The sequence below is a fragment of the Coregonus clupeaformis genome, chromosome 17 (assembly GCF_020615455.1).
Source record: "Coregonus clupeaformis isolate EN_2021a chromosome 17, ASM2061545v1, whole genome shotgun sequence".
NCBI classification, from domain to species: domain Eukaryota; kingdom Metazoa; phylum Chordata; class Actinopteri; order Salmoniformes; family Salmonidae; genus Coregonus; species Coregonus clupeaformis.
In genome coordinates, this window is record NC_059208.1 from 58,522,427 (window position 1) to 58,594,515 (window position 72,089).

At 47.7% G+C, this 72,089-nt stretch overlaps 2 protein-coding genes and 1 long non-coding RNA gene across 3 annotated transcripts in view; 2 read left to right on the forward strand and 1 right to left on the reverse strand.

The window, feature by feature from the left end:
- Positions 1–13,312: 13,312 nt before the first annotated feature.
- LOC123492901 (type 2 phosphatidylinositol 4,5-bisphosphate 4-phosphatase-like) lies at positions 13,313–36,550 on the reverse strand (the record flags this gene model as incomplete). The annotated part of the gene is made up of 4 exons (XM_045226585.1): positions 36,156–36,550; positions 17,647–17,679; positions 16,861–16,994; positions 13,313–13,417 (listed from the first exon to the last, which is right to left on the reverse strand). Coding segments are annotated over exons 1-4 (381 nt in total), but the record flags the coding sequence as incomplete, so codon positions are not given.
- A 22,925-nt stretch (positions 36,551–59,475) lies between these two features.
- On the forward strand, positions 59,476–61,635 carry LOC121586851. The gene is made up of 3 exons (XR_006003975.2): positions 59,476–60,623; positions 60,782–60,884; positions 61,067–61,635. It is a non-coding gene; the product is annotated as an uncharacterized LOC121586851 (long non-coding RNA).
- Positions 61,636–61,851: 216 nt separating this feature from the next.
- lrrc69 (leucine rich repeat containing 69) overlaps positions 61,852–72,089 on the forward strand; it is a 13,703-nt gene continuing 3,465 nt past the window's right edge. The window contains exons 1-7 of the mRNA XM_041903860.2: positions 61,852–62,186; positions 62,307–62,433; positions 62,530–62,602; positions 63,871–64,066; positions 64,282–64,353; positions 69,206–69,307; positions 69,857–70,036. Of these exons, the coding sequence (XP_041759794.2) occupies positions 62,010–62,186; positions 62,307–62,433; positions 62,530–62,602; positions 63,871–64,066; positions 64,282–64,353; positions 69,206–69,307; positions 69,857–70,036 (927 nt within the window). The 5' untranslated portion in view covers positions 61,852–62,009. The remainder of the gene's footprint in view (positions 62,187–62,306; positions 62,434–62,529; positions 62,603–63,870; positions 64,067–64,281; positions 64,354–69,205; positions 69,308–69,856; positions 70,037–72,089) is intronic.

A 72,089-nucleotide genomic window follows, 5' to 3' on the forward strand; every position in this document is an offset into this window, starting at 1 on the left:
GGTCTGGGGCATCCTATCACCTACCAGTTGGGTCTGGGGTGGGACATCCTATCACCTACCAGTTGGGTCTGGGGCATCCTATCACCTACCAGTTGGGTCTGGGGCATCCTATCACCTACCAGTTGGGTCTGGGGTGGGGCATCCTATCACCTACCAGTTGGGTCTGGGGCATCCTATCACCTACCAGTTGGGTCTGGGGCATCCTATCACCTACCAGTTGGGTCTGGGGCATCCTATCACCTACCAGTTGGGTCTGGGACATCCTATCACCTACCAGTTGGGTCTGGGACATCCTATCACCTACCAGTTGGGTCTGGGGTGGGGCATCCTATCACCTACCAGTTGGGTCTGGGGCATCCTATCACCTACCAGTTGGGTCTGGGGCATCCTATCACCTACCAGTTGGGTCTGGGGTGGGGCATCCTATCACCTACCAGTTGGGTCTGGGGTGGGGCATCCTATCACCTACCAGTTGGGTCTGGGGCATCCTATCACCTACCAGTTGGGTCTGGGACATCCTATCACCTACCAGTTGGGTCTGGGACATCCTATCACCTACCAGTTGGGTCTGGGGTGGGGCATCCTATCACCTACCAGTTGGGTCTGGGGCATCCTATCACCTACCAGTTGGGTCTGGGGTGGGGCATCCTATCACCTACCAGTTGGGTCTGGGACATCCTATCACCTACCAGTTGGGTCTGGGGCATCCTATCACCTACCAGTTGGGTCTGGGGCATCCTATCACCTACCAGTTGGGTCTGGGGTGGGGCATCCTATCACCTACCAGTTGGGTCTGGGGCATCCTATCACCTTCCAGTTGGGTCTGGGGTGGGACATCCTATCACCTACCAGTTGGGTCTGGGGTGGGGCATCCTATCACCTACCAGTTGGGTCTGGGGTGGGGCATCCTATCACCTACCAGTTGGGTCTGGGGCATCCTATCACCTACCAGTTGGGTCTGGGGTGGGGGCATCCTATCACCTACCAGTTGGGTCTGGGGTGGGACATCCTATCACCTACCAGTTGGGTCTGGGACATCCTATCACCTACCAGTTGGGTCTGGGGCATCCTATCACCTACCAGTTGGGTCTGGGGTGGGGCATCCTATCACCTACCAGTTGGGTCTGGGGCATCCTATCACCTTCCAGTTGGGTCTGGGGTGGGACATCCTATCACCTACCAGTTGGGTCTGGGGTGGGACATCCTATCACCTACCAGTTGGGTCTGGGACATCCTATCACCTACCAGTTGGGTCTGGGGCATCCTATCACCTACCAGTTGGGTCTGGGGTGGAGCATCCTATCACCTACCAGTTGGGTCTGGGGTGGAGCATCCTATCACCTACCAGTTGGGTCTGGGGTGGGGCATCCTATCACCTACCAGTTGGGTCTGGGACATCCTATCACCTACCAGTTGGGTCTGGGGTGGGGCATCCTATCACCTACCAGTTGGGTCTGGGACATCCTATCACCTACCAGTTGGGTCTGGGGTGGGGCATCCTATCACCTACCAGTTGGGTCTGGGGCATCCTATCACCTACCAGTTGGGTCTGGGGTGGGGCATCCTATCACATACCAGTTGGGTCTGGGGTGGGACATCCTATCACCTACCAGTTGGGTCTGGGGCATCCTATCACCTACCAGTTGGGTCTGGGGTGGGACATCCTATCACCTACCAGTTGGGTCTGGGACATCCTATCACCTACCAGTTGGGTCTGGGGTGGGGCATCCTATTACCTACCAGTTGGGTCTGGGGTGGGGCATCCTATCACCTACCAGTTGGGTCTGGGGCATCCTATCACCTACCAGTTGGGTCTGGGGTGGGGGCATCCTATCACCTACCAGTTGGGTCTGGGGCATCCTATCACCTACCAGTTGGGTCTGGGGCGGGGGGGGCATCCTATCACCTACCAGTTGGGTCTGGGGGGGGGCATCCTATCACCTACCAGTTGGGTCTGGGGCATCCTATCACCTACCAGTTGGGTCTGGGACATTTCTATCACCAACCAGTTGGGTCTGGGGTGGGGCATCCTATCACCTACCAGTTGGGTCTGGGACATCCTATCACCTACCAGTTGGGTCTGGGGTGGGACATCCTATCACCTACCAGTTGGGTCTGGGACATCCTATCACCTACCAGTTGGGTCTGGGGCATCCTATCACCTACCAGTTGGGTCTGGGGCATCCTATCACCTACCAGTTGGGTCTGGGGTGGGGCATCCTATCACCTACCAGTTGGGTCTGGGGTGGGACATCCTATCACCTACCAGTTGGGTCTGGGTCACCTACCAGTTGGGTCTGGGGCATCCTATCACCTACCAGTTGGGTCTGGGGCATCCTATCACCTACCAGTTGGGTCTGGGGCATCCTATCACCTACCAGTTGGGTCTGGGACATCCTATCACCTACCAGTTGGGTCTGGGGTGGGACATCCTATCACCTACCAGTTGGGTCTGGGGTGGGACATCCTATCACCTACCAGTTGGGTCTGGGGCATCCTATCACCTACCAGTTGGGTCTGGGACATCCTATCACCTACCAGTTGGGTCTGGGGCATCCTATCACCTACCAGTTGGGTCTGGGGTGGGGCATCCTATCACCTACCAGTTGGGTCTGGGGCATCCTATCACCTACCAGTTGGGTCTGGGGTGGGACATCCTATCACCTACCAGTTGGGTCTGGGGCATCCTATCACCTACCAGTTGGGTCTGGGGCATCCTATCACCTACCAGTTGGGTCTGGGGTGGGGCATCCTATCACCTACCAGTTGGGTCTGGGGCATCCTATCACCTACCAGTTGGGTCTGGGGCATCCTATCACCTACCAGTTGGGTCTGGGGCATCCTATCACCTACCAGTTGGGTCTGGGACATCCTATCACCTACCAGTTGGGTCTGGGACATCCTATCACCTACCAGTTGGGTCTGGGGTGGGGCATCCTATCACCTACCAGTTGGGTCTGGGGCATCCTATCACCTACCAGTTGGGTCTGGGGCATCCTATCACCTACCAGTTGGGTCTGGGGTGGGGCATCCTATCACCTACCAGTTGGGTCTGGGGTGGGGCATCCTATCACCTACCAGTTGGGTCTGGGGCATCCTATCACCTACCAGTTGGGTCTGGGACATCCTATCACCTACCAGTTGGGTCTGGGACATCCTATCACCTACCAGTTGGGTCTGGGGTGGGGCATCCTATCACCTACCAGTTGGGTCTGGGGCATCCTATCACCTACCAGTTGGGTCTGGGGTGGGGCATCCTATCACCTACCAGTTGGGTCTGGGACATCCTATCACCTACCAGTTGGGTCTGGGGCATCCTATCACCTACCAGTTGGGTCTGGGGCATCCTATCACCTACCAGTTGGGTCTGGGGTGGGGCATCCTATCACCTACCAGTTGGGTCTGGGGCATCCTATCACCTTCCAGTTGGGTCTGGGGTGGGACATCCTATCACCTACCAGTTGGGTCTGGGGTGGGGCATCCTATCACCTACCAGTTGGGTCTGGGGTGGGGCATCCTATCACCTACCAGTTGGGTCTGGGGCATCCTATCACCTACCAGTTGGGTCTGGGGTGGGGCATCCTATCACCTACCAGTTGGGTCTGGGGTGGGACATCCTATCACCTACCAGTTGGGTCTGGGACATCCTATCACCTACCAGTTGGGTCTGGGGCATCCTATCACCTACCAGTTGGGTCTGGGGTGGGGCATCCTATCACCTACCAGTTGGGTCTGGGGCATCCTATCACCTTCCAGTTGGGTCTGGGGTGGGACATCCTATCACCTACCAGTTGGGTCTGGGGTGGGACATCCTATCACCTACCAGTTGGGTCTGGGACATCCTATCACCTACCAGTTGGGTCTGGGGCATCCTATCACCTACCAGTTGGGTCTGGGGTGGAGCATCCTATCACCTACCAGTTGGGTCTGGGGTGGAGCATCCTATCACCTACCAGTTGGGTCTGGGGTGGGGCATCCTATCACCTACCAGTTGGGTCTGGGACATCCTATCACCTACCAGTTGGGTCTGGGGTGGGGCATCCTATCACCTACCAGTTGGGTCTGGGACATCCTATCACCTACCAGTTGGGTCTGGGGTGGGGCATCCTATCACCTACCAGTTGGGTCTGGGGCATCCTATCACCTACCAGTTGGGTCTGGGGGTGGGGCATCCTATCACATACCAGTTGGGTCTGGGGTGGGACATCCTATCACCTACCAGTTGGGTCTGGGGCATCCTATCACCTACCAGTTGGGTCTGGGGTGGGACATCCTATCACCTACCAGTTGGGTCTGGGACATCCTATCACCTACCAGTTGGGTCTGGGGTGGGACATCCTATCACCTACCAGTTGGGTCTGGGGGCATCCTATCACCTACCAGTTGGGTCTGGGGTGGGACATCCTATCACCTACCAGTTGGGTCTGGGGCATCCTATCACCTACCAGTTGGGTCTGGGGTGGGGCATCCTATTACCTACCAGTTGGGTCTGGGGTGGGGCATCCTATCACCTACCAGTTGGGTCTGGGGCATCCTATCACCTACCAGTTGGGTCTGGGGTGGGGCATCCTATCACCTACCAGTTGGGTCTGGGGCATCCTATCACCTACCAGTTGGGTCTGGGGCGGGGCATCCTATCACCTACCAGTTGGGTCTGGGGCGGGGCATCCTATCACCTACCAGTTGGGTCTGGGGCATCCTATCACCTACCAGTTGGGTCTGGGACATCCTATCACCTACCAGTTGGGTCTGGGGTGGGGCATCCTATCACCTACCAGTTGGGTCTGGGACATCCTATCACCTACCAGTTGGGTCTGGGGTGGGACATCCTATCACCTACCAGTTGGGTCTGGGACATCCTATCACCTACCAGTTGGGTCTGGGACATCCTATCACCTACCAGTTGGGTCTGGAGCATCCTATCACCTACCAGTTGGGTCTGGGGTGGGGCATCCTATCACCTACCAGTTGGGTCTGGGGTGGGACATCCTATCACCTACCAGTTGGGTCTGGGGTGGGGCATCCTATCACCTACCAGTTGGGTCTGGGGCATCCTATCACCTACCAGTTGGGTCTGGGGCATCCTATCACCTACCAGTTGGGTCTGGGGCATCCTATCACCTACCAGTTGGGTCTGGGACATCCTATCACCTACCAGTTGGGTCTGGGGTGGGACATCCTATCACCTACCAGTTGGGTCTGGGGTGGGACATCCTATCACCTACCAGTTGGGTCTGGGGAATCCTATCACCTACCAGTTGGGTCTGGGACATCCTATCACCTACCAGTTGGGTCTGGGGCATCCTATCACCTACCAGTTGGGTCTGGGGTGGGGCATCCTATCACCTACCAGTTGGGTCTGGGGCATCCTATCACCTACCAGTTGGGTTTGGGTGGGACATCCTATCACCTACCAGTTGGGTCTGGGGCATCCTATCACCTACCAGTTGGGTCTGGGGCATCCTATCACCTACCAGTTGGGTCTGGGGTGGGGCATCCTATCACCTACCAGTTGGGTCTGGGGGCATCCTATCACCTACCAGTTGGGTCTGGGGCATCCTATCACCTACCAGTTGGGTCTGGGGCATCCTATCACCTACCAGTTGGGTCTGGGACATCCTATCACCTACCAGTTGGGTCTGGGACATCCTATCACCTACCAGTTGGGTCTGGGGTGGGGCATCCTATCACCTACCAGTTGGGTCTGGGGCATCCTATCACCTACCAGTTGGGTCTGGGACATCCTATCACCTACCAGTTGGGTCTGGGGTGGGACATCCTATCACCTACCAGTTGGGTCTGGGACATCCTATCACCTACCAGTTGGGTCTGGGACATCCTATCACCTACCAGTTGGGTCTGGGGCATCCTATCACCTACCAGTTGGGTCTGGGGTGGGGCATCCTATCACCTACCAGTTGGGTCTGGGGTGGGACATCCTATCACCTACCAGTTGGGTCTGGGGTGGGGCATCCTATCACCTACCAGTTGGGTCTGGGGAAGCTGGGGCATCCTATCACCTACCAGTTGGGTCTGGGGCATCCTATCACCTACCAGTTGGGTCTGGGACATCCTATCACCTACCAGTTGGGTCTGGGGTGGGACATCCTATCACCTACCAGTTGGGTCTGGGGTGGGACATCCTATCACCTACCAGTTGGGTCTGGGGCATCCTATCACCTACCAGTTGGGTCTGGGACATCCTATCACCTACCAGTTGGGTCTGGGGCATCCTATCACCTACCAGTTGGGTCTGGGGTGGGGCATCCTATCACCTACCAGTTGGGTCTGGGGCATCCTATCACCTACCAGTTGGGTCTGGGGTGGGACATCCTATCACCTACCAGTTGGGTCTGGGGCATCCTATCACCTACCAGTTGGGTCTGGGGCATCCTATCACCTACCAGTTGGGTCTGGGGTGGGGCATCCTATCACCTACCAGTTGGGTCTGGGGCATCCTATCACCTACCAGTTGGGTCTGGGGCATCCTATCACCTACCAGTTGGGTCTGGGGCATCATATCACCTACCAGTTGGGTCTGGGACATCCTATCACCTACCAGTTGGGTCTGGGACATCCTATCACCTACCAGTTGGGTCTGGGGTGGGGCATCCTATCACCTACCAGTTGGGTCTGGGGCATCCTATCACCTACCAGTTGGGTCTGGGGCATCCTATCACCTACCAGTTGGGTCTGGGGTGGGGGCATCCTATCACCTACCAGTTGGGTCTGGGGTGGGGCATCCTATCACCTACCAGTTGGGTCTGGGGCATCCTATCACCTACCAGTTGGGTCTGGGACATCCTATCACCTACCAGTTGGGTCTGGGACATCCTATCACCTACCAGTTGGGTCTGGGGTGGGGCATCCTATCACCTACCAGTTGGGTCTGGGGCATCCTATCACCTACCAGTTGGGTCTGGGGTGGGGCATCCTATCACCTACCAGTTGGGTCTGGGGCATCCTATCACCTACCAGTTGGGTCTGGGGCATCCTATCACCTACCAGTTGGGTCTGGGGTGGGGCATCCTATCACCTACCAGTTGGGTCTGGGGTGGGGCATCCTATCACCTACCAGTTGGGTCTGGGGGCATCCTATCACCTACCAGTTGGGTCTGGGGTGGGGCATCCTATCACCTACCAGTTGGGTCTGGGGTGGGACATCCTATCACCTACCAGTTGGGTCTGGGGTGGGACATCCTATCACCTACCAGTTGGGTCTGGGGCATCCTATCACCTACCAGTTGGGTCTGGGGTGGGGCATCCTATCACCTACCAGTTGGGTCTGGGGTGACATCCTATCACCCTCCAGGGGTTGGGTGTGGGACATCCTATCACCTACCAGTTGGGTCTGCGGTGGGACATCCTATCACCTACCAGTTGGGTCTGGGACATCCTATCACCTACCAGTTGGGTCTGGGGCATCCTATCACCTACCAGTTGGGTCTGGGGTGGGGCATCCTATCACCTACCAGTTGGGTCTGGGGCATCCTATCACCTACCAGTTGGGTCTGGGGTGGAGCATCCTATCACCTACCAGTTGGGTCTGGGGTGGAGCATCCTATCACCTACCAGTTGGGTCTGGGGTGGGGCATCCTATCACCTACCAGTTGGGTCTGGGGCATCCTATCACCTACCAGTTGGGTCTGGGGGACATCCTATCACCTACCAGTTGGGTCTGGGGTGGGGCATCCTATCACCTACCAGTTGGGTCTGGGGCATCCTATCACCTACCAGTTGGGTCTGGGGTGGGGCATCCTATCACCTACCAGTTGGGTCTGGGGTGGGACATCCTATCACCTACCAGTTGGGTCTGGGGCATCCTATCACCTACCAGTTGGGTCTGGGGTGGGACATCCTATCACCTACCAGTTGGGTCTGGGACATCCTATCACCTACCAGTTGGGTCTGGGGTGGGACATTCTATCACCTACCAGTTGGGTCTGGGGCATCCTATCACCTACCAGTTGGGTCTGGGGTGGGACATCCTATCACCTACCAGTTGGGTCTGGGGCATCCTATCACCTACCAGTTGGGTCTGGGGTGGGGCATCCTATCACCTACCAGTTGGGTCTGGGGTGGGGCATCCTATCACCTACCAGTTGGGTCTGGGGCATCCTATCACCTACCAGTTGGGTCTGGGGTGGGGCATACTATCACCTACCAGTTGGGTCTGGGGCATCCTATCACCTACCAGTTGGGTCTGGGGCGGGCATCCTATCACCTACCAGTTGGGTCTGGGGCGGGGCATCCTATCACCTACCAGTTGGGTCTGGGGCATCCTATCACCTACCAGTTGGGTCTGGGACATCCTATCACCTACCAGTTGGGTCTGGGGTGGGGCATCCTATCACCTACCAGTTGGGTCTGGGACATCCTATCACCTACCAGTTGGGTCTGGGGTGGGACATCCTATCACCTACCAGTTGGGTCTGGGACATCCTATCACCTACCAGTTGGGTCTGGGGGCATCCTATCACCTACCAGTTGGGTCTGGGGCATCCTATCACCTACCAGTTGGGTCTGGGGTGGGGCATCCTATCACCTACCAGTTGGGTCTGGGGCATCCTATCACCTTCCAGTTGGGTCTGGGGTGGGACATCCTATCACCTACCAGTTGGGTCTGGGACATCCTATCACCTACCAGTTGGGTCTGGGACATCCTATCACCTACCAGTTGGGTCTGGGGTGGGGCATCCTATCACCTACCAGTTGGGTCTGGGGTGGGGCATCCTATCACCTACCAGTTGGGTCTGGGGTGGGGCATCCTATCACCTACCAGTTGGGTCTGGGGCATCCTATCACCTACCAGTTGGGTCTGGGGTGGAGCATCCTATCACCTACCAGTTGGGTCTGGGGTGGGGCATCCTATCACCTACCAGTTGGGTCTGGGGTGGGGCATCCTATCACCTACCAGTTGGGTCTGGGGCATCCTATCACCTACCAGTTGGGTCTGGGGCATCCTATCACCTACCAGTTGGGTCTGGGGTGGGGCATCCTATCACCTACCAGTTGGGTCTGGGGTGGGGCATCCTATCACCTACCAGTTGGGTCTGGGGTGGGGCATCCTATCACCTACCAGTTGGGTCTGGGGGTGGGGCATCCTATCACCTACCAGTTGGGTCTGGGGCATCCTATCACCTACCAGTTGGGTCTGGGGTGGGACATCCTATCACCTACCAGTTGGGTCTGGGGCATCCTATCACCTACCAGTTGGGTCTGGGGTGGGGCATCCTATCACCTACCAGTTGGGTCTGGGACATCCTATCACCTACCAGTTGGGTCTGGGGTGGGACATCCTATCACCTACCAGTTGGGTCTGGGACATCCTATCACCTACCAGTTGGGTCTGGGGCATCCTATCACCTACCAGTTGGGTCTGGGGTGGGGCATCCTATCACCTACCAGTTGGGTCTGGGGTGGGGCATCATATCACCTACCAGTTGGGTCTGGGGTGGGACATCCTATCACCTACCAGTTGGGTCTGGGGTGGGGCATCCTATCACCTACCAGTTGGGTCTGGGACATCCTATCACCTACCAGTTGGGTCTGGGGCATCCTATCACCTACCAGTTGGGTCTGGGGTGGGGCATCCTATCACCTACCAGTTGGGTCTGGGGTGGGGCATCCTATCACCTACCAGTTGGGTCTGGGGTGGGGCATCCTATCACCTACCAGTTGGGTCTGGGGTGGGGCATCCTATCACCTACCAGTTGGGTCTGGGGTGGGGCATCCTATCACCTACCAGTTGGGTCTGGGGTGGGACATCCTATCACCTACCAGTTGGGTCTGGGGCATCCTATCACCTACCAGTTGGGTCTGGGGTGGGACATCCTATCACCTACCAGTTGGGTCTGGGGTGGGGCATCCTATCACCTACCAGTTGGGTCTGGGGCATCCTATCACCTACCAGTTGGGTCTGGGACATCCTATCACCTACCAGTTGGGTCTGGGACATCCTATCACCTACCAGTTGGGTCTGGGACATCCTATCACCTACCAGTTGGGTCTGGGGTGGGGCATCCTATCACCTACCAGTTGGGTCTGGGGCATCCTATCACCTACCAGTTGGGTCTGGGACATCCTATCACCTACCAGTTGGGTCTGGGACATCCTATCACCTACCAGTTGGGTCTGGGACATCCTATCACCTACCAGTTGGGTCTGGGACATCCTATCACCTACCAGTTGGGTCTGGGACATCCTATCACCTACCAGTTGGGTCTGGGGTGGGACATCCTATCACCTACCAGTTGGGTCTGGGGTGGGACATCCTATCACCTACCAGTTGGGTCTGGGGTGGGGCATCCTATCACCTACCAGTTGGGTCTGGGACATCCTATCACCTACCAGTTGGGTCTGGGGTGGGGCATCCTATCACCTACCAGTTGGGTCTGGGGTGGGGCATCCTATCACCTACCAGTTGGGTCTGGGGTGGGGCATCCTATCACCTACCAGTTGGGTCTGGGGCATCCTATCACCTACCAGTTGGGTCTGGGGTGGGGCATCCTATCACCTACCAGTTGGGTCTGGGGTGGGACATCCTATCACCTACCAGTTGGGTCTGGGGCATCCTATCACCTACCAGTTGGGTCTGGGGCATCCTATCACCTACCAGTTGGGTCTGGGGTGGGGCATCCTATCACCTACCAGTTGGGTCTGGGGTGGGGCATCCTATCACCTACCAGTTGGGTCTGGGGTGGGGCATCCTATCACCTACCAGTTGGGTCTGGGGTGGGACATCCTATCACCTACCAGTTGGGTCTGGGACATCCTATCACCTACCAGTTGGGTCTGGGGCATCCTATCACCTACCAGTTGGGTCTGGGGTGGGGCATCCTATCACCTACCAGTTGGGTCTGGGGCATCCTATCACCTACCAGTTGGGTCTGGGGTGGGGCATCCTATCACCTACCAGTTGGGTCTGGGGTGGGACATCCTATCACCTACCAGTTGGGTCTGGGACATCCTATCACCTACCAGTTGGGTCTGGGGTGGGGCATCCTATCACCTACCAGTTGGGTCTGGGGCATCCTATCACCTACCAGTTGGGTCTGGGGTGGGGCATCCTATCACCTACCAGTTGGGTCTGGGACATCCTATCACCTACCAGTTGGGTCTGGGGTGGGGCATCCTATCACCTACCAGTTGGGTCTGGGGCATCCTATCACCTACCAGTTGGGTCTGGGACATCCTATCACCTACCAGTTGGGTCTGGGACATCCTATCACCTACCAGTTGGGTCTGGGACATCCTATCACCTACCAGTTGGGTCTGGGACATCCTATCACCTACCAGTTGGGTCTGGGGTGGGACATCCTATCACCTACCAGTTGGGTCTGGGGTGGGACATCCTATCACCTACCAGTTGGGTCTGGGGTGGGGCATCCTATCACCTACCAGTTGGGTCTGGGACATCCTATCACCTACCAGTTGGGTCTGGGGTGGGGCATCCTATCACCTACCAGTTGGGTCTGGGGCATCCTATCACCTACCAGTTGGGTCTGGGACATCCTATCACCTACCAGTTGGGTCTGGGACATCCTATCACCTACCAGTTGGGTCTGGGACATCCTATCACCTACCAGTTGGGTCTGGGACATCCTATCACCTACCAGTTGGGTCTGGGACATCCTATCACCTACCAGTTGGGTCTGGGGTGGGACATCCTATCACCTACCAGTTGGGTCTGGGGTGGGACATCCTATCACCTACCAGTTGGGTCTGGGGTGGGGCATCCTATCACCTACCAGTTGGGTCTGGGACATCCTATCACCTACCAGTTGGGTCTGGGACATCCTATCACCTACCAGTTGGGTCTGGGGTGGGGCATCCTATCACCTACCAGTTGGGTCTGGGGTGGGGCATCCTATTTCCTACCAGTTGGGTCTGGGGCATCCTATCACCTACCAGTTGGGTCTGGGGTGGGGCATCCTATCACCTACCAGTTGGGTCTGGGGTGGGACATCCTATCACCTACCAGTTGGGTCTGGGGCATCCTATCACCTACCAGTTGGGTCTGGGGCATCCTATCACCTACCAGTTGGGTCTGGGGTGGGGCATCCTATCACCTACCAGTTGGGTCTGGGGTGGGGCATCCTATCACCTACCAGTTGGGTCTGGGGTGGGGCATCCTATCACCTACCAGTTGGGTCTGGGGTGGGACATCCTATCACCTACCAGTTGGGTCTGGGACATCCTATCACCTACCAGTTGGGTCTGGGGCATCCTATCACCTACCAGTTGGGTCTGGGGTGGGGCATCCTATCACCTACCAGTTGGGTCTGGGGCATCCTATCACCTACCAGTTGGGTCTGGGGTGGGGCATCCTATCACCTACCAGTTGGGTCTGGGGTGGGACATCCTATCACCTACCAGTTGGGTCTGGGACATCCTATCACCTACCAGTTGGGTCTGGGGTGGGGCATCCTATCACCTACCAGTTGGGTCTGGGGCATCCTATCACCTACCAGTTGGGTCTGGGGTGGGGCATCCTATCACCTACCAGTTGGGTCTGGGACATCCTATCACCTACCAGTTGGGTCTGGGGCATCCTATCACCTACCAGTTGGGTCTGGGACATCCTATCACCTACCAGTTGGGTCTGGGGTGGGGCATCCTATCACCTACCAGTTGGGTCTGGGGTGGGACATCCTATCACCTACCAGTTGGGTCTGGGGTGGGGCATCCTATCACCTACCAGTTGGGTCTGGGGTGGAGCATCCTATCACCTACCAGTTGGGTCTGGGGTGGGGCATCCTATCACCTACCAGTTGGGTCTGGGGTGGGACATCCTATCACCTACCAGTTGGGTCTGGGGCATCCTATCACCTACCAGTTGGGTCTGGGGTGGGACATCCTATCACCTACCAGTTGGGTCTGGGGTGGGGCATCCTATCACCTACCAGTTGGGTCTGGGGCATCCTATCACCTACCAGTTGGGTCTGGGGCATCCTATCACCTACCAGTTGGGTCTGGGGCATCCTATCACCTACCAGTTGGGTCTGGGGCATCCTATCACCTACCAGTTGGGTCTGGGGCATCCTATCACCTACCAGTTGGGTCTGGGGCATCCTATCACCTACCAGTTGGGTCTGGGACATCCTATAACCTACCAGTTGGGTCTTGGGCATCCTATCACCTACCAGTTGGGTCTGGGGCATCCTATCACCTACCAGTTGGGTCTGGGGTGGGGCATCCTATCACCTACCAGTTGGGTCTGGGGCATCCTATCACCTACCAGTTGGGTCTGGGGTGGGGCATCCTATCACCTACCAGTTGGGTCTGGGGTGGGGCATCCTATCACCTACCAGTTGGGTCTGGGACATCCTATCCTCCTAGATGAGTCTTTGCAGATGAGAAGACAGTTGCAGGGACACCGTACATACTTCTTCCCAGTCGGTGGGTTTTTGATAGGCTGAAAGAAAGAAAACAACCTTAAGGATGACTGAAATAAACATTTATGTAAACTACAACAATACATTTGGTTTGCATCAAAGCTCAGACTTTGACCAACAGAGGACTTCACACCAAATGTCATTGAATATACACAGCTGCTGTATCTACAGTGCCTTCACCCCTTGACTTTTTCCACATTTTGTTGTATTTTGCCTGTATTAAACATGTAGTGAAGTTATTAATTACACTTTGGATGGTGTATCAATACACCCAGTCACTACAAAGATACAGGCGTCCTTCCTAACTCAGTTTCCAGAGAGGAAGGAAACCGCTCAGGGATTTCACCATGAGGCCAATGGTGACTTTAAAACAGTTACAGAGTTTAATGGCTGTGATAGGAGAAAACTGGGGATGGATCAACAACATTGTAGTTACTCCACAATACTAACCTAAAGGACAGAGTGAAAAGAAGGAAGCCTGAACATAAAAAAATATATATATTCCAAAAGATGCATCCTGTTTGCAACTAGGATCTAAATTAATACTGCAAAACATTTGCCAAATCAATTCACTTTTTGTCCTGAAATCAAAGTGTTATGTTTGGGGCAACACAATACTGAGTACCACTCTCCATATTTTCAAGCATACTGGTGGCTGCATCATGTTATGGGTATGCTTATAATCGTTAAGGACTGGGGAGTTGTTCAGGATAAGAAAAAAAGAAACGGAATGGAGCTAAGCACAGGCAAAATCCTAGAGGAAAACCTGGTTCAGTCTGCTTTCCACCAGACACTGGGAGATGAATTCACCTTTCAGCAGGACAATAACCTAAAACACAAGGCCAAATCTACCACGGAGTTGCTTACCAAGAAGACAGTGAATGTTCCTGAGTGGCCAAGTTACAGTTTTGACTTAAATCTACTTGAAATCTATGGCAAGACCTGAAAATGGTTGTATAGCAACGATCAACAGCCAACTTGACTGAGCTTGAATCATTTAGAAAAGAGTAAACGGGCAGATGTTTTATAATCCAGGTGGAAAGCTCTTAGAGACCTACCCAGAAAGACTCACAGCTGTAATCGCTGCCAAAGGTGCTTCGACAGTACAAAGTAATAATAATAATAATATGCCATTTAGCAGACAAAGTATTGACTCAGGGGTGTGAATAGTTATGTACAATAAGTGAGATATTTCTGTAATTATTTTTCAATACATTTGCAAACATTTCTACAGACATGTTTGTCATTATGGGGTATTGTGTGTAGATGGGTGAGATTTAAAAAAATATATTTAATCCTTTTTGAATTCAGGCTGTAACACAACAACATGTTGAATAAGTCAAGGGGTATGAATACTTTCTGAAGGCAGTGTATGTCCCATCATACATAAGACATCCAAAACAGTGCCATACATGCTATTATTGAGGGGGAATGCCATATACATTTGGGACACATCCAGTCCCATTCTGATTAGTCCAAATTCTGCCCAGTCATGGCTATGGATTCAAGTGTATCAACCCCTTCTGGTTGAGTCTAGACAGAGCATGTATCAACCCCTTCTGGTTGAGTCTAGACAGAGCATGTATCAACCCCTTCTGGTTGAGTCTAGACAGAGCATGTATCAACCCCTTCTGGTTGAGTCTAGACAGAGCATGTATCAACCCCTTCTGGTTGAGTCTAGACAGAGCATGTATCAACCCCTTCTGGTTGAGTCTAGACAGAGCATGTATCAACCCCTTCTGGTTGAGTCTAGACAGAGCATGTATCAACCCCTTCTGGTTGAGTCTAGACAGAGCATGTATCAACCCCTTCTGGTTGAGTCTAGACAGAGCATGTATCAACCCCTTCTGGTTGAGTCTAGACAGAGCATGTATCAACCCCTTCTGGTTGAGTCTAGACAGAGCATGTATCAACCCCTTCTGGTTGAGTCTAGACAGAGCATGTATCAACCCCTTCTGGTTGAGTCTAGACAGAGCATGTATCAACCCCTTCTGGTTGAGTCTAGACAGAGCATGTATCAACCCCTTCTGGTTGAGTCTAGACAGAGCATGTATCAACCCCTTCTGGTTGAGTCTAGACAGAGCATGGCACGGCAGTACAGGACTGATACTAATACCCTCTTATAGAGGTCAGCCCCGGCCAGCTGAGACGACTGAGGGAAACTGGCTTTTAGACATATGGTACTGTGGTACTGTGGTACTGTGGGACTGTGGGACTGTGGGACTGTGGTACTGTGGGACTGTGGTACTGTGGTACTGTGGGACTGTAGGGACTGTGGTACTGTGGTAGAGAGAGAGAGTAGAGAGATGAGAGATGAGAGAAAGATAACTATCTGAACTAATCTGGCTGGAGTGGTACAAAGTTCGCCGCCATTGGACTCTAGAGCAGTGGAAAAACGTTCGCTGGAGTGATGAATCACGCTTCACCATCTGGGAGTCCAATGGACGAATCTAGGTTTGACGGATGCCATGAGAACGCTACCTGCCCCAATGCATAGTGCCAACTGTAAAGTTTGGTGGAGGAGGAATAATGGTCTGGGGCTGTTTTTCATGGTTCAGGCTAGGCCCCTTAGTTCCAGTGAAGGGAAATCTTAACACTACAGCATACAATGACATTCTAGACGATCCTGTGCTTCCAACTTTGTGGAAACAGTTTTGGGAAAGCCCTTTCCTGTTTCAGCATGACAATGCCCCTGTGCACAAAGTGAGGTCTGTACAGAAAAGGTTTGTCGAGATTGGTGTGGAAGAACTTGACTGGCCTGCACAGAGCCCTGACCTCAACCCCATCGAACACCTTTGGGATGAATTGGAACGCCGACTGCGAGCCAGGCCTAATCGCCCAACATCAGTGCCCGACCTCACTAATGCTCTTGTGGCTGAATGGAAGCAAGTCCCCGCAGCAAATGTTCCAACATCTAGTGGAAAGCCTTCCCAGAAGAGTGGAGGCTGTTATAGCAGCAAAGGGGGGACCAACTCCAGATTAATGTCTGTGATTTTGGAACGAGATGTTAGACGAGCAGGTGTCCACATACTTTTGGTCATGTAGTGTATCTGATTGAGAGTGAATAACAAAATCAACGCAAACATGACAACTAGTTTAGATAACTGTCCGCTAGTCTAAAACATGTTAGCTGACATGGCTAATTGTAGTTAGCTGACATGGCTAATTGTAGTTAGCTGACATGGCTAATTGAGTGACTGTCAGTGACTGACAAAACAAGAGACAAACTACTGATGCACAACCATATTTCTAAATTGTCATCTTGTGTCGAGACCCAGAGTGAGTTCCCCAAAATAAAATGGATCCGTGGGCCTACAAAAAAGGTCCACCAGTTGCCCAGCCCTGTAGTAGTCTGCATGCCATGGTGAGTCTTACCACCCACACACACACACACACACACACACACACACACACACACACACACACACACACACACACACACACACACACAGGCGAGTCTTACCGTGGCCTCGTTGCACACAGTACACTTCACCACGTGCTGCTGCAGCTTGCCATCCAGGTTAATGAGAGACTGGCACACACGGCAGTTGATGACGGGTACCCCCCCTGGGTCGGGACTGGCGATGGGTACCCCCCCTGGGTCGGGACTGGTGATGGGTACCCCCCCTGGGTCGGGACTGGCGATGGGTACCCCCCCTGGGTCGGGACTGGTGATGGGTACCCCCCCTGGGTCGGGACTGGCGATGGGTACCCCCTGGGTCGGGACTGGCGATGGGTACCCCCTGGGTCGGGACTGGTGATGGGTACCCCCCCTGGGTCGGGACTGGCGATGGGTACCCCCCCTGGGTCGGGACTGGTGATGGGTACCCCCCCTGGGTCGGGACTGGCGATGGGTACCCCCTGGGTCGGGACTGGTGACGGGTACCCCCTGGGTCGGGACTGGTGATGGGTACCCCCCCTGGGTCGGGACTGGTGATGGGTACCCCCCCTGGGTCGGGACTGGCGATGGGTACCCCCCCTGGGTCGGGACTGGCGATGGGTACCCCCCCTGGGTCGGGACTGGCGATGGGTACCCCCCCTGGGTCGGGACTGGCGATGGGTACCCCCTGGGTCGGGACTGCGGGGTACCCCTGGGTCGGGACTGGCGATGGGTACCCCCTGGGTCGGGACTGGCGATGGGTACCCCCTGGGTCGGGACTGGCGATGGGTACCCCCCCTGGGTCGGGACTGGCAATGGGTACCCCCCCTGGGTCGGGACTGGCGATGGGTACCCCCCCTGGGTCGGGACTGGTGATGGCTGTGTAGGGGGGAGGTAGTTCAGCTGGAGGGGAGACACAGACACACAGCAGCTGGTTAATGATGTACACTACCAGTCAAAAGTTTGGACACACCTACTCATTCCAGGGTTTTTCTTTATTTTTTAAAATTTTCTACATTTACGTCACTTATCCAGAGCGACTTACAACTTATGATAGCCAGAAGGATTAATTTATACTATTCCAGGTATTCCTTAAAGAGGTGGGGTTTCAAGTGTCTCCGGAAGGTGGTCAATGACTCCGCTGTCCTGGCGTCGTGAGGGAGCTTGTTCCACCATTGGGGTGCCAGAGCAGCGAACAGTTTTGACTGGGCTGAGCGGGAACTGTGCTTCCGTAGAGGTAGTGGGGCTAGCAGGTCAGAGGTGGATGAACGTAGTGCCCTCGTTTGGGTGTAGGGACTGATCAGAGCCTGAAGGTACGGAGGTGCCGTTCCCCTCACAGCTCCGTAGGCAAGCACCATGGTCTTGTAGCAGATGCGAGCTTCAACTGGAAGCCAGTGGAGTGTGCGGAGGAGCGGGGTGACATGAGAGAACTTGGGAAGGTTGAACACCAGACGGGCTGCAGCGTTCTGGATAAGTTGTAGGGGTTTAATGGCACAGGCAGGGAGCCCAGCCAAGAGCGAGTTGCAGTAATCCAGACGGGAGATGACAAGTGCCTGGATTAGGACCTGTGCCGCTTCCTGTGTAAGGCAGGGTCGTACTCTCCGAATGTTGTAGAGCATGAACCTGCAGGATCGGGTCACCGCCTTGATGTTAGCGGAGAACGACAGGGTGTTGTCCAGGGTCACGCCAAGGCTCTTCGCACTCTGGGAGGAGGACACAACGGAGTTGTCAACCGTGATGGCGAGATCATGGAACGGGCAGTCCTTCCCCGGGAGGAAGAGCATCTCCGTCTTGCCGAGGTTCAGCTTGAGGTGGTGATCCAACATCCACACTGATATGTCTGCCAGACATGCAGAGATGCGATTCGCCACCTGGTTATCAGAAGGGGGAAAGGAGAAAATTAATTGTGTGTCGTCTGCGTAGCAATGATAGGAGAGTCCATGTGAGGATATGACAGAGCCAAGTGACTTGGTGTATAGCGAGAATAGGAGAGGGCCTAGAACTGAGCCCTGGGGGACACCAGTGGTGAGAGTACGTGGTGCGGAGACAGATTCTCGCCACGCCACCTGGTAGGAGCGACCTGTCAGGGAGGACGCAATCCAAGAGTGAGCAGCGCTGGAGATGCCCAACTTGGAGAGGGTGGAGAGGAGGATCTGATGGTTCACAGTATCAAATGCAGCGGATAGGTCTAGAAGGATAAGAGCAGAGGAGAGAGAGTTAGCTTTAGCAGTGCGGAGAGCCTCCGTGACACAGAGAAGAGCAGTCAGAGTTATAATAATAATAATACGCCATTTAGCAGACGCTTTTATCCAAAGCGACTTACAGTCATGCGTGCATACATCTTTTTTTTTTTTGTGTATGGGTGGTCCCGGGGATCGAACCCACTACCTTGGCGTTACAAGCGCCGTGCTCTACCAGCTGAGCTACAGAGGACCACAGTTGAATGACCTTGATCCAAACCAGTCAGGTTTCAAGACTGAAGGTCATTCTGAGAGAGTTAACAAGAGAGTTGGCTAAAGACGGCACGCTCAAGAGTTTTGGAGAGAAAAGAAAGAAGGGATACTGGTCTGTAGTTGTTGACATCGGAGGGATTGAGTGTAGGTTTTTTGAGGAGGGGTGCAACTCTCGCTCTCTTGAAGACGGAAGGGACATGGCCAGCGGTCAAGGATGAGTTGATGAGCGAGGTGAGGTAAGGGAGAAGGTCTCCGGAAATGGTCTGGAGAAGAGAGGAGGGGATAGGGTCAAGCGGGCAGGTTGTTGGGCGGCCGGCCGTCACAAGTCGCAAGATTTCATCTGGAGAGAGAGGGGAGAAAGAAGTCAAAGCATAGGGTAGGGCAGTGTGAGCAGGATCAGCGGTGTCATTTGACTTAATAAATGAGGATTGGATGTCGTCAACCTTCTTTTCAAAATGGTTGACAAAGTCATCCACAGAGAGAGAGGAGGGGGGGAGGAGGATTCAGCAGGGAGGAGAAGGTGGCAAAGAGCTTCCTAGGGTTAGAGGCAGAGGCTTGACATTTAGAGTGGTAGAAAGTGGCTTTAGCAGCGGAAACAAAGGAAGAGAATGTAGAGAGGAGGGAGTGAAAAGATGCCAGGTCGGCAGGGAGTCTAGTTTTCCTCCATTTCTGCTCGGCTGCTCGGAGCCCTCTTCTGTGAGCTCGCAATGAGTCATCAAGCCACGAAGCAGGAGGGGAGGACCGAGCCGGTCGGGAGGATAGGGGACATAGAGAGTCAACATATGCAGAAAGGGAGGAGAGGAGGGTTGAGGAGGCAGAATCAGGAGATCGGAGGGAGAAGGATTTAGCAGAGGGAAGAGATGATAGGATGGAAGAGGAGAGAGTAGCGGGAGAGAGAGAGCGAAGGTTGCGACTGCGCATTACCATCTGAGTAGGGGCAGAGTAAGTAGTGTTGGAGGAGAGCGAGAGAGAAAAGGATACAAAGTAGTGGTCGGAGACATGGAGGGGAGTTGCAGTGAGATTAGTAGAAGAACAGCATCTAGTAAAGATGAGGTCAAGCGTATTGCCTGCCTTGTGAGTAGGGGGGGACGGTGAGAGGGTGAGGTCAAAAGAGGAACGGAGTGGAAAGAAGGAGGGAGAGAGAAATTAGTCAAAGGCAGACATAGGGAGGTTAAAGTCACCCAGAACTGTGAGGGGTGAGCCATCCTCAGGAAAGGAACTCATCAAGGCGTCAAGCTCATTGATGAACTTTCCATTGGAACCTGGAGGGCGATAAATGACAAGGATGTTAAGCTTGAATGGGCTAGTGACTGTGACAGCATGTAATTCAAATGAGGAGAATGACCACTTGGGAGAGATGAGGATTCCTGTGCCACCACCCCGCTGACCAGATGCTCTCGGGGTATGCGAGAACACATGGTCAGACGAGGAGAGAGCAGCAGGAGTAGCAGTGTTTTCTGTGGTAATCCATGTTTCCGTCAGCGCCAAGAAGTCGGGGGACTGGAGGGTAGCATAGGCTGAGATGAACTCTGCCTTGTTGGCAGCAGAACGGCAGTTCCAGAGGCTGCCGGAGACCTGGAACTCCACGTGGATCGTGCGTGCAGGGACCACCAGGTTAGAGAGGCAGCAGCCACACGGTGTGAAGCGGTTGTATAGCATGTGCAGAGAGGAGAGAACAGGGATAGGCAGACACATAGTTGACAGGCTACAGAAAATGGCTACAATAATGCAAAGGAGATCGGAATGAAATGAACTAAACATCTGGGAAAGGAGAGAGCGGGGCCTCCCTCACTTACGTTTCACTGAAACACTCAATTATAACTCTCCCAAGTTCCACTTTAGAAGTTATAGTTATAATTGTTGTAAAATATATACCGTACATTGATGCACAGACCGTTTATTTTTATGTTTGGTTTGTTAATGCCTCTCTGGCGTGTAATGTCCATTATCTTTATAGTTTAACTCCGTTTGCTACTTGAGTCGTCTCTCTCCCTGTCCTCCTGCAGGCCGGTCGTCTCTCTCCCTGTCCTCCTGCAGGCCGGTCGTCTCTCTCCCTGTCCTCCTGCAGGCCGGTCGTCTCTATCCCTATCCTCCTGCAGGCCGGTCGTCTCTCTCCCTGTCCTCCTGCAGGCCGGTCGTCTCTCTCCCTGTCCTCCTGCAGGCTGGTCGTCTCTCTCCCTGTCCTCCTGCAGGCCGGTCGTCTCTCTCCCTGTCCTCCTGCAGGCCGGTCGTCTCTCTCCCTGTCCTCCTGCAGGCCGGTCGTCTCTCTCCCTGTCCTCCTGCAGGCCGGTCGTCTCTCTCCCTGTCCTCCTGCAGGCCGGTCGTCTCTCTCCCTGTCCTCCTGCAGGCCGGTTCCCCATGCACTTCCCACAGCAAGCCCTGCCCCCTGTCACTCAAGGAGAGCAATTGAAACCTTATTTTCACTTTCTCTATTCCAGAACCAATGGGTGTGCCTGAGTCTTATCACCTCTCAACTAGGTCAGCTGTTTCAACCTGGAACACTGTTCTGAGTCTTATCACCTCTCAACTAGGTCAGCTGTTTCAACCTGGAACACTGTTCTGAGTCTTATCACCTCTCAACTAGGTCAGCTGTTTCAACCTGGAACACTGTTCTGAGTCTTATCACCTCTCAACTAGGTCAGCTGTTTCAACCTGGAACACTATTCTGAGTCTTATCACCTCTCAACTAGGTCAGCTGTTTCAACCTGGAACACTGTTCTGAGTCTTATCACCTCTCAACTAGGTCAGCTGTTTCAACCTGGAACACTGTTCTGAGTCTTATCACCTCTCAACTAGGTCAGCTGTTTCAACCTGGAACACTGTTCTGAGTCTCATCACCTCTCAACTAGGTCAGCTGTTTCAACCTGGAACACTGTTCTGAGTCTTATCACCTCTCAACTAGGTCAGCTGTTTCAACCTGGAACACTGTTCTGAGTCTTATCACCTCTCAACTAGGTCAGCTGTTTCAACCTGGAACACTGTTCTGAGTCATCACCTCTCAACTAGGTCAGCTGTTTCAACCTGGAACACTGTTCTCCTGCTTTGGTCGGTTTCAGTCATTGCAGGAAGTCCTGAAGAGCAGGAGTGTGTGCAGGGTTTTGTCCCAGCCCAGCTCTAACACCTGACTTAATCAACATTAGGAATCACGGCGATAGGATAGGAATCAGGTATGGGCTGGGCTGGGACAAGGGCTTATACACACTCCTGCCATCCAGACCTGGAGCTGTCTCCCATTCATTTAGATGGTAAAGATGTGTACCGCATGCTACAACTAGTTGACTGATGCCAAGGTGGCGGCTGCTAAAAAGAAGGGAGCAGCTGAGAACCAGAAGACTGCAGCCAAGGAAGCACTGGTCCACACCTCCCCTGTCTGTCAGGTTAGTAGTATTAGTTGGTACTGTATGTGCTGTCTGTCAGGTGAGTAGTATTAGTTGGTACTGTATGTGCTGTCTGTCAGGTGAGTAGTATTAGTTGGTACTGTATGTGATGTCTGTCAGGTGAGTAGTATTAGTTGGTACTGTATGTGCTGTATGTCAGGTGAGTAGTATTAGTTGGTAATGTATGTGCTGTCTGTCAGGTGAGTAGTATTAGTTGGTAATGTATGTGCTGTCTGTCAGGTAAGTAGTATTAGTTGGTACTGTATGTGCTGTCTGTCAGGTGAGTAGTATTAGTTGGTACTGTATGTGATGTCTGTCAGGTGAGTAGTATTAGTTGGTAATGTATGTGCTGTCTGTCAGGTGAATAGTATTAGTTGGTAATGTATGTGCTGTCTGTCAGGTGAGTAGTATTAGTTGGTAATGTATGTGCTGTCTGTCAGGTGAGTAGTATTAGTTGGTAATGTATGTGCTGTCTGTCAGGTGAGTAGTATTAGTTGGTAATGTATGTGCTGTCTGTCAGGTGAGTAGTATTAGTTGGTAATGTATGTGCTGTCTGTCAGGTGAGTAGTATTAGTTGGTACTGTATGTGCTGTCTGTCAGGTGAGTAGTATTAGTTGGTACTGTATGTGCTGTCTGTCAGGTGAGTAGTATTAGTTGGTACTGTATGTGCTGTCTGTCAGGTGAGTAGTATTAGTTGGTAATGTATGTGCTGTCTGTCAGGTGAGTAGTATTAGTTGGTAATGTATGTGATGTCTGTCAGGTGAGTAGTATTAGTTGGTACTGTATGTGCTGTCTGTCAGGTGAGTAGTATTAGTTGGTAATGTATGTGCTGTCTGTCAGGTGAGTAGTATTAGTTGGTAATGTATGTGCTGTCTGTCAGGTGAGTAGTATTAGTTGGTAATGTATGTGCTGTCTGTCAGGTGAGTAGTATTAGTTGGTAATGTATGTGCTGTCTGTCAGGTAAGTAGTATTAGTTGGTAATGTATGTGATGTCTGTCAGGTGAGTAGTATTAGTTGGTAATGTATGTGCTGTCTGTCAGGTTAGTAGTATTAGTTGGTAATGTATGTGCTGTCTGTCAGGTGAGTAGTATTAGTTGGTAATGTATGTGATGTCTGTCAGGTGAGTAGTATTAGTTGGTAATGTATGTGCTGTCTGTCAGGTTAGTAGTATTAGTTGGTAATGTATGTGCTGTCTGTCAGGTGAGTAGTATTAGTTGGTAATGTATGTGCTGTCTGTCAGGTAAGTAGTATTAGTTGGTACTGTATGTGCTGTATGTCAGGTGAGTAGTATTAGTTGGTACTGTATGTGCTGTCTGTCAGGTGAGTAGTATTAGTTGGTACTGTATGTGCTGTATGTCAGGTGAGTAGTATTAGTTGGTAATGTATGTGCTGTCTGTCAGGTAAGTAGTATTAGTTGGTACTGTATGTGCTGTCTGTCAGGTGAGTAGTATTAGTTGGTACTGTATGTGCTGTATGTCAGGTGAGTAGTATTAGTTGGTACTGTATGTGCTGTCTGTCAGGTGAGTAGTATTAGTTGGTACTGTATGTGCTGTCTGTCAGGTGAGTAGTATTAGTTGGTAATGTATGTGCTGTCTGTCAGGTGAATAGTATTAGTTGGTAATGTATGTGCTGTCTGTCAGGTGAGTAGTATTAGTTGGTAATGTATGTGCTGTCTGTCAGGTGAGTAGTATTAGTTGGTACTGTATGTGCTGTCTGTCAGGTGAGTAGTATTAGTTGGTAATGTATGTGCTGTCTGTCAGGTGAGTAGTATTAGTTGGTAATGTATGTGCTGTCTGTCAGGTGAGTAGTATTAGTTGGTAATGTATGTGCTGTCTGTCAGGTAAGTAGTATTAGTTGGTAATGTACAGTGGGGAAAAAAAGTATTTAGTCAGCCACCAATTGTGCAAGTTCTCCCACTTAGAAAGATGAGAGAGGCCTGTAATTTTCATCATAGGTACAAGTTAACTAGGACAGACAAAATGAGGAAAAAAAATCCAGAAAATCACATTGTAGGATTTTTTATGAATTTATTTGCAAATTATGGTGGAAAATAAGTATTTGGTCAATAACAAAAGTTTCTCAATACTTTGTTATATACCCTTTGTTGGCAATGACACAGGTCAAACGTTTTCTGTAAGTCTTCACAAGGTTGTCACACACTGTTGCTGGTATTTTGGCCCATTCCTCCATGCAGATCTCCTCTAGAGCAGTGATGTTTTGGGGCTGTCACTGGGCAACACAGACTTTCAACTCCCTCCAAAGATTTTCTATGGGGTTGAGATCTGGAGACTGGCTAGGCCACTCCAGGACATTGAAATGCTTCAGATGCGAAGCCACTCCTTCGTTGCCCGGGTGGTGTGTTTGGGATCATTGTCATGCTGAAAGACCCAGCCACGTTTCATCTTCAATGCCCTTGCTGACGGAAGGAGGTTTTCACTCAAAATCTCACGATACATGGCCCCATTCATTCTTTCCTTTACACGGATCAGTCGTCCTGGTCCCTTTGCAGAAAAACAGCCCCAAAGCATGATGTTTCCACCCCCATGCTTCACAGTAGGTATGGTGTTCTTTGGATGCAACTCAGCATTCTTTGTCCTCCAAACACGACGAGTTGAGTTTTTACCAAAAAAGTTATATTTTGGTTTCATATGACATTCTCCCAATCCTCTTCTGGATCATCCAAATGCACTCTAGCAAACTTCAGACGGGCCTGGACATGTACTGGCTTAAGCAGGGGGGACACGTCTTGCACTGCAGGATTTGAGTCCCTGGCGGCGTAGTGTGTTACTGATGGTAGGCTTTGTTACTTTGGTCCCAGCTCTCTGCAGGTCATTCACTAGGTCCCCCCGTGTGGTTCTGGGATTTTTGCTCACCGTTCTTGTGATCATTTTGACCCCACGGGGTGAGATCTTGCGTGGAGCCCCAGATCGAGGGAGATTATCAGTGGTCTTGTATGTCTTCCATTTCCTAATAATTGCTCCCACAGTTGATTTCTTCAAACCAAGCTGCTTACCTATTGCAGATTCAGTCTTCCCAGCCTGGTGCAGGTCTACAATTTTGTTTCTGGTGTCCTTTGACAGCTCTTTGGTCTTGGCCATAGTGGAGTTTGGAGTGTGACTGTTTGAGGTTGTGAACAGGTGTCTTTTATACTGATAACAAGTTCAAACAGGTGCCATTAATACAGGTAACAAGTGGAGGACAGAGGAGCCTCTTAAAGAAGAAGTTACAGGTCTGTGAGAGCCAGAAATCTTGCTTGTTTGTAGGTGACCAAATACTTATTTTCCACCATAATTTGCAAATAAATTCATAAAAAATCCTACAATGTGATTTTCTGGATTTCTTTTTCTCAATTTGTCTGTCATAGTTGACGTGTACCTATGATGAAAATTACAGGCCTCTCTCATCTTTTTAAGTGGGAGAACTTGCACAATTGGTGGCTGACTAAATACTTTTTTTCCCCACTGTATGTGCTGTCTGTCAGGTGAGTAGTATTAGTTGGTAATGTATGTGCTGTCTGTCAGGTGAGTAGTATTAGTTGGTACTGTATGTGCTGTCTGTCAGGTGAGTAGTATTAGTTGGTACTGTATGTGCTGTCTGTCAGGTGAGTAGTATTAGTTGGTACTGTATGTGCTGTCTGTCAGGCTCCCAAGTCTCCATTGGTCCCTTTACTGGTTGATGATCAGGCATCCCTAGTCTCCATTGGTCCCTGTACTGGTTGATAATCAGGCATCCCTAGTCTCCATTGGTCCCTTTACTGGTTGATAATCAGGCATCCCTAGTCTCCATTGGTCCCTTTACTGGTTGATAATCAGGCATCCCTAGTCTCCATTGGTCCCTTTACTGGTTGATAATCAGGCATCCCTAGTCTCCATTGGTCCCTTTACTGGTTGATAATCAGGCATCCCTAGTCTCCATTGGTCCCTTTACTGGTTGATAATCAGGCATCCCTAGTCTCCAATGGTCCCAGTACTGGTTGATAATCAGGCATCCCTAGTCTCCATTGGTCCCTTTACTGGTTGATAATCAGGCATCCCTAGTCTCCAATGGTCCCAGTACTGGTTGATGATCAGGCATCCCTAGTCTCCAATGGTCCCAGTACTGGTTGATAATCAGGCATCCCTAGTCTCCAATGGTCCCTTTACTGGTTGATAATCAGGCATCCCTAGTCTCCAATGGTCCCAGTACTGGTTGATAATCAGGCATCCCTAGTCCCTAGGCAACTCATAGCTAGCTACATAGTTCTCCCACATGTTCTGTTCTATTCTACCGGGTATTCTATTCTGTTCTATTCTACCGGGTATTCTGTCCAATTTGTAAGTCGCTCTGGATAAGAGCGTCTGCTAAATGACTTAAATGTAAATGTAAATGTTATATTCTACCGGGTATTCTGTTCTGTTCTTGGGTTGTCGTGATACCAGTATGGTGATTCTATGATACCTGGTTTTCCATGGCAACAATGAAAACCCAAACAGACTAAACTGGTCCTTTAGAAAGCTAGTGTATGTATGTAACATAGTGTGCTATAGCTTGGAATAGAGACGTGATTCTGGGTAACAACAGGCTGCTAGTTTCCAACATTAGGACTGTTTTCCTCTTCATGTTGTCTTTCCTTGCCACGATACCTCAGAGTATCGCGATACTGGTTTTGTGATAACCCTATAATCTGTTCTATTCTAGAGTAGTATAACAACCTTTAAATAACCCAGCTGTGTATTCACCACGACAACCACCAAATAAACCAGTCCAGGTAACCACCACGACAACCACCAAATAAACCAGTCCAGGTAACCACCACGCCAGCTGTGTATTCACCACGACAACCACCAAATAAACCAGTCCAGATAACCACCACTCCAGCTGTGTATTCACCACGACAACCACCAAATAAACCAGTCCTGGTAACCACCACACCAGCTGTGTATTCACCATGACAACCACCAAATAAACCAGTCCAGGTAACCACCACTCCAGCTGTGTATTCACTACAACAACCACCAAATAAACCAGTCCAGATAACCACCACACCAGCTGTGTATTCACCACAACAACCACCAAATAAACCAGTCCAGGTAACCACCACGACAACCACCAAATAAACCAGTCCAGGTAACCACCACTCCAGCTGTGTATTCACTACAACAACCACCAAATAAACCAGTCCAGATAACCACCACACCAGCTGTGTATTCACCACAACAACCACCAAATAAACCAGTCCAGGTAACCACCACGACAACCACCAAATAAACCAGTCCAGGTAACCACCACTCCAGCTGTGTATTCACTACAACAACCACCAAATAAACCAGTCCAGATAACCACCACACCAGCTGTGTATTCACCACAACAACCACCAAATAAACCAGTCCAGGTAACCACCACAACAACCACCAAATAAACCAGTCCAGGTAACCACCACAACAACCACAAAATAAACCAGTCCTGGTAACCACCACGACAACCACCAAATAAACCAGTCCAGGTAACCACCACTCCAGCTGTGTATTCACTACAACAACCACCAAATAAACCAGTCCAGATAACCACCACACCAGCTGTGTATTCACCACAACAACCACCAAATAAACCAGTCCAGGTAACCACCACGACAACCACCAAATAAACCAGTCCAGATAACCACCACGCCAGCTGTGTATTCACTACAACAACCACCAAATAAACCAGTCCTGGTAACCACCACGCCAGCTGTGTATTCACCACGACAACCACCAAATAAACCAGTCCTGGTAACCACCACTCCAGCTGTGTATTCACTACAACAACCACCAAATAAACCAGTCCAGGTAACCACCACGACAACCACCAAATAAACCAGTCCAGATAACCACCACACCAGCTGTGTATTCACCACAACAACCACCAAATAAACCAGTCCAGGTAACCACCACGACAACCACCAAATAAACCAGTCCAGATAACCACCACGCCAGCTGTGTATTCACTACAACAACCACCAAATAAACCAGTCCTGGTAACCACCACGCCAGCTGTGTATTCACCACGACAACCACCAAATAAACCAGTCCAGGTAACCACCACTCCAGCTGTGTATTCACTACAACAACCACCAAATAAACCAGTCCATGTAACCACCACGCCAGCTGTGTATTCACCACGACAACCACCAAATAAACCAGTCCTGGTAACCACCACTCCAGCTGTGTATTCACTACAACAACCACCAAATAAACCAGTCCAGGTAACCACCACGCCAGCTGTGTATTCACTACAACAACCACCAAATAAACCAGTCCATGTAACCACCACGCCAGCTGTGTATTCACCACGACAACCACCAAATAAACCAGTCCTGGTAACCACCACTCCAGCTGTGTATTCACTACAACAACCACCAAATAAACCAGTCCTGGTAACCACCACTCCAGCTGTGTATTCACCACAACAACCACCAAATAAACCAGTCCAGGTAACCACCACTCCAGCTGTGTATTCACCACAACAACCACCAAATAAACCAGTCCAGGTAACCACCACTCCAGCTGTGTATTCACTACAACAACCACCAAATAAACCAGTCCTGGTAACCACCACTCCAGCTGTGTATTCACCACAACAACCACCAAATAAACCAGTCCAGGTAACCACCACTCCAGCTGTGTATTCACTACAACAACCACCAAATAAACCAGTCCAGGTAACCACCACGCCAGCTGTGTATTCACTACAACAACCACCAAATAAACCAGTCCAGGTAACCACCACTCCAGCTGTGTATTCACTACAACAACCACCAAATAAACCAGTCCTGGTAACCACCACTCCAGCTGTGTATTCACCACAACAACCACCAAATAAACCAGTCCAGATAACCACCACTCCAGCTGTGTATTCACCACAACAACCACCAAATAAACCAGTCCAGGTAACCACCACGCCAGCTGTGTATTCACCACGACAACCACCAAATAAACCAGTCCATGTAACCACCACGCCAGCTGTGTATTCACCACGACAACCACCAAATAAACCAGTCCATGTAACCACCACTCCAGCTGTGTATTCACCACGACAACCACCAAATAAACCAGTCCAGGTAACCACCACTCCAGCTGTGTATTCACCACGACAACCACCAAATAAACCAGTCCAGATAACCACCACTCCAGCTGTGTATTCACCACGACAACCACCAAATAAACCAGTCCAGGTAACCACCATGCCAGCTGTGTATTCACCACGACAACCACCAAATAAACCAGTCCAGGTAACCACCACTCCAGCTGTGTATTCACTACAACAACCACCAAATAAACCAGTCCAGATAACCACCACTCCAGCTGTGTATTCACTACAACAACCACCAAATAAACCAGTCCATGTAACCACCACGCCAGCTGTGTATTCACCACGACAACCACCAAATAAACCAGTCCTGGTAACCACCACTCCAGCTGTGTATTCACTACAACAACCACCAAATAAACCAGTCCTGGTAACCACCACTCCAGCTGTGTATTCACCACAACAACCACCAAATAAACCAGTCCAGGTAACCACCACTCCAGCTGTGTATTCACCACAACAACCACCAAATAAACCAGTCCAGGTAACCACCACTCCAGCTGTGTATTCACTACAACAACCACCAAATAAACCAGTCCTGGTAACCACCACTCCAGCTGTGTATTCACCACAACAACCACCAAATAAACCAGTCCAGGTAACCACCACTCCAGCTGTGTATTCACTACAACAACCACCAAATAAACCAGTCCAGGTAACCACCACGCCAGCTGTGTATTCACTACAACAACCACCAAATAAACCAGTCCAGGTAACCACCACTCCAGCTGTGTATTCACTACAACAACCACCAAATAAACCAGTCCTGGTAACCACCACTCCAGCTGTGTATTCACCACAACAACCACCAAATAAACCAGTCCAGATAACCACCACTCCAGCTGTGTATTCACCACAACAACCACCAAATAAACCAGTCCAGGTAACCACCACGCCAGCTGTGTATTCACCACGACAACCACCAAATAAACCAGTCCATGTAACCACCACGCCAGCTGTGTATTCACCACGACAACCACCAAATAAACCAGTCCATGTAACCACCACTCCAGCTGTGTATTCACCACGACAACCACCAAATAAACCAGTCCAGGTAACCACCACTCCAGCTGTGTATTCACCACGACAACCACCAAATAAACCAGTCCAGATAACCACCACTCCAGCTGTGTATTCACCACGACAACCACCAAATAAACCAGTCCAGGTAACCACCATGCCAGCTGTGTATTCACCACGACAACCACCAAATAAACCAGTCCAGGTAACCACCACTCCAGCTGTGTATTCACTACAACAACCACCAAATAAACCAGTCCAGATAACCACCACTCCAGCTGTGTATTCACTAAAACAACCACCAAATAAACCAGTCCAGGTAACCACCACACCAGCTGTGTATTCACTACAACAACCACCAAATAAACCAGTCCAGGTAACCACCACTCCAGCTGTGTATTCACTACAACAACCACCAAATAAACCAGTCCTGGTAACCACCACTCCAGCTGTGTATTCACCACAACAACCACCAAATAAACCAGTCCAGATAACCACCACTCCAGCTGTGTATTCACCACAACAACCACCAAATAAACCAGTCCAGGTAACCACCACGCCAGCTGTGTATTCACCACGACAACCACCAAATAAACCAGTCCATGTAACCACCACGCCAGCTGTGTATTCACCACGACAACCACCAAATAAACCAGTCCATGTAACCACCACTCCAGCTGTGTATTCACCACGACAACCACCAAATAAACCAGTCCAGGTAACCACCACTCCAGCTGTGTATTCACCACGACAACCACCAAATAAACCAGTCCAGATAACCACCACTCCAGCTGTGTATTCACTACAACAACCACCAAATAAACCAGTCCAGGTAACCACCACTCCAGCTGTGTATTCACCACGACAACCACCAAATAAACCAGTCCAGGTAACCACCACTCCAGCTGTGTATTCACCACGACAACCACCAAATAAACCAGTCCTGGTAACCACCACTCCAGCTGTGTATTCACTACAACAACCACCAAATAAACCAGTCCTGGTAACCACCACGCCAGCTGTGTATTCACCACAACAACCACCAAATAAACCAGTCCAGGTAACCACCACTCCAGCTGTGTATTCACCACGACAACCACCAAATAAACCAGTCCAGATAACCACCACTCCAGCTGTGTATTCACTACAACAACCACCAAATAAACCAGTCCAGGTAACCACCACTCCAGCTGTGTATTCACCACGACAACCACCAAATAAACCAGTCCAGGTAACCACCACTCCAGCTGTGTATTCACCACGACAACCACCAAATAAACCAGTCCTGGTAACCACCACGCCAGCTGTGTATTCACCACAACAACCACCAAATAAACCAGTCCAGGTAACCACCACGACAACCACCAAATAAACCAGTCCTGGTAACCACCACGCCAGCTGTGTATTCACCACAACAACCACCAAATAAACCAGTCCAGGTAACCACCACGACAACCACCAAATAAACCAGTCCAGGTAACCACCACTCCAGCTGTGTATTCACTAACCTACAGAGTATAACCCAGTTCAGCAGTCCCACCCTCTCTGACCAGGGCTAATCCCTGTTACACATTGGATGATAGAGGTTTGTAGTCAAATAGAACCCAATAAACCCAGAGAATTTGCCATAATCCTGAGTTAGGATTGGAGAAATAACTAGGCCGTCACTATACGCTGGGAATGTGTGGCAAATTCCGGATCAACTTTATGCTGGGTTTTTTATATGGTCTTCAAGCGCAAAAAACAAATGAAAAGTCTGTTCAAAAACAGTATGGGACTGTATCCAGGAAGTAAGGAGAAGAAAGCAGTCACTTTCCCAGCGTGCTACAGACCATTTCCATGTTTACCGTTAATCCAGTGGTGAAATATGGATTAAACATCCGATTTAAATCTCATGGTGGACAAAGGTAGGCACTCACTAAAACTGTAAGTGGCTCTGGATAAGAGCGTCTGCTAAATGACTTAAATGTAACACTGCTCATTCAGTTTCTACATTATATGGCCATTGGCTGGCTGTGTGCTCCAGAATGTACTTAAGGGGTATTATGGTGTGTGTCCCAAATGACACCCTATTCACTATATAGTGCACTACTTTTCATCAGGACTCATAGGGCTCTGGTGAAAAGTAGTGCACTACATGTAGGAAATAGGGTGCGTTTGGGACGTAACCATGGTGTCAATAATTCAGTTTACGCTCCTTTCCTGAAGAATAACTGGTTTTGTTGAAGAAAACTGGCAAGGCAGAACAATGTTGTTCAAAATGACCACATGAGCTGGAGCCAATCCAAGCTATTCCCAGAAAATTATTTTTAGTGCACAAATCGCACCCTATTCCCTCTGTAGTGCACTACTTTAGACCAGAGCCCTATCGGCCCTGATGAAAAGTAGTGCACTATAAAGGGAAAAGGGTGCTATTTGGGACACATTCAGGGTCAAATAAAGCACTAATCAAAACTAACTAATGTCCCATACTAGATGATGCTGTGTAGCTACACTACCAGTCAAAAGTTTGGACACACCTACTCACTCAAGGGTTTTTCTTTATTTTTACTATTTTCTACATTGTAGAATAATAGTGAAGACATCAAAACTATGAAATAACACATATGGAATCATGTAGTAACCAAAAAAGTGTAAAACATATCAACATACATTTTATATTTGAGATTATTCAAATAGCCACCCTTTGCCTTGATGACAGCGTTGCACACTCTTGACATTCTCTCAACCAGTGTCCTGAGGTAGTCACCTGGAATGCATTTCAATTAACAGGTGTGCCTTCTTAAAAGTTAATTTGTGGAATTTCTTTCCTTCTTAATGCGTTTGAGCTAATCAGTTGTGTTGTGACAAGGTAGGGGTGGTATACAGAAGATAGCCCTATTTGGTAAAAGACCAAGTCCATATTATGGCAAGAACAGCTCAAATAAGCAAAGAGAAATGACAATCCATCATTACTTTAAGACATTAAGCAGTCATCAAGGCAAAGGGTGGCTATTTGAAGAATCTCGATTATAAAATATATTTTGATTTGTTTAACACTTTTTTTGTTTAACACAATACAAAACAATAGCAGCTGCACCCAACAATCTTTGAATTAACATTGAATGCCAGATTTTTTAAATAAATGTATTACACTGATTCACTTTTGACTTTCAACGGGTCTGCCAACCTTGTTGTCAGGGCTGACACTACCTCGACCTGTATGGGTCTCTAAAACCCATGCCATCTCATGGGTAAACTGGCACTGTGTTCCTCTGGATATGTCCCTATATATTGCACTCATTTTGACCAGGGCCCTTTCCAGGCATAAGTATATTTTTATTTATTTAGGACCTCAGTCGGAGACTCAACTTACTGAGAGTTAGAATAGTGGAACACATCAAGGTGCAATTTAGAAACGTGTTTGTGCATCAGCAGTTTGTCTCTTGTTTTGTCCGTCACTGACAGTCACTCAATTAGCCATGTCAGCTAACTATTTTTTGATTGGTAGTTAGTCTAGCCAGCTATCTGAACTGGTAGTAATCATGGCCAGATACCGACCAGGTGCACAGGGCACGTGTCCAGGGGCCCTGACCTCCAAGGGCCCTGACCTCCAGGGGCCCTGACCTCCAGGGGCCCTGACCTCCAGGGGCCCTGACCTCCAGGGGGCCTGACCTCCAGGGGCCCTGACCTCCAGGGGCCCTGACCTCCAGGGGGCCCCCATTGATTTTGTTAGTCATTCTCACTCAGATATCATTAACATGTCATAAATCATGGCAAAATGGGTACAATTACAGGAAACATTTCTCTCCACACCATGGCAAAATGAGCAGAATAGCATGAAACTTGCTATAAAAACTGCAACATTTGCAGGAAATTAACTTTTATTATATTTTTCTCTCCACCGCGAGGTGTGGGGCCCCCCAACCAAATCTCGCTTAGGGCCTCCAAAAGGCTAGAGCCGGCCCTTGGACCAGGCTCTGGTCAAAAGTAATCAAATCAAATTTTATTGGTCACATGCGCCGAATACAACAGGTGCAGACATTACAGTGAAATGCTTACTTACACCATATAGGAAAAAGGATGCCATTTGGAACGTAGCCTCTGCATTCTAACTCTGTCTGATATTTGATCAGGCCAGCTCAGTAGAAAAACATTATTGACAAAGATGTGTGGTTTACTGTAGGTGAGTAGGATCTCCAGTCATTTCAATGGTTTACTGTAGGTGAGTAGGATCTCCAGTCATTTCAATGGTTTACTGTAGGTGAGTAGGATCTCCAGTCATTTCAATGGTTTACTGTAGGTGAGTAGGATCTCCAGTCATTTCAATGGTTTACTGTAGGTGAGTAGGATCTCCAGTCATTTCAATGGTTTACTGTAGGTGAGTAGGATCTCCAGTCATTTCAATGAGGAGCTTTAACAATAGGGCTGTGTGTGGTAGTGTGTCGTGGTTCTAGGGGGAATAGGCCTATCATCTGAATAGCACTGTGATAAGCAGCGTGCATGATGGGACCTAAGCATTCAGATCACCCACAGGGACCCTGTGTGTGTAACTACACACCCGAAATACATCTGAATAGTACAACACTACATGGAGGTTTATGTTTCACGAAAAGCACATCATGAAATGATCATCAACAACATGCACTACTGGACCTATATGTTTATTTTTTATTTTGTTCACCTTTATTTAACCAGGTAAGCCAGTTGAGAACAAGTTCTCATTTACAACTGGCCAAATACCATGCATGGATTGAAGGGACAGGAATACTTTGCCTAATCAAATCTATGTAGTAGTTGTTTATGATCCAGTCAAATGAAATGCATAGAAATAAGTGAATAATACATGGGTTATAAAAAGACTAATTCATAGCCTAGTGGTCCTGTGCCTGCTACTAATGTGCATTGGCCTAATGACTTACGGACTCACAACCACAAAAAAACACCATGTTCAGAGGGGATTGCGAGTTATAATTGTATCCTCTGATTGATAATGTCCTTCCTGCTCCATCTCAAGTAAATGGCGACATTGTTTATGTTCTGACAACATCACGTATATCCGTATAGATCCTTTTAGAAGGGGTGTAAACAGTATTGACTGGAGATCTGGAGATCCTACTAACCTACAGTATTACCTAGCAACAACAACAGATCGTGATGCGAGGCATTTCTGCAGAATACAGAACTACAACAGGAATTGTTCTGAAAATATTCGGCTAGGCCTTCTACTGCGCTGCTCTTCTCAACATTTTACATTTACATTTTAGTCAACACTGCAAGCTCCACCTTCTGATTTCTTATTTCTGCCGGTCCGGTTGATTTTAGACTGATGCCCTTGTCTTGCCCGTTAGAATTTAACGCGCTATGCAAAACATTGCTCAACACGATACGCCCTAAACGATTCAGCATACATGGGTGGGGGGGTCATAGCCTAACGTTGGTTTACCTCTTGGGCTCGTGTCCTGCAGGTACGACGGCGGTCCCGACGGTGTGACATTCCCGGAGTTCGGTGCTGATAGCAGCGGGGACCGTTCATCCATGCCTTCGTCGGCCATGGCGGCAGCAGTTCACCCAAACCAGACTAATAAACAATGAGCAGAACGGCGGCAGAGCCTCTCTTCTGGCCAGTGTTTCCTTGAGAGGGGGGCGTCCAGCTAATCGGTGGTAGCCTACTGCTCTGGCGAGGGCAGTTCCTCGGAGGTGGAGCTACAAGACTTAAACGGGACCGGGGGTGGTAGGGATATGAGCAACGGAATGCAGAGAGAGCGAAACCCCCCAACCCAACCCGTTCCCCTACTGCACAGTGGTGACATGCCATTTAGTAGGCCTGCAAAGTAGATTAAATAATAATTCTCATTTATTGAGATACAGTTTGCATCCTCCAAAATGATAGATCGTAGGTCTAATAAACTACTGTAAATAGGCTTTATTATATTCTATGTTTTAAAGATTAAACAAAATCCAAGAATCTACAATATTATATTATACTCGGCCTTGTCTCAGGATTGTAAGTTGGTGGTTGAGGATATCCCTCTAGTGGTGCGGGGGCTGTGCTTTGGCAGAGTGGGTGGGGTTATATCCTTCCTGTTTGGCCCTGTCCGGGGGTTTCTTCGGATGGGGCCATAGTGTCTCCGGACCGCTCCTGTCTCAGCCTCCAGTATTTATGCTGCAGTAGTTTATGTGTCGGGGGGCTGGGGTTAGTTGGTTATACCTGGAGTACTTCTCCTGTCTTATCCAGTGTCCTGTGTGAATTTAAGTATGCTCTCTCTAATTCTCTCGTTCTCTCTTTCTCTCTGAGAACCTGAGCCCTAGGACCATACGTCAGGACTACCGGGCATGCTGACACCTTGCTGTCCCCAGTCCGCCTGGCCTTGCTGCTATTCCAGTTTCAACTGTTCTGCCTGCGGTTACGAAACCCCTACCTGTCCCAGACCTGCTGTTTTCAACTCTTAATGATCGGCTATGAAAAGCCAACTGAGAGACCTGAGCCCTAGGACCATACGTCGGGACTACCGGCCGTGGTGACTCCTTGCTGTCCCCAGTCCGCCTGGCCTTGCTGCTATTCCAGTTTCAACTGTTCTGCCTGCGGTTATGGAACCCCTACCTGTCCCAGACCTGCTGTTTTCAACTCTTAATGATCGGCTATGAAAAGCCAACTGAGATTTATTCCTGATTATTATTTGACCATGCTTGTCACTTATGAACATTTTTGAACATCTTGGCATGGTTCTGTTATAATCTCCACCCGGCACAGCCAGAAGAGGACTGGCCACCCCTCATAGCCTGGTTCCTCTCTAGGTTTCTTCCTAGGTTTTGGCCTTTCTAGGGAGTTTTTCCTAGCCACCGTGCTTCTACACCTGCATTACTAGCTGTTTGGGGTTTTAGGCTGGGTTTCTGTACAGCACTTCGAGATATTAGCTGATGTACGAAGGGCTATATAAAATAAAATTGATTGATTGATTGAGGTGTCTAGAAAAAAATCGCTATATAAGTCCAATCAGTTAATGATCTATTCTATTCTGATCTTTGTTTAACAGATGAAAAAACACTGAATGGTATGCTGTCTGAATGATATAGTTTTTTTTTTCTAAAACAATGAGGTTTGGTCCAGTAAAAGACAATACATTCTTGAAGATTTGCTCCTTCTATCATGTTCACTACAGTTACCAATCATAGGTATATTATATCGATCAGTGGTGAGAAAAGTGCCCAATTGTCATACTTGAGTGAAAGTAAAGATCCCTTCATAGAAAATGACTCAAGTAAAAGTGAAAGTCACCCAGTAAAATACTACTTGAGTAAAAGTCTAAAAGTATTTGGTTTTAAATATGCTTAAGTATCAAAAGTAAATGACATTTCTAAAATACACTTAAGTATCAAAACTAAAAGTAAAAGTATAAATAATTTCAAATTCCTTACATAAAGCAAACCAGACTGCACAATTTTCTTGTTTTTTAGCCAGGGGCACACTCCAACACTCAGACATCATTTACAAACGAATCATGTGTGTTTAGTGAGTCTGCCAGATCAGAGGTAGTAGGGATGACCAGGGATGTTCTCTTGATAAGTGCGTGAATTGGACCATTTTCCTGTCCTGCTAAGCATTCAAAATGTAACAAAGACTTTTAGGGTGTCAGGGAACATGTATGGAATAAAAAGTATATTATTTTCTTTAGGAATGTAGTAAAGTGTAAGTTGTCAAAAATATAGTAATGTACAGATAACCCCCAAAACTACTTAAGTAGTACTTTAAAGTATACTGAACAAAAATATTAACGCAACATGTAAAGTCTTGGTTCCATGTTTCATGAGCTGAAATAAAAGATCCCAGAAGTGTTCCACACGCACAACAATCTTATTTCTCTCAAATTGTGTGCACAAATGTGTTTACATCCCTGTTAGGGAGCATTTCTCCTTTGCCAAGATAATCCATCCACCTGAAAGGTGTGGCATATCAAGAAGCTGATTAAACAGCATGATCATTACACAGGTGAACCTTGTGCTGGGAACAATAAAATGCCACTCTAAAATGTGCCGTTTTGTCACACAACATAATGCCACAGATGTCTCAAGTTTTGAGGGCGCGTGCAATTGGCATACTGAATGCAGGAATGTCCACCAGAGCTGTTGCTAGAGAATGTAATGTTCATTTCTCTACCATAAGCCTACCAACATCGTTTTTGAGAATTTGGCAGTACTTCCAACTGGCCTCACAACCGCAGACCACGTGTAAGCCAGCCAGGGACCTCCACATCCAGCATCTTCACCTGCGGGATCGTCTGAGACCAGCCACCCAGACAGCTGATGAAACTGAGGAGTATTTCTGTCTGTAATAAAACCCTTTTGTGGGAAAAAACTCAATCTGATTGGCTGGGCCTGGCTCCCCAGTGGGTGGGCCTATGCCCTCCCAGGCCCACCCACGCTCAGGGCCATCCTTGCCATTCTGCCACCATAGGCCAAAACTAGAATAGTCCCAGTAAGCAAAATGACTTTGAAAAGACGTCTAAAATACATATTTCCAGACGTTGAAGTTAGGTTAATTTTAGGTTCTGAATGAAAGGTGAAAAGGTATTTTCCATATGTTTAAAATACATATTTTCCAGGATGTTGAAAAAACACATTTTTCCAGAAATTGAAAGATGTGTATTTTCCGGACGTTGAAATCAGGTTAATTTTCGGTTCTGAATGAAAGTTGAAAAAAAGTAATTTATAGATGTCTATGATTGGTTCAGATTTGGTCCGGACCAAAAACCAATGTCTGTGGAAATCAGGCGTTGGTCTGTGCTTACTGAGGTGTAGCCTTCAGTGTTGCCTGAAATTTTATTTTATGAATGCCCACCATCTAAGTGGTAAGCCTAACGTTTGTAAAACACCAAAAAACCAAGTCTGGACAGGACCAAAAAAAGACGTCCAAAACACGTCGGCTAGTGCTTACTGGGATGTAGCTACCATGTCGCCCTCAATAGAATGTTATGAATGCCCATCCATGTGGTAGGCCATTGCAACTGCTTTATTTGTCCTGATTCCTGTGACTAATCAATTTGGCTATTTAAGCTCTGAATATCAGCTACCCAACTTTAATCAGGAGTTATCGCGAGCCTATTTGCAATGTCTTTACACAGCGGGAAATGCACAAGTATTTTATTTTTCGCTATGAAAAGCTTGTCAAAAATGTAGGGATACAAACATGAAACCACTGATCATGACAATGGGGTGAAACTCCAATCACAACTGATTGTCCATTCCATATTGTCCATGTTACTTTGACCTGTCCTGTTTTTAGGATATGTTGTTTGTTAACATGACAGCTCATTTTTTATTTGATTGAGTGCCATTTAGGTTAGGCTATTTGATCGGAGAAACCTCATGATGTAAAACGTATCTCATTACATTATCATACATTTTTATCTCCAGCCTTTAGGCTACAGAAAAGGCCACATACTCTTTCTACCATATCCTATATCTGCTACATGATTTATGTTAGATTATTTTTTAGAGGTGCTGTTGGTGGAGCGATGCATCTCTCCAACAGCACCCTGGAGAGGCGAGCTGGGAATAGACAAGCAAAATATGTTGTGCCGCTGCCTTTGACAAAGTGGGCATTGCTTATAAAAGGGCGGCATTAAGCGCTCACCTAAAAAGCCCATATGCCACTGGCTGAGAGAAATTGTAATTGTTTTTGGGCAGAATTATGTGAGGTTTTATGTGTTGTTGTTGGAGGTGCGTCTTGGTCAATTTAGCTGAGAAAATGCCACCCTCTTCAATCTCCCGGCATAGGCGGCCGCATAATCCGCCTAATGAGCGGGCCGGCCTGGCTGCGCCACTCTGCCCAGTCATGTGAAATCCATAGATTAGGGCCTAATTTATTTATTTTAATTGACTGATTTCCTTATATGAACTGTAACTCAGTAAAATCGTTGAAATTGTTGCATGTTGCGTTTATATTTTTGTTCAGTATATTTTTACTTAAGTACTTTACACCACTGATATCGATCACATCTCTACCAGCCATGAAGAATGATACATTACAATCGATCATTCTGTGATTGATGTTGAAGACAGTCTTCGAACCGTGAAACCATTTCTGGGCAATGAAGTTTTAGGAAATATTTGTTATTTAGTTTAATTAAGCTTCACTGGCGTTTTGCTCGTTGCCAATCCCATATAATCGGTCTTTGGCAATCCAACGTTTTAAAGATTCCTGGAAATAATAATATCAAATTTAAGTTGAACGTGAAACAGTGATTTTGGACTGAACGTCAAATTAAAACGATCTCCGTCGACTAGAATCTAAGACCTAACCAATCAACTACGGAAACTGTTGTGATGTGATGACCAATGAAAATCGCGATATTTCAGTAGCCGGAAGTATGGAGATCAACACGTAAACAAGCGCTTAGTAGTGGGGATGTTGATGTTGACGTTTCAATGAGCAAGGCAGAGGCAAAGATACTGATATATACAGTGATGGTGCAGAGATGGCAGGAGCAGTGGAATAGAGATAATAAGGGAAGGCATTTATTTCAAGTACAGAGGAAAGGGGAGGACGGCAGGAGGGGACAGAAGAGAGGAGGCTATTTTTACTAGATTAAGGGTGGAACACAGCCAGTTGAATAAGACATTAAACATGATAGGAAAGCATCCATCAGGAAAGTGTGATTATTGTCAGGAAACAGAGACTGTGGAGCATGTATTGCTACAGTGTGGGCAGTATCAGAGGGAAAGAGAGAGGATGGCATTTAGTATTTATTTTACTAGGCAAGTCAGTTAAGAACAAATTCTTAATTACAATGACGGCCTACACCGGCCAAACCCGGACGACGCTGGGCCAATTGTGCGCCGCCCTATGGGACTCCCAATCACGGCCGGTTGTGATACAGCCTGGAATCTAACCAGGGGGTCTGTAGTGACGCCTCAAGCACTGAGATGCAGTGCCTTAGACCGCTGCGCCACTCGGGAGTCATGGTATGACGGAGAAGGGGATACAGGAAATTAGTTTAAAGGGTATATTGAGTAGAACGTCATTAGATATAGTCTCAAATATTTTGTTATCTTTTTTAAGAGAAACGGGGCTGGCAGATAGGATTTAGTTTCTCCCTGTCTCTGGTCCACACTCCAGTACGGTAGGTGGCAGTAATGCACCATAACGTTGGATGCCAACCGCCGATAAACCCCACTGGAGAAGAAGAGATCAACACGTTTCTAATGTAATTGATGGCCAGCTGACGTTCAATTTGATCTGATATCAAATTAATAATGTTCCAATTCTACATAACAGCAAAATCATAACGTTAACATGGATATGGTACAGTATTTATAAACTAAACAAATACAGTCATGGAAAAGGTAGAGACAGCCGAGGAGAAGTTAGCCAAGCAACATCGCAAGGAGAAGAAGGACCTGCAAGGTTGGCAATTAGATGTAGGTTTAAAATTTACAATTATATATTTGCTGTATTAATAGTTTTCATTCAACTTGTACTGGTAATCACGCTGTAACATCCTGAGTGGGATAGATATGCCTATCTGTTATTCTAGCTAGCTATTAATAACAAGTCTAACTTGTTGAAATCAAAACAGAAATTTAGTTTAGCCACATATACTTGTATCTGTGGTTAAGGTTAGCTAGCTAGCTAATTGTTATGACTGTATGACTACTGTAGACTAATGATATGACTACTGTAGGCTATTGTTATGACTGTATGACTACTGTAGGCTAATGATATGACTACTGTAGACTAATGATATGACTGTATGACCACTGTAGACTATTGTTATGACTACTGTAGACTAGTGTTATGACTGTATGACTACTGTAGACTAATGCTATGACTACTGTAGGCTATTGTTATGACTGTATGACTACTGTAGGCTATTGTTATGACTGTACGACTACTGTAGACTATTGTTATGACTGTATGACTACTGTAGGCTATTGTTATGACTGTATGACTACTATAGACTAATGATATGACTGTACGACTACTGTAGACTATTGCTATGACTGTATGACTACTGTAGACTATTGTTATGACTGTATGACTACTGTAGACTAATGATATGACTGTACGACTACTGTAGACTATTGTTATGACTGTATGACTACTGTAGACTAATGATATGACTGTACGACTACTGTAGGCTATTGTTATGACTGTATGACTACTGTAGACTAATGATATGACTGTATGACTACTGTAGGCTATTGTTATGACTGTACGACTACTGTAGACTATTGTTATGACTGTATGACTACTGTAGACTATTGTTATGACTGTATGACTACTGTAGACTAATGATATGACTGTACGACTACTGTAGGCTATTGTTATGACTGTATGACTACTGTAGACTAATGATATGACTGTATGACTACTGTAGGCTATTGTTATGACTGTATGACTACTGTAGGCTATTGTTATGACTGTATGACTACTATAGACTAATGATATGACTGTACGACTACTATAGACTATTGTTATGACTGTATGACTACTGTAAACTATTGTTATGACTGTATGACTACTGTAGACTTGCTATGACTGTATGACTACTGTAGACTATTGTTATGACTGTATGACTACTGTAGGCTATTGTTATGACTGTACGACTACTGTAGACTAATGATATGACTGTACGACTACTGTAGGCTATTGTTATGACTGTATGACTACTGTAGGCTATTGTTATGACTGTATGACTACTGTAGACTAATGCTATGACTGTACGACTACTGTAGGCTATTGTTATGACTGTATGACTACTGTAGACTATTGTTATGACTGTACGACTACTGTAGGCTATTGTTATGACTGTATGACAACTGTAGGCTATTGTTATGACTGTATGACTACTGTAGACTGTTGTTATGACTGTATGACTACTGTAGACTAATGATATGACTGTACGACTACTGTAGACTATTGTTATGACTGTATGACTACTGTAGACTATTGTTATGACTGTATGACTACTGTAGACTAATGATATGACTGTACGACTACTGTAGGCTATTGTTATGACTGTATGACTACTGTAGACTATTGTTATGACTGTATGACTACTGTAGACTAATGTTATGACTGTATGACTACTGTAGACTGTTGTTATGACTGTATGACTACTGTAGGCTATTGTTATGACTGTATGACTACTGTAGACTAATGATATGACTGTACGACTACTGTAGGCTATTGTTATGACTGTATGACTACTGTAGACTAATGATATGACTGTACGACTACTGTAGGCTATTGTTATGACTGTACGACTACTGTAGACTATTGTTATGACTGTATGACTACTGTAGACTGTTGTTATGACTGTATGACTACTGTAGGCTATTGTTATGACTGTACGACTACTGTAGGCTATTGTTATGACTGTATGACTACTGTAGACTATTGTTATGACTGTATGACTACTGTAGGCTATTGTTATGACTGTAAGACTACTGTAGGCTATTGTTATGACTGTATGACTACTGTAGACTATTTTTATGACTGTATGACTACTGTTGTTGACATCAGGCAGGATGTCTGGTGGTGGCTGCATCATGGTATGGTATGGTGGCTGCATCATGGTATGGTATGGTGGCTGCATCATGGTATGGTGGCTGGATCATGGTATGGTATGGTGGCTGCATCATGGTATGGTGGCTGGATCATGGTATGGTATGGTGGCTGCATCATGGTATGGTGGCTGCATCATGGTATGGTATGGTGGCTGCATCATGGTATGGTGGCTGGATCATGGTATGGTATGGTGGCTGCATCATGGTATGGTGGCTGCATCATGGTATGGTATGGTGGCTGCATCATGGTATGGTGGCTGGATCATGGTATGGTATGGTGGCTGCATCATGGTATGGTGGCTGGATCATGGTATGGTATGGTGGCTGCATCATGGTATGGTATGGTGGCTGCATCATGGTATGGTATGGTGGCTGCATCATGGTATGGGTGTCTTGACATCGGCAAAGACTGGGGATGAAGATAAATGTGATGGAGCTCAGCACGGGCAAAATCCTAGAGGAAAACCGGCTTCAGTTTGCGTTACACCAGACACTGGGAGATTAATTCACCTTTCAGCAGGACAATAACCTAAAAACACAAGGCCAAATCTACACTGGAGTTGGTTACTGTTCCTGAGTGGCCGAGTTACAGTTTTGACTTAAATCTGCTTGATAATCTATGTCAAGACTTGAACATTGCTGTCTAGCCATTATCCCCAACACCTTGACTGCTCTTGAAGAATTTAATAAAGAATAATGGGCAAATATTGCACAGTTCAGGTGTGGAAAGCTCTTATGAGACTTTGTAACGCAGTACAATTTGAAGAAATCCAAGTGGGGTGTAGTCTTCCCATGGTCACTGTATATCTATGGTGTAGTCTTCCCATAGTCACTGTATATCTATGGTGTAGTCTTTCCATAGTCACTGTATATCTATGGTGTAGTCTTCCCATGGTCACTGTATATCTATGGTGTAGTCTTCCCATGGTCTATGGTGTATGGATGAAACTCTGTCTTTAACAAGTTTACCAAGGTCTTAGTTTTGTCCTCACACTACTTTTTTAATTCAACTTTTTCACCCTGGATGCTTTATCTGGACCTACTCCATCCGAAAAAAAGCTAAGTATCATTATGCCTTCTCATTGCAGTCGCTGTATTCATAATATACAGGAGAACTATCGCCTTAAGGTTGAGGATAGCCGAGTGGCTTCAGACGCAATCGTTAGGCAAGGGCAATTTAAGTGTAGGAAAAGATGATACAGCATCTGTGCCACCAGTAAATACTGGTAGTAGTGTTAATCCCCCTGCACAGTCCCCACAGCTGGACAATTATGTCAAGGCTTCTGGAAAGAAATGCTGTCGGCATGCTCAACCGGTGTCGCTCATTCAGCTGATAGAAACGTTTAACAGGTTTTCCCCACTAAGCAATGAGTCGGAGTCAGAGGCCGAGCCTTCTCAGGTCTCTCCTCCACCCGTTACCCACAATATTAGACTTTAAAAGAATCATCCAGCGATCATACAGTGTTTACCAGGAGGCAGGGCTACTGACGTAAAGGCTAATCTGAAGATGGTGCTGGCTGAGGCTAAAACTGGAGAGTGTAGATGATATTGTTATCCATGTTAGGATGAAACAGTCAGAGGTCACCAAGAGCAACATAGCTTCAGCGTGTAACTTAGCTAGAAATATAATTGTCTCTGGCCCCCTCCCAGTTAGGGCGAGTGATGAGCTCTACAGCAGACTTGCACAACTCAATCACTGGTTGAAAACTGTTTTCTGTTCCTCCCAAAATATATAATTAGTAGATAACTGGCCCTCTTTCTGGGACTCCCCAACAAACAGGACCAAGCCTGGCCTGCTGAGGAGTGATGGACTCCATCCTAGCTGGAGGGGTGCTACAGGACCAAGCCTGGCCTGCTGAGGAGTGATGGACTCCATCCTAGCTGGAGGGGTGCTACAGGACCAAGCCTGGCCTGCTGAGGAGTGATGGACTCCATCCTAGCTGGAGGGGTGTTACAGGACCAAGTCTGGCCTGCTGAGGAGTGACGGACTCTTCTAGTCATGACATACAGTGGGGAAAAAAAGTATTTAGTCAGCCACCAATTGTGCAAGTTCTCCCACTTAAAAAGATGAGAGAGGCCTGTAATTTTCATCATAGGTACACGTCAACTATGACAGACAAAATGAGAAAAAAAAATCCAGAGAATCACATTGTAGGATTTTTTATGAATTTATTTGCAAATTATGGTGGAAAATAAGTATTTGGTCAATAACAAAAGTTTCTCAATACTTTGTTATATACCCTTTTTTGGCAATGACACAGGTCAAACGTTTTCTGTAAGTCTTCACAAGGTTTTCACACACTGTTGCTGGTATTTTGGCCCATTCCTCCATGCAGATCTCCTATAGAGCAGTGATGTTTTGGGGCTGTCGCTGGGCAACACGGACTTTCAACTCCCTCCAAAGATTTTCTATGGGGTTGAGATCTGGAGACTGGCTAGGCCACTCCAGGACCTTGAAATGCTTCTTACGAAGCCACTCCTTCGTTGCCCGGGCAGTGTGTTTGGGATCATTGTCATACTGAAAGACCCAGCCACGTTTCATCTTCAATGCCCTTGCTGATGGAAGGAGGTTTTCACTCAAAATCTCACGATACATGGCCCCATTCATTCTTTCCTTTACACGGATCAGTCGTCCTGGTCCCTTTGCAGAAAAACAGCCCCAAAGCATGATGTTTCCACCCCCCATGCTTCACAGTAGATATGGTGTTCTTTGGATGCAACTCAGCATTCTTTGTCCTCCAAACACGACGAGTTGAGTTTTTACCAAAAAGTTATATTTTGGTTTCATCTGACCATATGACATTCTCCCAATCCTCTTCTGGATCATCCAAATGCACTCTAGCAAACTTCAGACGGGCCTGGACATGTACTGGCTTAAGCAGGGGGACACGTCTGGCACTGCAGGATTTGAGTCCCTGGCGGCGTAGTGTGTTACTGATTGTAGGCTTTGTTACTTTGGTCCCAGCTCTCTGCAGGTCATTCACTACGTCCCCCCGTGTGGTTCTGGGATATTTGCTCACCGTTCTTGTGATCATTTTGACCCCACGGGGTGAGATCTTGCGTGGAGCCCCAGATCGAGGGAGATTATCAGTGGTCTTGTATGTCTTCCATTTCCTAATAATTGCTCCCACAGTTGATTTCTTCAAACCAAGCTGCTTACCTATTGCAGATTCAGTCTTCCCAGCCTGGTGCAGGTCTACAATTTTGTTTCTGGTGTCCTTTGACAGCTCTTTGGTCTTGGCCATAGTGGAGTTTGGAGTGTGACTGTTTGAGGTTGTGGACAGGTGTCTTTTATACTGATAACAAGTTCAAACAGGTGCCATTAATACAGGTAACGAGTGGAGGACAGAGGAGCCTCTTAAAGAAGAAGTTACAGGTCTGTGAGAGCCAGAAATCTTGCTTGTTTGTAGGTGACCAAATACTTATTTTCCACCATAATTTGCAAATAAATTCATTAAAAATCCTACAATGTGATTTTCTGGATTTTTTTTCCTCAATTTGTCTGTCATAGTTGACGTGTACATATGATGAAAATTACAGGCCTCTCTCATCTTTTTAAGTGGGAGAACTTGCACAATTGGTGGCTGACTAAATACTTTTTTTCCCCACTGTATATGCAGCCTACTCAATCACTTTCTATAGCTACTGTTTACAGGCCTCCTGGGCCGTATACGACATTCCTCACTGAGTTCCCTGTATTCCTATCAGACCTTGTAGTCATTGTAGATAATATTCAAATTTTTGGTGACTTCAATATTCATATGGAAAAGTCCACAGACCAACTCCAAAAGGCTTTCAGAGCCATCATCGACTCAGTGGGTTTTGTCCAACATGTCTCCGGACCTACTCATTGCCACAGTCATACCCTGGATCTAGTTTTGTCCCGTGGAATAAATATTGTGGATCTAAATGTTTTTCCTCATAATCCTGGACTATCGGACCACCATCTTATTACGTTTCAAATCGCAACAAATAATCTGCTCAGACCCCAACCAAGGATTATTGAAAGCTGCGCTATAAATTCTCGGACAACCCAAAGATTCCTAGAGGCCCTTCCAGACTCCCTCCACCTACCCAGGGAAGTCAGAGTACAAGAATCAGTTAACCACCTAACCGAGGATCTAAACCTTGCATAATACCCTAGATGCAGTCACACATCTAAAAACATTAAAACATTTGTCACAAGAAACTAGCTCCCTGGTATCCAGAAAATACCCGAGCCCTGAAGGAAGCTTCCAGAAAATACCCGAGCCCTGAAGCAAGCTTCCAGAAAATACCCGAGCCCTGAAGCAAGCTTCCAGAAAATACCCGAGCCCTGAAGCAAGCTTCCAGAAAATACCCGAGCCCTGAAGCAAGCTTCCAGAAAATACCCGAGCCCTGAAGCAAGCTTCCAGAAAATACCCGAGCCCTGAAGCAAGCTTCCAGAAAATACCAGAGCCCTGAAGCAAGCTTCCAGAAAATACCCGAGCCCTGAAGCAAGCTTCCAGAAAATACCCGAGCCCTGAAGCAAGCTTCCAGAAAATACCCGAGCCCTGAAGCAAGCTTCCAGAAAATACCCGAGCCCTGAAGCAAGCTTCCAGAAAATACCCGAGCCCTGAAGCAAGCTTCCAGAAAATACCCGAGCCCTGAAGCAAGCTTCCAGAAAATACCCGAGCCCTGAAGCAAGCTTCCAGAAAATACCGAGCCCTGAAGCAAGCTTCCAGAAAATACCCGAGCCCTGAAGCAAGCTTCCAGAAAATACCCGAGCCCTGAAGCAAGCTTCCAGAAAATACCCGAGCCCTGAAGTCCAGAACATTGGAACGGAAATGGCGCTCCACTAAACTGGAAGTCTTATCGAAATACAAAATGCCAACCTATGCTAACCATGACTACCTCATGAAGCTGGTTGAGAGAATGCCAATGTAACAGGTCAAAGAATTACAGATTTTTGCAACCGTTCATTTTCTATTTTTTATTTTATTTTGTGAGTTGATTTCACCAAAATATTGTATTGTTCAGCATTTCGTGTAGTCTACAGATATTGGGAGAGTTAGTTGTGTAAGTGCGCCCTCTAGAGTTGGTTATATGCGGAGGGATGTTGTGCTTTTCTCAGTCTGCATTGTATTCGGCTGGGAGAGGTACGTGTTCACTTCGGCGTGACATAAACTTGATATACCTGTTAAAACTAAAACGTTTCAGTGCACATAGTAACTTGTATGTATATTATATGATGAGTGTACGTACATTTAATCAAGCTGTGTCGTGAATATAGCCATTTTTGAGAGTTGAGAAATTGCTAACTTAGCTAACCTCGTGTTCTGTTTAGCTGTAAGTTAGCAATCATCATTCTATCCTCTTGTGACGAAGCTCACGTTGTTCTTTTTATGTTAGGCGGATTCTGGTCGAGGGTAGAGTGTTGAACATTTTCTCTCTTTGATGTTGAACAGGTATGTATTCCCTATATCAGGTTAAAAATGTGTTCATTTAAAATGTTTTCATGTATTGATTAGTGTTTAATGGCACTGAAAAGCTCAAATGTGAAGGATTACATGTTGCTTCGTGCATATTACTGTATGTATTACCTGTTTGAAAGATGGTTTATGTCATGTTGCACAGTATTAATATAAAGGCTAAAAGCTCAGAGTTTTTGGCAGAGATAACATGAATATGACACATACATAAGATATACACCAGATGCAATGTTTATTTTCCAATGATGTTGTATTTTATTCCTTGTATTTTTGAATGTGATTATACTGAGTCTGCATTGTATTCGAGGTAAAATTCAAAAGAGGTATCCTGCTCACCGACTGGAGTTCTTGGCGCTCAAATGGAGTGTTTGTGAAAAATTCAGCCACTGGTTGAAAGGCCACACTTTTACAGTGTGGACCGACAATAATCCTTTGACCTATATAATGACCAAACCAAAACTTGACGCTTGCGAACAGAGGTGGGTGGCAAAGCTTTCCCCCTACACCTTCAGTATCAAACACATTCCTGGGGTAAAGAACATTGTGGCAGATGCCCTGAGTAGAGATCCGTTTGCTAAATCAGTGAGCCAAAGGTTGATCAGTGAGCCCTATGGAAGTCTTTTGGCCGAGGCGAGAGGGAACCAAAGAGGAGAAAGTCCAAGATCTCTTCCGGAGTAAGACCCAGTGTCTCCAGGCACTTGATGCAGGGTGCTGTGTAACTATGGACCCCACTCAAGACAGGCTGGCCGGCAGTCAAGAACCCTCTCATGTGAAATCTGCTTGTGAAGCTCATGTAGAGTGGGAAAGGGGAGCAGAGATAAGAGCAACACAGTTTCTCAATGTTCTTCCCCAGGCGGTGCCCTCAGAACAAGACACACTTCCAGCCCTCTCCATCGGCGCGAGCTGAGGCACAGCCAGGAAATAGATCCAGTTATCAGGGGAAGTCCTGCCACTCATTCAGAGGGGTGAGCCACCACCTAGGCGAGGGAGGAGGAGGTTAGCTCTTACGACCCAGACACTGTGCAAGCAGTGGCATCATCTAAAAGTCCAGGACGGAGTCCTATATAGGGTAACCAAAGACCCATTAAGCAGAGAGAAGAGGTATCAGTTTGTGCTGCCTGCTAGCTTGAAGGCCAAAGCTCTCGCTGGTGTGCATGACTTCGCTGGGCATCAAGGGCAGGCTAGGACAGCACACCTCGCCCGACAGCGTTTCTTCTGGCCGCAAATGGGAAGAGACATCAAGGAATATGTGAAATGCTGCCAACGCTGTATCCTTGCAAAGACCCCTGAACCAGCTGCCCGAGCTCCCTTGGAGAGCATTCGCACTTCGGCACCCATGGAGCTGGTGTGCATTGATTTTTGGAGTGCTGAGGACTCTAAGCAAAGATCTGTCGATGTGTTAGTCATAACAGACCACTTTACAAAATTGGCTCATGCCTTTCCCTGCGTAAACCAAACTGCAAAGCAAATAGCGAAGAAGTTATGGGATAACGTATTCTGCATCTACGGTTTCCCAGAGCGAATACATTCTGATCAAGGGGCCAATTTTGAAAGCAAACTCATAGCTGAACTCCTCAGCCTCACAGGGATTAAGAAAACACACACAACAGCATACCATCCCATGGGAAATGGGCAAACCGAAAGGTTCAATAGGACACTTGGCAGTATGTTGCGTGCCCTACCCCTGACAGCTAAGCAACACTGGGCCCAACAGATACAGACTTTGACTTTTGCGTATAATGCCACCACTCATGAAACAACTGGATATCCTCCATTCTATTTGATGTATGGTCGAGTGCCCAGACTCCCAGTAGACATGGTCTTCAAACAAGTCTTGAGGGATCCAGTCGTGGTGAATTATAAGACCTATGCCGAGAAACTGATGGCGAACCTCCATGTGGCTGCCGACATAGCTCAGCAGCATGCGAGAAAGGACAGCAACATCAAGCTGATGGCTACAACAAGAGAGTTCGTGGAACCCACTTGAACGTTGGCGACCGAGTTTTGTTAGCTAATAAAGCAGAGAGAGGGAAGAGGAAGTTAGCGGATAAGTGGGAAGCCACTATGTATACCATCATAGACCGGAACCCTCAGACTCACGTTTACAAAGTCAGAGACGAAAGTGGGAAAACAAAAGTTGTTCATCGGAATTTGATGTTGGACGTGAGCTTCTTGCCCATGCCAGAACTAAGCGATGAAGAGACGAATGGAGCTGCCTCGGATGTGGCCAGTGAGTTTCAGCCTCCTTCTGTTGATGCTTTGAGTGGCCTAGCAGTAGACGCTTCTGAGGACCGTACATGTTCGTGGTTAAACGCATCCTCTGACTCTGAGTCTATTGGAGAAGCTGATGAGTCTGAGATGGAGAATGAGACGCCCCACTCTCTGTCCAGGAAGTCTGTTCAACTGACACCCACGAGAGCCCAGTCTAAAGAGGTCAGAGGCCAAGGGGAAAATGAATACTCACCTGTGAGAGACTTGTCGGATTCCAGTGACCCCCCTGATTTGCACATGACTGACACTGACTCTGTTGCCCCAATTGATGTTCCTGACTTAGATGAGACAGGGTCTTCGGACGTCAATTCACCTGTTACACTGATTGATAGTCAGATACCCTCCCAAGTACAAGGGTTTGAAAGTCAGGTTGTCAGAACACGTACTGGCAGGGTTGTTAAGGCAGTCGATCGCTTGATAGAGAACATGGTGCAAAACCACTCACCAAGGGTTTTGTTACAGGAGTCAGAAGGTCACTGTCTTTCCGTTCTTTATTTTAGATACATTTTTGAGATTAAGATATTTTTCTTTATTACCAGTAGTATGACCTGAGTCATGAGATGTTCATAATGGAGGGAAAGTGTTCCAAGATTTCATATGATGTATAAGGCATCATATTCACTAGAAGGGGCAGTAGCCTGATCAACTGCTGTTTTCTTTTAACTTACTTTGTAAGTAGCTTTATACGCTGTATATGGGAAATGGAGTCCCAGGGCTATCTTGGACCAAGTGGACAAGAGTTTTATTCTATATGTTTTTGGTTATTTTCCACCCTCGAAGTGTGAAGGATTTTGGTGAAATTAAAGAGGGGTGAATGTAACAGGTCAAAGAATTACAGATTTTTGCAACCGTTCATTTTCTATTTTTTATTTTATTTTGTGAGTTGATTTCACCAAAATATTGTATTGTTCAGCATTTCGTGTAGTCTACAGATATTGGGAGAGTTAGTTGTGTAAGTGCGCCCTCTAGAGTTGGTTATATGCGGAGGGATGTTGTGCTTTTCTCAGTCTGCATTGTATTCGGCTGGGAGAGGTACGTGTTCACTTCGGCGTGACATAAACTTGATATACCTGTTAAAACTAAAACGTTTCAGTGCACATAGTAACTTGTATGTATATTATATGATGAGTGTACGTACATTTAATCAAGCTGTGTCGTGAATATAGCCATTTTTGAGAGTTGAGAAATTGCTAACTTAGCTAACCTCGTGTTCTGTTTAGCTGTAAGTTAGCAATCATCATTCTATCCTCTTGTGACGAAGCTCACGTTGTTCTTTTTATGTTAGGCGGATTCTGGTCGAGGTAGAGTGTTGAACATTTTCTCTCTTTGATGTTGAACAGGTATGTATTCCCTATATCAGGTTAAAAATGTGTTCATTTAAAATGTTTTCATGTATTGATTAGTGTTTAATGGCACTGAAAAGCTCAAATGTGAAGGATTACATGTTGCTTCGTGCATATTACTGTATGTATTACCTGTTTGAAAGATGGTTTATGTCATGTTGCACAGTATTAATATAAAGGCTAAAAGCTCAGAGTTTTTGGCAGAGATAACATGAATATGACACATACATAAGATATACACCAGATGCAATGTTTATTTTCCAATGATGTTGTATTTTATTCCTTGTATTTTGAATGTGATTATACTGAGTCTGCATTGTATTCGGCTGGGAGAGGCGGATTCTGGTCGAGGGTAGAGTGTTGAACATTTTCTCTCTTTGATGTTGAACAGTCTGCATTGTACTCGGCTGGGAGAGAGTGAGAGAGCTGTACACAATAAAGTGCCTTCAAGTACGCCAGTGTGTTGTCTTCAGTGCACCGGAACACAACGCAGTAGTCGGCAAGAGACAGACCAAGCCGGCTACACCAAGAGTGTGCAAAACTGTCATCAAGGCAAAGGGTGGCTATTTGAAGAATCTCAAATCTAAAATATATTTTGATTTGTTTATCACTTTTTTGGTTACTACATGATTCCATATGTGTTATTTCATCATTTTGATGTATTCACCATTATTCTACAATGCAAAAAATAGTAAAAATAAAGAAAAACCCTTGAATGAGTAGGTGTGTCCAAACTTTTGACTGGTACTGTATGTCTCAGGGTATTCTCGTGGGGCCTTGATGGGAATGTGTGTTCTGTCAGTGGCTCCGATCACCCCAGGGAACTTGGCCAGACGATGACTCGTGCAGAGAGATGAGATACTGCTTCGATCACCCTCTGGAAGCAGGCCTCGACAATAGATTTAGAGACATCGAACCTGTCGCTGATTGCCCTGCACAAAGGAATATAATTTATATTATGATATTATATTATATACATTAGGAAATAACTGTTATAATACCATTATAACAATACTCTGAACCGAAATTCACTCTTTGCCAACTAGGCCTATTAGTCATGATTTGAGATCAAATCGAAATGACGCTGCAGTAACATGCAGTTCGTCATTACTACCACAAGGTGTCAGCGCTACCATGTGCCTTTTAATACAGCGCTGGATGACAGTTGAAAGGTCATGTCAATGTCGTGTAAACAAAACCGATTTACCGTTTAGCAGGATAGATTTCTGGTGAGTTTTATGGCAGATCGCTTGCCGTTTATTTTAGTATATATTTAGAAATGTGCGAGTAACAGTCTGTGGCCCTGTTTACCTGTTGTCTGAGCATTTTGACGTTTGAAGTAGCTAGGGGGGCGGCAGGTAGCTTAGTGGTTAAGCGCGTTGTGCCAGTAACCGAAAGGTCGCTGGTTCTAATCCCCGAGCCGACTAGGTGAAAAATCTGTCGATGTGCCCTTGAGCAAGGCACTTAACCCTACTTGCTCCTGTAAGTCGCTCTGGATAACAGCGTCAGCTAAATGTAAATGTATGTCTATAATTGTATGTTGTTGGTCTGTGTCTGTGTATGGGTTTGGAAGGTGCTCCTTTTCATTCTGAAGTGCATTTTGAAGTCGTCATCAATGTACCATTTTTCCGGCATAGTTTGGAATCCGTGTGTGTAAACTGCGGATTGGGTGTTAACATATTCAGGATGTCCATGTCAATGTTGGCAGTGTCATACTCCTAAAAACAAAATAAATGAAAGACATTGTACTTTAGCAAGCTAGCTATCTAGTGTAGCCTGCTATGTTACTAGCTAAGTTCCGTTATGCTACTCTAGCTCTTGCCATTCCAGCTGACAATCAGCTGATTGCAGTTGCTAACGTTAGCTAGCTAGCTTGATGTTGCTGTAGCTAAAAACGAGGTTAGTGACACACCGACACGCCAAATGCATGTTGCAAGGCCAATGGGTCTTCATCACTGTCGCTGTCAATCAGAGTCTCAAAAATAGATGAAACAACATTGTTTACTACCCAAAAGAGAGCAGTCACGCATTCTCTGTTTTCAGCCATTTTTATTTGTGAACCGTTTTATCGTAAGTAAATTCGTCATTATCAAGCGCTCTAAATACTCCAACCAGAACGTATGCATTTTCAGAGCAGAGCGTCCAGAGGGAATTTATGAACGCACCCCAACAGGAACCGGCCAACATCCTGCAGAGCGTCCAGAGGGAATTTATGAACGCACCCCAACAGGAACCGGCCAACCTCCTGCAGAGCGTCCAGAGGGAATTTATGAACGCACCCCAACAGGAACCGGCCAACATCCTGCAGAGCGTCCAGAGGGAATTTATGAACGCACCCCAACAGGAACGGCCAACATCCTGCAGAGCGTCCAGAGGGAATTTATGAACGCACCCCAACAGGAACCGGCCAACATCCTGCAGAGCGTCCAGAGGGAATTTATGAACGCACCCCAACAGGAACCGGCCAACCTCCTGCAGAGCGTCCAGAGGGAATTTATGAACGCATCCCAACAGGAACCGGCCAACCTCCTGCAGAGCGTCCAGAGGGAATTTATGAACGCATCCCAACAGGAACCGGCCAACCTCCTGCAGAGCGTCCAGAGGGAATTTATGAACGCACCCCAACAGGAACCGGCCAACATCCTGCAGAGCGTCCAGAGGGAATTTATGAACGCACCCCAACAGGAACCGGCCAACCTCCTGCAGAGCGTCCAGAGGGAATTTATGAACGCACCCCAACAGGAACCGGCCAACATCCTGCAGAGCGTCCAGAGGGAATTTATGAACGCACCCCAACAGGAACCGGCCAACATCCTGCAGAGCGTCCAGAGGGAATTTATGAACGCACCCCAACAGGAACCGGCCAACCTCCTGCAGAGCGTCCAGAGGGAATTTAGAACGCACCCCAACAGGAACCGGCCAACCTCCTGCAGAGCGTCCAGAGGGAATTTATGAACGCACCCCAACAGGAACCGGCCAACCTCCTGCAGAGCGTCCAGAGGGGAATTTATGAACGCACCCCAACAGGAACCGGCCAACATCCTGCAGAGCGTCCAGAGGGAATTTATGAACGCACCCCAACAGGAACCGGCCAACCTCCTGCAGAGCGTCCAGAGGAAATTTATGAACGCACCCCAACAGGAACCGGCCAACATCCTGCAGAGCGTCCAGAGGGAATTTATGAACGCACCCCAACAGGAACCGGCCAACCTCCTGCAGAGCGTCCAGAGGGGAATTTATGAACGCACCCCAACAGGAACCGGCCAACCTCCTGCAGAGCGTCCAGAGGGAATTTATGAACGCACCCCAACAGGAACCGGCCAACCTCCTGCAGAGCGTCCAGAGGGAATTTATGAACGCACCCCAACAGGAACCGGCCAACCTCCTGCAGAGCGTCCAGAGGGAATTTATGAACGCACCCCAACAGGAACCGGCCAACCTCCTGCAGAGCGTCCAGAGGGAATTTATGAACGCACCCCAACAGGAACCGGCCAACCTCCTGCAGAGCGTCCAGAGGGAATTTATGAACGCACCCCAACAGGAACCGGCCAACCTCCTGCAGAGCATCCAGAGGGAATTTATGAACGCACCCCAACAGGAACCGGCCAACGTCCTGCAGAGCGTCCAGAGGGAATTTATGAACGCACCCCAACAGGAACCGGCCAACCTCCTGCAGAGCGTCCAGAGGGAATTTATGAACGCACCCCAACAGGAACCGGCCAACCTCCTGCAGAGCGTCCAGAGGGAATTTATGAACGCACCCCAACAGGAACCGGCCAACCTCCTGCAGAGCGTCCAGAGGGAATTTATGAACGCACCCCAACAGGAACCGGCCAACATCCTGCAGAGCGTCCAGAGGGGAATTTATGAACGCACCCCAACAGGAACCGGCCAACATCCTGCAGAGCGTCCAGAGGGAATTTATGAACGCACCCCAACAGGAACCGGCCAACCTCCTGCAGAGCGTCCAGAGGGAATTTATGAACGCACCCCAACAGGGAACCGGCCAACGTCCTGCAGAGCGTCCAGAGGGAATTTATGAACGCACCCCAACAGGAACCGGCCAACATCCTGCAGAGCGTCCAGAGGGAATTTATGAACGCACCCCAACAGGAACCGGCCAACGTCCTGCAGAGCGTCCAGAGGGAATTTATGAACGCACCCCAACAGGAACCGGCCAACCTCCTGCAGAGCGTCCAGAGGGAATTTATGAACGCACCCCAACAGGAACCGGCCAACGTCCTGCAGAGCGTCCAGAGGGAATTTATGAACGCACCCCCAACAGGAACCGGCCAACGTCCTGCAGAGCGTCCAGAGGAATTTATGAACGCACCCCAACAGGAACCGGCCAACGTCCTGCAGAGCGTCCAGAGGGAATTTATGAGCGCACCCCAACAGGAACCGCCAACGTCCTGCAGAGCGTCCAGAGGGAATTTATGAACGCACCCCAACAGGAACCGGCCAACGTCCTGCAGAGCGTCCAGAGGGGAATTTATGAACGCACCCCAACAGGAACCGGCCAACCTCCTGCAGAGCGTCCAGAGGGAATTTATGAACGCACCCCCAACAGGAACCGGCCAACGTCCTGCAGAGCGTCCAGAGGGAATTTATGAACGCACCCCAACAGGAACCGGCCAACCTCCTGCAGAGCGTCCAGAGGGAATTTATGAACGCATCCCAACAGGAACCGGCCAACCTCCTGCAGAGCGTCCAGAGGGAATTTATGAACGCACCCCAACAGGAACCGGCCAACGTCCTGCAGAGCGTCCAGAGGGAATTTATGAACGCACCCCAACAGGAACCGGCCAACCTCCTGCAGAGCGTCCAGAGGGAATTTATGAACGCACCCCCAACAGGAACCGCCAACGTCCTGCAGAGCGTCCAGAGGGAATTTATGAACGCACCCCAACAGGAACCGGCCAACCTCCTGCAGAGCGTCCAGAGGGAATTTATGAACGCACCCCAACAGGAACCGGCCAACCTCCTGCAGAGCGTCCAGAGGGAATTTATGAACGCACCCCAACAGGAACCGGCCAACCTCCTGCAGAGCGTCCAGAGGGAATTTATGAACGCACCCCAACAGGAACCGGCCAACCTCCTGCAGAGCGTCCAGAGGGAATTTATGAACGCACCCCCAACAGGAACCGGCCAACATCCTGCAGAGCGTCCAGAGGGGAATTTATGAACGCACCCCAACAGGAACCGGCCAACCTCCTGCAGAGCGTCCAGAGGGAATTTATGAACGCACCCCAACAGGAACCGGCCAACCTCCTGCAGAGCGTCCAGAGGGAATTTATGAACGCACCCCAACAGGAACCGGCCAACCTCCTGCAGAGCGTCCAGAGGGGAATTTATGAACGCACCCCAACAGGAACCGGCCAACGTCCTGCAGAGCGTCCAGAGGGAATTTATGAACGCACCCCAACAGGAACCGGCCAACATCCTGCAGAGCGTCCAGAGGGAATTTATGAACGCACCCCAACAGGAACCGGCCAACGTCCTGCAGAGCGTCCAGAGGGAATTTATGAACGCACCCCAACAGGAACCGGCCAACATCCTGCAGAGCGTCCAGAGGGAATTTATGAACGCACCCCAACAGGAACCGGCCAACCTCCTGCAGAGCGTCCAGAGGGAATTTATGAACGCACCCCAACAGGAACGGCCAACCTCCTGCAGAGCGTCCAGAGGGAAATTTATGAACGCACCCCAACAGGAACCCGGCCAACGTCCTGCAGAGCGTCCAGAGGGAATTTATGAACGCACCCCAACAGGAACCGGCCAACGCGTCCTGCAGAGCGTCCAGAGGGAATTTATGAACGCACCCCAACAGGAACCGGCCAACATCCTGCAGAGCGTCCAGAGGGAATTTATGAACGCACCCCAACAGGAACCGGCCAAGCGTCCTGCAGAGCGTCCAGAGGGAATTTATGAACGCACCCCAACAGGAACCGGCCAACATCCTGCAGAGCGTCCAGAGGGAATTTATGAACGCACCCCAACAGGAACCGGCCAACATCCTGCAGAGCGTCCAGAGGGAATTTATGAACGCACCCCAACAGGAACCGGCCAACGTCCTGCAGAGCGTCCAGAGGGATTTATGAACGCACCCCAACAGGAACCGACCAACGTCCTGCAGAGCGTCCAGAGGGAATTTATGAACGCACCCCAACAGGAACCGGCCAACCTCCTGCAGAGCGTCCAGAGGGAATTTATGAACGCACCCCAACAGGAACCGGCCAACGTCCTGCAGAGCGTCCAGAGGGAATTTATGAACGCACCCCAACAGGAACCGGCCAACGTCCTGCTACTGTTGCCATTCTTATTTTTATTTTTTTAGAACTTGAGCTTTGATGCAGCCAACTTTTTAAATAATGCACTTTCTATAATGAAAAAAATGATGCTATTAAATGTGTAATTTGGTGTAATTAACACTGTAGACATCAATTACAATGTCCAGAACAATCCTACCTCGGCTTCATGTGTTTTTATATTTGTCTGTTTCCTTTTCAATGCCTTGTACTGTCTTTCCTTTAGAAACCCCCCAGATATCCTCCAAATCAATTCCTTTCCTGTTGGTTTTACGCTCTATTTCTCCTCCTTCTTCTTGTTGTCCTGATGTCCTAGTCCCTCAGTCCTACCCTTCTTGGTTCTTGCCAGATGATCAACATGACTTAGTAGACTAGCTAGCTTTCAGAGCCAGGTTTAACCGATCTCTCGAAATCTCTCTCAAAATCAAACAATCTTCTCAAAGGAAAACCATCTCCAGATGTGGAGAACACGGCACAGCATTGAAACAACCAAACTGTTCACGAAAAAACTAAATAATTTAACAAAAATAATCACATTTTAGGAGGAGCTCTCTCAACTGCTGCTGCTCAGTTAGATGGTGATGTCACAATCAGTATAAAATGGGCCATAACCTGTAAACTAGATCCCACTCTGTAACTTTGATCTGCACATAGAAAATCCACCAAATCATGGTCTTTTTTTTCTCCTACTAATTTCGTGAGAAATCAGCCGTATATGGTTATCAGACGTCTCATTCTCAAGCACACTATTTCTAATATTCTCTAGTTCCCCCCCCCCTCTTCATTATTTCGAAAGGAAATTCAGTATCACTCGTGGTCCGCTCTGCAGTGTCACTCCAGTGTGTGATCACCACTCACTCTGTGGAGTTTTGAGAAGTATTGCAGTGACGTGGCGGACGCTGCAGCCTGGGGGGGACAACTGGAGGTACCTTCATCCAAAGGACCCAACAGAGCACCTGGTGTTATAATGGTTTTATACTGATTTATAAATTATCTATAAACTATTTAAACATTTTACAAACTACTTATAGATCCTTTATAGTTAGCGTACCTTCCTGTGAAATGTTACCAAAATGGGGTCACATATACTCAGTGATTCATGTATGATCCTTCTTTGTTCCCTTACAGCTGAGAGCTCTGACGCGGGTCAACTGCCAATAGAAGTGCTCCAAGCCGATTCTCCAGCGATAATCATCGGAGAGGAATTTGACAAGTCACCCATCACCATTATGTAAGTACCATGTCACCTCCATACTTCCCCAGCTTCATCTACCAATGAATTCGAGTGGTTATAATTCTCCAGCCCCATTCTTCAGCCTTATAGAAAAAACAAGTGACGGGGCTGCCATTTGGCTGAAAAACTAATTATCCAAATGATGGATTGTGCCTTTAATTGTTGATATTGTGTTTCAGTTACATGCGTCATGCATATGGACTGGGTGAACACTACAACTCAGTGGAACGTCTGAAGGAACTCAAGAGGAAGGCTGAGACGCATTGAGTTAAATTATAATGAATGATAAAGTCAAGCAGGGGTGGAGATAGAAACAATTTGGGAACCCACCAATGTAAAACCTTTGAATTCACAATGTCAAATGACAAAATGATTTCACTTCTAGAGAGCCACCCCCTCCCCCCCACATACAGTTTACAGTCTAGATAAAGTGCTTGCAGTCCAAGGAATTCGATGGGAGGAGAGAGGCCGAGAGACTGAAAATAATACCACCACCTAACTATGTGGGGACTGAGGGAATATTTACCGTCAGAGTGAGCTGAGGCAGAATTGGAAGTAACTTTGTACATCCTTCATCAGTGCTTGTGATACTCTTGATATCATCATGGAAATGTTATCTATTAAATATTGCTTTTGGTGGTGATGTGCTGTTATTTCCAATGACTGCAATATCAAAGGCTGATTGTCTTGTATGTGTGTATGCTGATGGACAATATTGTCTCATACAATAAAATGTTTTTTAATTCCAGTTTCATTTCCGCTGGAAAGACATTAATGCAAAAAACTTTACAGCATATTGTCCTGTTGATTGTTGAATGACCAATGTGCCAATTTTGGCATTTTTATTTAAATTCAACACGTGTGATGAGGTTAGGGAAATGCTCTTTTAGTAGCTAGAATGGTTCTGAAGTTCAAACGATACATTTTGTTTAAAAAATGATGTCCAGAAGAAGGAAATCCCAAACCAATCTCCTGTAGTAAGAACAAACCGATTTCCAGGAGAGACCACCAGAGTTCACTAAAGTGTCGCTAATGGGATTTTGGTCAGTTGACCAAGCATCTTGTTTCTATGGGAACCTGCCTACCTTGTAGGAGTTGTGCTTTTATTCTGTCTAACAAATCATGGCTAACAATCTGGTTATTAGAGCTTTGAAAGCTAACTCAAAGTCGTTCAATTTGAGCTCGAAGAAAATGACCGACGTTCCCAAATCGGTTGCCAGATTAACAACTATTTCGACCCTTCGGTTGAACAATAACAGCCTTACAACCCTGCCGGTGGAACTGCGGACGTTACAACGCGTGAGTAACGTTAACGACGGACAGTTATGTCTTGGGTTATTTTACTTGCCTGCTAGCTATATAACCTATGTATTTATCTTGCATATGTTGCTTTTTGTTATCTATTTGCATACTGCAAAGCTGACAGAACTCAATTTGGGAAATAATGCTCTGGAGGAGATCCCGTCTGTCCTGAAGTACCTGAACTCCTTGAAAAAACTTTATTTGTTTGGAAACCACATTACAAGATTGCCACCAGAGGTGTTGGGTAAGCTGTCCTGCTGTCTATGGATTAAGAAGATTTAAATAGGTACTGTACAGTACCATCATCATCATCATCATCACTATATCTTGTATCTTGCAGAAGGACTTCATAACCTTACTCTCCTCAATCTGAACCACAATCACATCTCAGTCCTTCCACCGGAGATTAAAAGGTACCAATTTGCTGACCAATAACCTAATTGTGATTCATACAGCAAACCTGTAGATGGTATTAGAATAGGCTACATAGGCTGTGTTTAGCCCAGGTCGGACATTTCCCCACTAGGCTAATTGGTCTTTTGACCAATCACGTCAGATATTTTCACATCAGCTCTTTTTCAGAGCTAACCTGGCGACCCAGACACCTTGCTCTGGTCAAACGCTAGGCCACGCCCACAGACGTTAGTTTCTTCTCCTCGATGAGTCTGGATCTAATGTAGTCCCGTGTAGCTCAGTTGGTAGAGGATGGTGCTTGCAACGCCAGGGTTGTGGGTTCGATTCCCACGGGGGGACCAGTATGAAAATGTATGCACTCACTAACTGTATGTCGCCCTGGATAAGAGAGTCTGCTGAATTACTAAAAAATGTTTTTTAAAGAATGGATCTGAGTACCTCCCCGACCCTTCACTGAATACCAACACATTGGGCTCCCGAGTGGCTCAGCGGTCTAAGGCGCTGCATCTCAGAGCCAGAGGCATCACTACAGACCCTGGTTCGATTCCAGGCTGTATCACAACTGGACGTGATTGGGAGTCCCATAGGGCGGCGCACACTTGGCCCTGCGTAGTCTGGGTTTGGCCGGTGTAGGCCGTCATTGTAAATAAGAATTTGTTCTTGCCTAGTTAAATAAAGATAAAATACAAATTAGGGGCTGTCTGATTGGTCCAGAAACCGATGGGTTGGGCCAGAGCCAGAACACGTGGTTTGAAAATTCGTCATTGGCTTTGATACTCTGATTGGTTAGAGACGATCCAATTGCTGATGACTTCGTTTTGTCAAAGGCCCTCGTGCCCCTCGTCACAACAAACGACTTCAATGATGGCCGTCTCAGACTGAAGTATGTAGCGAACCACAGAGCAGCAGAACAATTCAGTGTGAGTCGTCAGGCTATCTGATTGGTCAAAACACCAATTAGTGAAATCTCGGTTAACCCAGAACTAAAACCTTGAGTATTTTGGTCAGATGCTCATTATGTTTACATATGCTGTGTTTACAAAGCCAGCCCAATTCTGATCATTTTTACACTGATGCGAAAAGATCTGATGTGATTGGTCAAAAGACCAATTAGTGTAAAAAAGATCAGAGTTTGGCTTTCTGTGTAAACACAGCCTCTCTAAACATATTGAGCATCTGACCAAATTACTCAAGATTTTAGTTCTGGGTTAACCGAGATTAGGCTAGATATAGAAATATCTCATAACCACATGTTCTATTTTCTCAGTCTTTCTAACCTGGAAACCCTCAGTTTACTGGACAACCAATTGGAGGAACTTCCTGTAGAAATAGGTTTTCTCAAGAAGATGGTTGAGATTAATTTAACCAACAACGAGCTGGGCAGACTGCCCAAACAGATATACAGTTTGTCACAACTGGCCAGATTATATCTGGCAAGAAACAACCTCACAGAACTGCCAGAGGTAGGTGTTGTTCAGGCTCTACTTGATGTCTGATGTTTCATCTTTCTTAGGTATCTTTGTTAATATTGTGCTTGTGTCATTTTCTCTGGCCTTGCTTCAAATTAGGTTACCGATCCTCCACTCTGTTAGGTTTCATTGTTAGTCAGTTTTATAAAATGAATCTGTTCCATGACCTGATGGTTTACTGTCCCTAAACCTGTCCTCTTTTCCCTCAGGGTGTTATTGGGCTGATGAAGCTCAGAGTGCTGGATGTGGCTGGAAACCGTTTATCCATGTTTCCTGTCGATGTATGTACCGTTTTGTCTTCACCACAATATTGTTTACAGTACAACAACAACAAGATATAGCACAATATGAAGATGTTATTGTTAGAGGAGGTAGGCCTAATGGTGTTGCTGTCTACAGTTAGAGGAGGTAGGCCTAATGGTGTTGCTGTCTACAGTTAGAGGAGGTAGGCCTAATGGTGTTGCTGTCTACAGTTAGAGGAGGTAGGCCTAATGGTGTTGCTGTCTACAGTTAGAGGAGGTAGGCCTAATGGTGTTGCTGTCTACAGTTAGAGGAGGTAGGCCTAATGGTGTTGCTGTCTACAGTTAGAGGAGGTAGGCCTAATGGTGTTGCTGTCTACAGTTAGAGGAGGTAGGCCTAATGGTGTTGCTGTCTACAGTTGTTAGAGGAGGTAGGCCTAATGGTGTTGCTGTCTACAGTTGTTAGAGGAGGTAGGTCTAATGGTGTTGCTGTCTACAGTTGTTAGAGGAGGTAGGCCTAATGGTGTTGCTGTCTACAGTTGTTAGAGGAGGTAGGCCTAATGGTGTTGCTGTCTACAGTTGTTAGAGGAGGTAGGCCTAATGGTGTTGCTGTCTACAGTTGTTAGAGGAGGTAGGCCTAATGGTGTTGCTGTCTACAGTTAGAGGAGGTAGGCCTAATGGTGTTGCTGTCTACAGTTGTTAGAGGAGGTAGGCCTAATGGTGTTGCTGTCTACAGTTGTTAGAGGAGGTAGGCCTAATGGTGTTGCTGTCTACAGTTGTTAGAGGAGGTAGGCCTAATGGTGTTGCTGTCTACAGTTGTTAGAGGAGGTAGGCCTAATGGTGTTGCTGTCTACAGTTGTTAGAGGAGGTAGGTCTAATGGTGTTGCTGTCTACAGTTGTTAGAGGAGGTAGGCCTAATGGTGTTGCTGTCTACAGTTGTTAGAGGAGGTAGGCCTAATGGTGTTGCTGTCTACAGTTGTTAGAGGAGGTAGGCCTAATGGTGTTGCTGTCTACAGTTAGAGGAGGTAGGCCTAATGGTGTTGCTGTCTACAGTTAGAGGAGGTAGGCCTAATGGTGTTGCTGTCTACAGTTAGAGGAGGTAGGCCTAATGGTGTTGCTGTCTACAGTTAGAGGAGGTAGGCCTAATGGTGTTGCTGTCTACAGTTAGAGGAGGTAGGCCTAATGGTGTTGCTGTCTACAGTTAGAGGAGGTAGGCCTAATGGTGTTGCTGTCTACAGTTAGAGGAGGTAGGCCTAATGGTGTTGCTGTCTACAGTTGTTAGAGGAGGTAGGCCTAATGGTGTTGCTGTCTACAGTTGTTAGAGGAGGTAGGTCTAATGGTGTTGCTGTCTACAGTTGTTAGAGGAGGTAGGCCTAATGGTGTTGCTGTCTACAGTTGTTAGAGGAGGTAGGCCTAATGGTGTTGCTGTCTACAGTTGTTAGAGGAGGTAGGCCTAATGGTGTTGCTGTCTACAGTTAGAGGAGGTAGGCCTAATGGTGTTGCTGTCTACAGTTAGAGGAGGTAGGCCTAATGGTGTTGCTGTCTACAGTTAGAGGAGGTAGGCCTAATGGTGTTGCTGTCTACAGTTAGAGGAGGTAGGCCTAATGGTGTTGCTGTCTACAGTTAGAGGAGGTAGGCCTAATGGTGTTGCTGTCTACAGTTAGAGGAGGTAGGCCTAATGGTGTTGCTGTCTACAGTTAGAGGAGGTAGGCCTAATGGTGTTGCTGTCTACAGTTGTTAGAGGAGGTAGGCCTAATGGTGTTGCTGTCTACAGTTGTTAGAGGAGGTAGGCCTAATGGTGTTGCTGTCTACAGTTGTTAGAGGAGGTAGGCCTAATGGTGTTGCTGTCTACAGTTGTTAGAGGAGGTAGGCCTAATGGTGTTGCTGTCTACAGTTGTTAGAGGAGGTAGGTCTAATGGTGTTGCTGTCTACAGTTGTTAGAGGAGGTAGGCCTAATGGTGTTGCTGTCTACAGTTGTTAGAGGAGGTAGGCCTAATGGTGTTGCTGTCTACAGTTGTTAGAGGAGGTAGGCCTAATGGTGTTGCTGTCTACAGTTAGAGGAGGTAGGCCTAATGGTGTTGCTGTCTACAGTTAGAGGAGGTAGGCCTAATGGTGTTGCTGTCTACAGTTAGAGGAGGTAGGCCTAATGGTGTTGCTGTCTACAGTTAGAGGAGGTAGGCCTAATGGTGTTGCTGTCTACAGTTAGAGGAGGTAGGCCTAATGGTGTTGCTGTCTACAGTTAGAGGAGGTAGGCCTAATGGTGTTGCTGTCTACAGTTAGAGGAGGTAGGCCTAATGGTGTTGCTGTCTACAGTTAGAGGAGGTAGGCCTAATGGTGTTGCTGTCTACAGTTAGAGGAGGTAGGCCTAATTGTGTTGCTGTCTACAGTTAGAGGAGGTAGGCCTAATGGTGTTGCTGTCTACAGTTGTTAGAGGAGGTAGGCCTAATGGTGTTGCTGTCTACAGTTGTTAGAGGAGGTAGGTCTAATGGTGTTGCTGTCTACAGTTGTTAGAGGAGGTAGGCCTAATGGTGTTGCTGTCTACAGTTGTTAGAGGAGGTAGGCCTAATGGTGTTGCTGTCTACAGTTGTTAGAGGAGGTAGGCCTAATGGTGTTGCTGTCTACAGTTAGAGGAGGTAGGCCTAATGGTGTTGCTGTCTACAGTTAGAGGAGGTAGGCCTAATGGTGTTGCTGTCTACAGTTAGAGGAGGTAGGCCTAATGGTGTTGCTGTCTACAGTTAGAGGAGGTAGGCCTAATGGTGTTGCTGTCTACAGTTAGAGGAGGTAGGCCTAATGGTGTTGCTGTCTACAGTTAGAGGAGGTAGGCCTAATGGTGTTGCTGTCTACAGTTAGAGGAGGTAGGCCTAATGGTGTTGCTGTCTACAGTTTTTAGAGGAGGTAGGCCTAATGGTGTTGCTGTCTACAGTTGTTAGAGGTGGTAGGTCTAATGGTGTTGCTGTCTACAGTTGTTAGAGGAGGTAGGCCTAATGGTGTTGCTGTCTACAGTTGTTAGAGGAGGTAGGCCTAATGGTGTTGCTGTCTACAGTTGTTAGAGGAGGTAGGCCTAATGGTGTTGCTGTCTACAGTTAGAGGAGGTAGGCCTAATGGTGTTGCTGTCTACAGTTGTTAGAGGAGGTAGGCCTAATGGTGTTGCTGTCTACAGTTGTTAGAGGAGGTAGGCCTAATGGTGTTGCTGTCTACAGTTGTTAGAGGAGGTAGGCCTAATGGTGTTGCTGTCTACAGTTGTTAGAGGAGGTAGGCCTAATGGTGTTGCTGTCTACAGTTGTTAGAGGAGGTAGGCCTAATGGTGTTGCTGTCTACAGTTAGAGGAGGTAGGCCTAATGGTGTTGCTGTCTACAGTTGTTAGAGGAGGTAGGCCTAATGGTGTTGCTGTCTACAGTTGTTAGAGGAGGTAGGCCTAATGGTGTTGCTGTCTACAGTTAGAGGAGGTAGGCCTAATGGTGTTGCTGTCTACAGTTGTTAGAGGAGGTAGGCCTAATGGTGTTGCTGTCTACAGTTGTTAGAGGAGGTAGGCCTAATGGTGTTGCTGTCTACAGTTGTTAGAGGAGGTAGGCCTAATGGTGTTGCTGTCTACAGTTGTTAGAGGAGGTAGGCCTAATGGTGTTGCTGTCTACAGTTGTTAGAGGAGGTAGGCCTAATGGTGTTGCTGTCTACAGTTAGAGGAGGTAGGCCTAATGGTGTTGCTGTCTACAGTTGTTAGAGGAGGTAGGCCTAATGGTGTTGCTGTCTACAGTTAGAGGAGGTAGGCCTAATGGTGTTGCTGTCTACAGTTGTTAGAGGAGGTAGGCCTAATGGTGTTGCTGTCTACAGTTGTTAGAGGAGGTAGGTCTAATGGTGTTGCTGTCTACAGTTGTTAGAGGAGGTAGGCCTAATGGTGTTGCTGTCTACAGTTGTTAGAGGAGGTAGGCCTAATGGGGTTGCTGTCTACAGTTGTTAGAGGAGGTAGGTCTAATGGTGTTGCTGTCTACAGTTGTTAGAGGATGTAGGCCTAATGGTGTTGCTGTCTACAGTTAGAGGAGGTAGGCCTAATGGTGTTGCTGTCTACAGTTAGAGGAGGTAGGCCTAATGGTGTTGCTGTCTACAGTTGTTAGAGGAGGTAGGCCTAATGGTGTTGCTGTCTACAGTTGTTAGAGGAGGTAGGCCTAATGGTGTTGCTGTCTACAGTTAGAGGAGGTAGGCCTAATGGTGTTGCTGTCTACAGTTGTTAGAGTGAGGTAGGCCTAATGGTGTTGCTGTCTACAGTTGTTAGAGGAGGTAGGCCTAATGGTGTTGCTGTCTACAGTTGTTAGAGGAGGTAGGCCTAATGGTGTTGCTGTCTACAGTTGTTAGAGGAGGTAGGCCTAATGGTGTTGCTGTCTACAGTTGTTAGAGGAGATAGGCCTAATGGTGTTGCTGTCTACAGTTGTTAGAGGAGGTAGGCCTAATGGTGTTGCTGTCTACAGTTAGAGGAGGTAGGCCTAATGGTGTTGCTGTCTACAGTTGTTAGAGGAGGTAGGCCTAATGGTGTTGCTGTCTACAGTTGTTAGAGGATGTAGGTCTAATGGTGTTGCTGTCTACAGTTGTTAGAGGAGGTAGGCCTAATGGTGTTGCTGTCTACAGTTGTTAGAGGAGGTAGGCCTAATGGTGTTGCTGTCTACAGTTGTTAGAGGAGGTAGGCCTAATGGTGTTGCTGTCTACAGTTGTTAGAGGAGGTAGGCCTAATGGTGTTGCTGTCTACAGTTAGAGGAGGTAGGCCTAATGGTGTTGCTGTCTACAGTTGTTAGAGGAGGTAGGCCTAATGGTGTTGCTGTCTACAGTTGTTAGAGGAGGTAGGCCTAATGGTGTTGCTGTCTACAGTTGTTAGAGGAGGTAGGTCTAATGGTGTTGCTGTCTACAGTTCCAGTTTCTGGCCCTGAACGAGCTGCTCTGTGAAGGAAACACGTTTGTGAAGAGCAAGCTGATGGAATCTGTTCAAGCTGTGGAGGTGCTGTCATTGAAGGTAAGCTCTCATCGTCGGCGAAATAGGCTATGTCAGAGGTCTCCAACTCCAGTCCTGCAGGAGTACATGGTGTGCAGGCTTTCGTTCCAGCCCTTCAGTAAATGCTACATTTGTATTATATTAAATTCCATTTGTTTTATTTGTACTTCTTCTTATCTCTTATTGTTGTGGTATTATGCAGAGGGAACCTGCAGTCAGCAGTGCATTGGACTGGGTACACCATGTGTATCCTGAGCATATGAAAACAACTGGAACATTAACACACCTGATTTAGCTGATCATTACTCAACACAACACACCAAAACACACCACAACACACCACACCACAACACACCAAAACACACCACAACACCAAAACACAACACACCAAAACACACCACAACACACCACACCACAACACACCAAAACACACCACCACAACACACCACAACACACAACAACACAACCCACAACAATGCAATACAACATACCACAACACAACACACAACACCACACCACAACACCATCAGTAGTACTGACCTGTTGCCATCTCTGTATCTCTGTCTCCAGGAGCTGTCTGCTCGTCAGATCCTGGTGGAGGACAGGAATAGGTTCAGTATGGTTCACCTGGCTCTGTCCTACCACCCTGGTCTGGGCCTGCTGCTGGCTGACAGGGGCACGTGTGCCCTCTGCCTCCAACCCTTCCTCACCACCTGGCTGGAGTGTGTACGCTTCATCAACCTCAGGAAGGTACAGTTACAGAGAGTGTACGTCCCAAATGGCACCCTATTCCCTACATAGTGCACTATAAATCAAATCAAAGTTTATTGGTCGCATACACAGATTTTCAGATGTTATCGCAGGTGCAGCGAAATGCTTGTGTTTCTAGCTCCAACAGTGCAGCAATACCTAGCAATACAATAAACAAAACACAATACACAGATAATCCAAAAAAGCAAGTGGGGACAACAGGCTGGGATAGGGAGAGATTGAATATGTCTGTAAACATTCCAGCCAGCTGGTCTGCAGATGCTGTGAAGACGTTAACACGCTTAAATGACTTATTCACGTCGGCCACAGAGGAAGAGAGCACACAGTCCTCGTGAGCGTTGGGGGCCCTGTCGGCGGCTCAGTATTGTTTTCCTTTAAGCGAGCAAAGAAGGTGTTTAGCTCGTCCAGGAGCGAGGCATCGGTGTCCGCAACATGGCTGGTTTTCCCTTTATAGTCAGTGATTGTCTGGAGTCCCTGCCACATACGTCTCATGTCTGAGTCGTTGAATTGCGACTCCCCTTTGTCCCTGTACTGACGTTTTTCCTCTTTGATTGCCTTACGGAGGTCATAGCTGGTCCGTTTGTACACATCCATGTTCCCAGTCACCTTGCGGTGGTTTGCGCTTTCAGTTTTTCGTGAATGCTGCCATTTATCCACGGTTTTTGGTTTGGATAAGTTCTAATCGACACAGTGGGAACAACATCCTCTATGCAGTCAGTCACCGAGTCAGTGTATACGTCAATACTATTTTCTCAGAAGTGACCCAGAACATTTCCTAGTCCGTGTCATCAACACAATGTTGAAGCATAGATTCCGATTGGTCAGACCAACATTGAACAGTCCTTACCACGGGTATTTCCTGTTTAAGTTTCTGCCTATAGGAGAGGAGGAGCAGAATGGAGGCATGATCTGATTTGCCGAAGGGAGGGTGGGGGAGGGCCTTGTTGATAGAATTTCGGTAGTGATTTCCTTTATTAAAGTCCCCAGCTACAATAAATGTGACCTCAGGATATGCGGTTTCCATTTTGCACAAAGTCCAGTGTAGCTCCTTGAGAGCCGTCATGGTATCGGCTTGGGGGGAATATTCACGGCAGTGACAATGACTGAAGAAAATTATCTCGGGTGGTAATTCGGTCTGCATTTGATTGTGAGGTATTCCAGATCGGGAGAACAAAAGGACTTGAGTTCCTGTACGTTACCACAATCACACCATGAGTTGTTAATCATCAAACAAACCGCCCTGCCTTTCTTTTTCCTGGAGAGTTCTTTCTTCCTGTCCACATGATGGACAGAGAACCCCGCTGGCTGAATGGACGGGGACAATATATCCGGAGAGAACCATGATTCCGTAAAACAGAGTATGTTACAGTCCCTGATGTCTCTCTGAAAGGAAATCCTCGCCCTGAGATCATCTACTTTCATCTACTTTATTGTCCAGGGACTGTATCTTAGTGAGTAATATACTCTGAAGGGGTGGATGGTATGGTATGGATGGCACACCGCCTGAGTCTGACTAGGGCCCCTCTTCTTCTACCTCTTCTCTGGCGTCGGCGTTTTGGTGCAGACCTGGGATGAATACAGCTGCCTCGGGAAGTTCAAGCAAAGGATCCAGGTCAGGGAATTTCTGCTCTAAGTTCTAATGAGTGACCGCCAATCAAATATCCAGAAGTTTGGCTAGCAGCTAGAAACAGGGCGACCGTGTCTGTTTGTTTTTATTTTTACATCAACCTCAGGAAGGTACGGTAACTGAGATAGGGTACGTCCCCTACCTAGTGCACTACTTTGACAGTATACAAAACATGGTTGATGACAAATAATAATATAATAATATGCCATTTAGCAGACGCTTTTATCCAAAGCAACTTACAGTCATGCGTGCATACATTTTTTTTTCTGTATGGGTGGTCCCGGGGATCGAACCCACTACCCTGGCGTTACAAGCGCCGTGCTCTACCAGCTGAGCTACAAGATACTGAGTTCATAGGGGAGACCAGTAGCCAGCTGCAGCCAGACATCTGCAGACACTATGTAG